Here is a 72089-nt window from a genome sequence, read left to right on the forward strand (position 1 = left end):
TATGTGCCCTCCTTAATACCCATCACCAACCTATCCCAATCCCCCACTCTCCTCCCCTCTGAAGCCCTCCGTTTGTTTCCCAGAGTCCACAGTCTCTCATGGTTCATTTCCCCTTCTGTTTACCCCCTTCATTCTTCCCTTCCTTCTCCCACCAATCTTCCTATTTCTTATGTTCCATAAATTAGTGAAACCATATGATAGTTGTCTTTCTCTGCTCGACTTATTTCACTTAGCATAATCTCCTCCAGTCCCGTCCATCTTTCTGATGGCTGAGTAATATTCCATTGTATATATGGACCATCTATTAAAAGCCTACAGTGAATATCACTCTCAATGGGGAAAAACTGAAAGCCTTTCCCTTAAGATCAGGAACACAAGAAGGATGCCCACTCTCACCATTATTATTCAACATAGTACTAGAAGTCCTTGCAACAGCAATCAGACAACAAAAAGGAATAAAAGGTATCCAAATCGGCAAAGAAGAAGTCAAACTGTCTCTCTTCACAAATGATATGATACTCTATATGGAAAACCCAAAGGACTCCACCCCCAAATTACTAGAACTTATAGAGCAATTCAGTAATGTGGTGGGATACAAAATCAATGCTCAGAAATCAGTTGCATCTATACATGAACAATGAGACTGAAGAAAGAGAAATTAGGGAATCCATTCCATTGACAATAGCACCAAAAATCATATGTTATCTGGGAATTAACTTAACCAGAGAGGTAAAGGATCTATATTCTAGAAACTACAGATCACTCTTGAAAGACATTGAAGAAGACACAAAAAGATGGAAAAAAATTCCATGCTCATGGATCGGAAGAATAAACATAGTTAAAATGTCTATGCTACCCAGAGCAATCTACACTTTCAATGCCATCCCATTCAAAATACGAATGACATTTTTCAAATAGCTCAAACAAACAGCCCTTAAATTTGTGTGGAACCAGAAAAGGCCCTGAATCACCAAGGAATTGTTGAAAATGATACTTGACTTTTTATAAGAAAACAGAAGTAGTTTTCTTCATTGTGCTATAAACTTAGCATTTTCAAATTATACACATAAAGGTATTTCCATAATCATCATATAAACTTCTTCAGATCTGTGTTCTGAAACCACATATCTTTGGTTAGTTTCTATAATATATTCATGAATTTTTTTTACTTTTACTAAAAATAAGTTAAAGAATGACTTGAAAAATTTAATGAAAATAGAATAAAATTATCCAATTATATAACAAGTTATTGAACTATTTCTCTATTGATCATTTCTTTTCTCAGTACTCAATAAAATCCATTAAAATAAAACTCAATACATGGGAAACAAATAATCAAATCAAAAAATGGGCATAACATATGAACAGACACTTTTCCAATGAAGACATACAAATGGCTAACAGAAACGTGAAAAAATGTTCAAAATCAGCCATCAGGGAAATTCAAATCAAAACCACCTTGAGATACCATCCTACGCCAGTTAGAAGGGCAAAAATTGACAAGGCAAGAACCAACAAATGTTGTAGAGGATGTGGAAAAAGGGGAACCCTTTTACACTGTTGGTGGGAATGCAAGTTGGTACAGCCACTTTGGAAAACAGTGTGGAGGTCCCTCAAAAAGCTAAAAATAGAGCTACCCTATGATCCAGCAATTGCACTACTGGGTATTTACCCCAAAGATACAGACGTAGTTAAGAGAAGGGCCATATGTACCCCAATGTTCATAGCAGCATTGTCCACAATAGCTAGATTGTGAAAGGAGCCAAGATGCCCTTCAACAGACAAATGGATTAAGAAGATGTGGTCCATATATACAATGGAATATTACTCAGCCATCAGATAGAACGATTTCTCAACATTTGCAGCAACATGGATGGGACTGGAGGAGATTATGCTAAGTGAAATAAGTCAAGCAGAGAAAGACAATTATCATATGGTTTCACTCATTTATGGAACATAAGAAATAGGAAGATCGGTAGGAGAAGGAAGGGAAGAATGAAGGGGGGGTAAACAGAAGAGGGAATGAACCACGAGAGACTATAGACTCTGGGAAACAAACTGAGGGCTTCAGAGGAGAGGGGGTGGGGGATTGGGATAGGCCGGTGATGGGTATTAAGGAGGGAACATATCCCATGGAGCACTGGATGTTATACGCAAACAATGAATCATGGAACATTACATCAAAAACTAAGGGTGTACTACTGTATGATAACTAACATAACATAATAAAAAATTTAAAAAAAAAAGAAGATGGCTCTGTAATGCACCTCAATTATATTCTCTCTGAATGACTTCAGGTCTCTTTCCATTATTTAATTAAATTCTATACAGCAGTATTATTACAGAAGAAGAGACCTTATTAGCGTGTGTGAATTCTTCATCCTGCCTTTTGGGAGACTACTCATTTCAAGCTTTCAATAAAATAAGAACCTCAGTGTAGTATGACAAGGAATGCAGCTTCTCAGGTAGAGCAAGGCCAGCAGTCAGCTTCTGTTTTGCTAAACTGCCAGGATTATTATTCTGCCTGGAAGGTGTTACAATCACAAAATAAAATAATTTATTTTCAATTCTTACAGTAAGGGCATAGCAAGATAGCTAACACTCCCATATAAAGCATTGGGATGATCTGAATCCAACGCTAAGAATATACATTTTTCTATCTCTTTGAAATATTTCCAGTGCTCTAGATCCGTTTCCTTCTTTGTGCCTCCTTTTCTGTACAAAAATTCATATTTACATGCAGAGTTACTATATGACTTTTCCTATGAAATCATATGGTTTTTTGCTAATCCTGATAATAATATTCTCATTTTGAAAATTACATCTCTGTAGACATGGATTCAATGTCATAAGTATATTCAGTTCTTAAAATTATTCTTCATAAGAGAGAGATTCACCAAATTTGTCTTTCTGATTTCTTAGATATTAGATATGAAGCCTCATTTCATTTATTTGCTCTTAGTTTTGGTGGTAGTTAACTCAGTAACACCATGAAAACATCAAACAAACAAAAAACATGATTTTTTTATGTGTATGTGGAAACCCTTAATGAAGATATAGGTGAATGATGCGCCCCCCCCTTTTTTTGTATGGTCAGGTTATATCAAAATATACATAAAATGAAACAAAACAAAACACAATGAAAAACATGAGCACAGCTTAGGAATAATGTTACCCAATAGATGGCACTACACTCTTTGAAATACACTATTCAATATCATCAAGATAATTTGATGTGATATCTTTTACAGTTTCTCTGACAAATGACAGATTTAAAAAAATAGGCATTTAAGTTTTCTGAAACCAAAAAGTGTTCTTATAAGAAACATAAAAGAATGGACTATTTCTGGGGCACCTGGGTGGCTCAGTTGGTTAAGTGTCTACGTTCGTTTCAGGTCATGATCCCAACGTCCTGGGATCTAGCCCCAAACCGTCTTAACAGGGAGTCTGCTTCTCCCTCCCCCTGCACTTGTCCTCTCTCTCTCTCTCCCTCCCTCTCAAATAAATAAATAAAATCTTCAAATAAAATGAACTATTTCTTTTAAGGCAATCATGAATTTAATTTATAGAATTGGAGTTATTATAATTACTCAGCCTCACTAAATGTAATTTAATAAAAAGGACTATAGATTCTTATATCAAAGAAAATATCTGTATTTCTGAAAAGCAGAATGGAAGATCTAAATGTTAGTAAATTAAACACTAACATTAAAAGCATGTCTATGTACATATTGAACATAATTTAAGAAAATGTGTAAATAGAATATCTGAAAAACCCAGAATATTTTTGGTTTTCATTTTATTTGTTATTTGGAAACTAGGGTCTAATATTTTTTTTTGCAACAGACATATGTAGCATTTGAATTATATATTTGAGCCTTATGACATTATAATATATTTTGAATCTGGCCCAGATAAGGGTATTAATTGAGGTTATAGTGTGTATTCACAAAAAAATACATAAGTTGAATAAAAGACTCATATCTTACACTTATTTATTTGAATATATAAGTGTGAATTGAAATTTCTGTATCATATTTAGAGATCTATAAATTAAAATCTAGACTAGTGATAGAAAGATTGAATTTACATTCAGTATTTTTTCGAAGTATTATTGAATGACAGTTGTATACTGTTTGGAGTTAGAGATTTTATTCAACATATTAAAACAAACTAAAGAAGGAATAATTGTTATAATTCTAACAGATTTTCTTTTTCCCCTCCTTACTCCAGACCTCAACATTCAGATGTTTTTATAATCTGTGAATTTTTACCACTCGCCATTATTTTCCAGATAAGCAGTAGAATAAAATCAGAGTTTGTCTCCTGATCTCATTTAGTAAAGTTCTATAATAGTTACTCAAAGTTAAAATAACAATAGAGTATGATTTTTTTTTTCAGCATTGGATATCTGTAGCATATGAAAAAGTTCAGGGTATTCTTAGATCGGGGTGATCTTCTGTGCTTATGTTTATAATTATATAGCCAAAGTATTATTCAGCCTTCAGAAAGCAGAAAAACATAGAAGTATTTAGAGTTACTATCCCTTGAATAACTCAACTGAAAACTATAAGAGAGATTATTTTAACCAAGCAAAAGATGAATCTGAATGAAGACCACAAATTACTGAAAGATAAAGAACATAGTAAATAATGAAGGTCATTGATCCTGGTAATACAAATACAGCTAAAGCTAAAAAGAAAAATTTCCTTGGAAAATGTAATATAAGTGCTAAATGAGGACTTCATAAAAGCAGTAAAAAATGTGAAGATAAATGTCTTAATGATCTAAAAGTGAAAAACAAAAACAAAAACAAAACAACAACTATCTCATAAACTCATAGCAGTGGACACAGGAATTAAGAAGGACCCAAAGACCTTTTATTGGGGGAAGAGTGAGAATAGAGAAGACAAAGTCAGTAAGATCAAGGTATCATTTTAGTGGAGCACCAGATGCCAGGAGAAAGGGGTTATCATGGTGGCAGAAATAAGTGATAACTTCTTTGGAATAAGAAGAAACTATGCCTCTAATTATGGGTATGTCAGTGGAAGATAAGCATTAACTGATAAGACAACATATAGAATTGCTTTCAAATAAACAAGTTGACAACTTGGAATAAATAGCAACATGATCGAACATAAAAAATGAGGGAATAAAATGTGAATATGTAGTAGAAAGAAAAATTAAGATGAGACAAATACAAATACCTCAATCATTACACTAAATATGAATAGGCTGGATTTCTCAAATAATGATAGTATAAAAGTGGTAATAATTTTCTTACAGAAAGAACGCTTAAAAATGCAGTTTGAAAACATAGAGAAAGAAATATTATGAAAATTAAAATAAAATAGCAAAAGAAGGCATAGAAATATTGAAAGGATTTTTCAGGTAAAAAAGGCTATCTCTAATAAATGTGCACACACACACACACATGCATGCGCACAGACACAAAATTAATGAAGTCCTAGCATCAGAGATAAAATAGGCAAAACCATTCACTAAAAGAACTCCATGTTGCTTATACATACAGTCTTTCGTAGCCTATTAATAAAAATAGATTTTTCACTTTTTAAAAAGAAAATCTCAGCAGTAGGCAAACCTGAATAACCTGAATGAAAGTGGTTACATTGTAGATCATGCACTTTGGACATAGTCCAATAAAATTTGGAATAAAAAAACAGTTGGCCAAAGACATCTTAGTTACATAGAAGTTAAGAAGAGTTGAAAATCATAGTGTGAAATTATATTTTTACAAAAGAAGATATTATAAGAGCAATTATAAACTACCTGGTGAGTAATATAAAATAAAATGCTTTATACCAAAAGCTTTGTTAAAATAAAAAAGGAAAAGGAAAATATTGGTATAACTTTGGAAGTCTCAATAATTTGAATAAAAACACACAGAAACAGTAGAGAATTTAGGATTTATCTTAAGAAATAAGGGAATAAATAATGAATAAATTAAATTTAAATTAAACAAGTTAATAAGATAAAGAAAAGCTTAAGTTAATGATGTAAGTACAGTGATTAAATAACAATTTTTAAAATACAGAAAAGTAAATAAATATGGTGGATGATTCCTTTAAAAGACCATGTGATGGTTAATTCCAAGAGACTCAAAAGTCATGTGGTCCACATTCATAGTACAGGTTTATGGAGGTCAGGTGATTAGTGAGGCTTTGGTTCATGTCTATCTTATAAAGGGTGCTGTCATATTTTCCCAGTTCCAAAATATATAATTGGAATTGACATATTCAGCCGCTGACGGAATCCCCATATTGCTTCCCTCCCTGTGGTGTGAGGGCTAATATAGTGAGGAAGGCCAAGTGGAAGCCATTAGAACTGCTTCTAGCCAGGAAAATGGTAAACCAAAAGCAATATCACATGTCTGGAGGAATTGCAGTGTTTATTACCACCACCAAGGCCTGGAGAAATGCAATAGTAGTTGTTTCCAGAACATCCTCATTCAACTTTCCTATTTGCCCTGTGCAGAAGGTAAACCAATCTTGGAGAATAACAGTGGATTTTTTTTTTTAAGATTTATTTATTTATTCTTAGAAAGACAGAAAGTGAAAGTATGCAAGTGTGGGGGAAGGACAGAGGGAGAGAATCTCAAACAGACTCCCCACTGAGCACAAAGTCTGATGCCTCTGATCTCAGGACCCTGTGATCATGACCTGAACTGAAACCAAGAGTCAAATGCTTAACCAACTGAGCCACCCAAGTGCCTTGACAGTGGATTATTTTAAGCTTAACTGATGATGACTCCAATTGCAGCTGTTCTACCAGATGTGGCTTCATTGTTAACAAATCTCTTGGTACCTAATATGCAGCTAATGATTTGGCAAATGTTTTTTTCTCCATTTCTTATTAGTAAAAACTACTGGACAATTTATTTTGAACTGGCAAGGACGGAAGTATGTTTACCCCAGGGTTATATCAACTCTTCAGCCCTATATCATAATTTAGTTCATTGCAATCTTGATTGCCTTTCCCTTTTATAGCATATCACTCTGGTCCATTACATGGATGACATTAACCTAATCCAATAGGTGCTGGGAAGTGTTGGGCCTTCCTTTTGATATTTTAGTGAAAAAGACAAAATATTTCCCTTGACTATCAAAGAGAGTCAGTATTGTGAATCTGCCACATAGTCCCAATTTTATTGGAAAGCAGAAATCTGAATTTTTAAGAGATTTTTTTTAAGAACCTCTGTTGCAGAGATATAATTACATCACAGTTAGGGCTTCTGACACTGAGACTTCAGACTCAACAATCAATAGCATACCAATAGTATAATAATAAAAAAAATGAACATCGGAGAGTAGATGCATTCTCGATCTACCAACTGATGGCAAATGGCAGGGGAGCTTGTCCAATAGCAGCTCTCTATCTGCAGCTCTTTCACTGTTGAGGTAATCTTCTCTGGCTAATTCCTAATGGCCTGGTGAAGTGCAAGCATATAATACATCACTTCCTGGTTTACATTCAGGTGTAGAAGCAAGGAAAACATTACATTGAACTGGCTCAATGATCTCCACTTTCCGGATTCAGTTATCCAGATATTTTCACGTTTCTGCACAATTGGGCCTTTTCTGGGTGAGGACAACTGGCATTAGGGTAAAGGATGATCAAATGACTCACGATCCTTAGAAGTTAAAGACAGAGGATTTTGGCAAGATTTAGTGACATCTTCTCTGTAGATATTTCCTTACATTACAAAGAGTAATACAAACATCTTTCCACAGGAGTTAGAAGCTCCTGTAAAACTCAGAGCTTCATAATTTTGTGGTTTTCCCTATGTGGTGTAAATTTCTGTACTCACAGGCACATCTAGTTCTCATTGCTTGGCTCTTGTAGAATTGGGGCATAGGGAATAAGAATAAGATCTCTGTGAGAAAAAGATCCTTTCACCGATCCAGAGGTGTTTTGGGTCTCCATATATTTTTGTATATTTTAATAGTATATACTGTAATATTTACATTTTACATATATACACATATACACACATATTATCATATATAAAACTATGGCACACTACTTCTTAACTTGCAAGTAGGATGACTTCCCAGATGTGAAATCACAATTATGGATTTAAATTCCACAAGGATACATTAGCTTCCTCTCCCACTGTTAACCCTGTCTAAATGTATCAGTTGAATCTAGCCACTTCCCACAAGTATGAGTAGGATGGTTGCTTGAGTGTTTGTATTTAATAGAATCATAAAAGTTTGAGTCTCTCCCCTCTTCCACATTCCATAGTATATTCAACTTTTTCCCTTAAAGCTGCTGAGGTCAGAGTAGAAGTAAAAGGAAGAATACAAGGGTGCAGAAAAAGAGAATGAATATATGAGATATATTTAGTTTCATTCTTTTATACTTCTGGAAGAAATATAAAATATTTTTCAATGAAGTACTATGTTTAATAGGGTACTCTATGTCCATTGACAGGAATTAGTTTAAAATAAAGTAACCATTGGATACCACAGAATAGTTAGCAATGGTAGAAGAAATGATGAAAATTTATAACTAAAAATGGATAGGTTAGTAAAAAATATTTTTGAGGGAAGAAGACCAAATTAAAGAATCTATGGCCATGGGACAAATTCAAGCCATGGTCTGTTACTGTATATCACATGAGCTAAAAATGGTTTTTATATTCTATAGGATGGAAGAAAAAAGGAAGAAGAAGAGGGGGAAGAGGAGAAGGGAGGTGGAACAGTAGGGGAGAAGGAGAGACAGAGGGAAGAGGGAGGAGAAAGAGAAGGAAAAGCCACTACAACTGAGACCATAGGTAGCCAACAAAGCATAAAATACTATCTGACTGTATAGAAAATGTTGGCCAACCCTTGGAGTACTATAGGATAATATTTTTGAAACATACAGGCACATCACAAACACATATACTAATGCTATACAGTTAACATAGGTATCATTTTCAAAATGTATGCATGCTTCTAGAAGGGCACATCAAGCTCAATACCTATTATACCAGTAATAGCTTTATGTGAATCTAACCACATTTTTCTTTCTAGTAATATGAAAAGTGGATATTCTTTAACAAATCTTTGTTTAAAATACAGTTGGAGTGCCTGGGTGGCTCATTTGGTTAAGCGTCTGCCTTTGGCTCAGGTCATGATCCTAGGGTTTGACTTCAAACCCCATGTAAGGCTCTCTGCTCAGCGGGAAACCTGCTTCTCCTGCTCCCTCTGCTGCTGCTTTGTCTGCTTATGCTCTCCCTTTCTCTCTCTCTATCAAAAAATAAAGTCTTTAAAAAAATAAAAAATAAAAGTTATATTTTATGTAATTTTCCGTACTTTTTTCTTAATATTGCCTTATAGAAATGCCTTTATTTCAATGAATATACAATTAATATATTAAACATAGATATATGACAAAGCATGTATCAAATATATATTTTTCTTAATCCTGATTCTATTAATAAGCATTCAGGTGTTTTTTAGTTTAGGGGTTTGAGTTCATGTGTGTGTGTTTTAATTTGAGCAATAATGCAATAAACAAATGCCTTTATTTTTAATATTGATGATTTTCTCTATATTGCATAGATCCCCAAGAGTTAAATTTCTAGTATGTATGTATGGTTTTATTTATTTATTTATTTATTTATTTATTTATTGTTTTAATTTTAACAGCTATTGCTGCATTGCTTTCAGTGCTGAATATAGCAATTGTAGTAGTTGACATTTCCATCAGCAATGTATAAGAGAGACTCAGTTCATCTCTAATAGATATTTTGTTATTATTCTTTTTATTTTTACCACTTTCACTCTGATTTATAGCATGTGGTTGTGCTTTGTAATGTTGCTTTTATGAACATAAAACAGAATAAAATTGTTAAGAAAAATTATATCATTTTCTTAGCAATTATTTACTTACCAAAATTATTTCAAGAGAATTTTGAGAATATATTTACTTAATCAAATCGACAATTTTCAGGAGTTTTAAAATGATTAAAATACATCCTTCTGTAGAAGAAATGCTAGTAAAATATTAAACAGATTAACACAAGATTATAGATAGAAACCATCTCTACTATGATCAAGAAAGAGAACGAGAGGAGAAAATCTGAAATGGAAAGAGAAAGGGAGAGGGAGGGAGAGAAGGAGAAAGAGAGAGATATCAAAACCCAAAAATCAAGTAGAAATGATGGTGGATGTAATTTATTGAATGACAACAAGTTAGAATAACTGGACATAATAATGTTAGATAATACTATGAGTATGTGCCTTTCAATGAAATATTGCATACATATTTTGCATCTTGTTTGGTCACATATTCCCAGAATCCATTTAGAAATGGAGAATAGGGAACTGGCTACAGATTGGGTAAAAATCATAGTCTATTACATTGTATTTACTATATGGAATTAAAGTAATAAGTAAATGCCTAAAATCTTCCAGTTTTAGTTAGCTATACACCCAACTGCCATATTGTTCATTGCAAATTGATTCAGAAAGGGGTTTGTGACACATTTCTGGCCAATGATGTGTGAAAGTAAGTTTGCTGAAGCACCATTTACTTCCAGACTATAAACACATATAGTGCTTTTCTTTTCTTTGAATAGCTTACCATTGGTATTAGAAACCTAAAATATCAACAATTATCTAAGGATAAGCTAAAACCAAAGATGACACTGAAGAGATAAGAAAGAATCTGAGTCCATACTGACACACAAGAGTTATTGAATCATTCAGTTCTAGAGTTGTCTGTATTGCATTTGCCATTTTTGAAATAATGTATTTTGGTATTATTGAAGCTATTTTGAAATGCTGTTTCTGTAGTCAATGACCAAAATCATACTAAATGAAACACATCACCAGAGTTCAGCAGTGAAGCTTGTATTACTGTTTAAAAAAGAACACCAGTATTTTATTTCTAACTGGTAAAATTCCTTTGAATGTTTTACTTTACATGGGATATAAATATATCCAATTATATCCAATATATCCAATTATAATCACTATACTTCTAAAAATTAATTAAAACAAACCATTTTTTCTTAAAACAATAAGATACAAAATGTTTTTCAATTTTATAGTTAGAACACTGTATGACTGTTAAGAATTATGTAAAGCATAATCAGAAGAAAGAAAAATATATACAGCATCCAGAGAAAAAATAAGTGGAGATTTATCAATGTTATTGATAACAGAAATACACAGTGGAATTATTTTCAAATTGGAAAATTCAATACAGTTAAAAATAGTGATTTTGATTAGAAGATAAAAATATTGTCACACTATGACAAATTTGTCTCGAACAGAACACAGAAAGCAATAACTAGAAAGGGAAAAAAAGATTGTGAAATAGGACTTCATGAAATTTAAAACTTATTTTCATCAAAAGACAACATTTACAATGACTGGGAGAAGATACTTAACAAAATATAAATGTAAAAAAAGAGCTAATATTGATAATATATAAATAGCTCTGGGAAATAGATAAGAAAGACCCAGTATAAATAATCAAGATACTTGAACAGATATAATTCCAAAATGTTTCAAGTTTCCAGTAAGTATATGAAAAGTTCTTAAGGTAATTTTTCTCAAGTTAAATGTAAATTTAAATAAATACAATTGCAGACACAGAACGGTTAAAATTAAAAATACTGGAAGTGTTAAGTATGGGTAAGGATGTAAAGTGACTGGGAATCTCATAAATTGCATGTAAATTAATGTAGATCAGCAAAACCACTTGGGTAACTGGAAGTATTTATCCAGCATAGAGCATATGCTTACCCTATGATCTGTCAAATCTGCTTTTCCCTTTATACTTCTGGAAGGCAGAATAATGACCTCCCCTCCAAAAAAAAAAAAGTTCCGTGAATATGCTTACTTTACTTGGCAAAACGGACTTTGGAAATATGATTAAACTAAGGATCTTGAGATGGATTATCTGGAAGTGCCCAATGTAATCAAGAGTCCTTATAAAGTTGAGAGAGTCAGGAGTGTTACTGTAAAAGTGTCACACTGTGACTCATTGTTTGCTTCAGGATGGAAGGAGGACAAAGAGCTAAGGAATGGGGACAGCCTGTAGAAGCTTGCAAAAGGCAAAAATTTTTTTAGCTTGCAGAAAAAAGGTAGTATAACCAACACGTTCATTTTAGTCTGGTAGAACCCATTTTGGCCCTCTGACTTCTATCACTTAAAAATGGAATGTTGTCAGTCCCCTGAGTTAAATGCCTTGATCTCTGTTCTCTTGTTCTAATCAACACTCTTGTAGTTTCACATATATGCTTGTTGTGCCTTGGTCAGTGAGCACTCTTCCCAAGCCTGGCTGTGTAAGTCTCTTTTAAAATACTTTAATTCAGTAACCCTAGTTGGTTTAATTTGGGTTAATCCCAAAGAGAGCTGATGTTCACCAACTAAGATATAAACAGATTCTTTATATCATGCCACATCAAATTTCATTAATTAATATGATTTTCTTTAAAACACTTTATTTTTCATAGCTTTCAGAGTTTATATAGTGTTTCCTTATATGAATAAAGGTCTAAGTATTAGAAGCTAAATCATTGCAATTCACTTCATTTGGATTTGCCTATAAATTTCATGGCTGTTGTAAAAATAAAGGTTTACTCTTGTACCTCCTAATATAGGACAACTCTGTGCCATTTCTCTATTGTGCCAACATGTTTAGATGATGGTAAATTTGTGACTGTTTTCCAAGGAATGCCTGTGTTCTACTGAATAATATTTTATAATCCATCCCAGATCGTTATAATGAAAGTTTCTTTTCATAAAAAATATTATGGCAAGGTTTAGGTTCTTTGTCTCCTAACTCTCTGTCAGTTGAATGCTGCCTTAATTGCTGCTGCTTTCTATAATATGCAAAACTCCTCCTCAACATTGATAATGAACTCACTTTATGTTCTACAAATTTTATCCTATTTTACTCATTAGGCTGATAGCCTTTCTTACATTGAATATATTAAGGCTCCTATTTTATGTACTTCGATGATGTTAAATAAATTTTGTAATGTAAGCTAGTAATTAGAAATAAATTCCACCAAGAATAAGAACTAAAAGTGAACATTTGCCATCATTATAGTAAGCTATTTTCTCCTGCATATTCACTGCAAAAGAGTCATTTCAATGAGGCATGTATTTTTTTTTTTAACCTATGGACGCAAAGCAGATTTTTTTTTAAAGTTTTTATTTATTTATTTATTTGACAGAGAAAGAGACAGCCAGCGAGAGAGGGAACACAAGCAGGGAGAGTGGGAGAGGAAGAAGGAGGCTCATAGCGGAGGAGCCTGACGTGGGGCTTGATCCCATAACTCTGGGATCACGCCCTGAGCCGAAGGCAGACGCTCAACCCCTGTGCCACCCAGGCGCCCCACAAAGCAGATTTTTTATATCAAAGGAAAAAGTAGAGATATTAGGAAATATCAATGTCTACATTTGGGAAAATGTATCACAAAATTATTCAAGCCCTGACATATATCATACAGATTAACTTACTTACGCATTTCTTTCTACAGAAGCAAATAAACATTCACCTCATACACTGTGGTATTAAATGCTGGAATTCCTATGTGTTAACAATTAGAGGTAGTTATTGACATGAGTGATGATTTGGTGATTGTGTTTAAAAAACACACAAAACCTATAACATTGAAATCATTTTATGGTAAACATCAGATTCAACAAGAGGAGAAAGCTTCAAAAAGCAGTATTTTTTATTATAACAAATCACTGCAAACTTATTAACCCTTTAAATCAGTTACATATCAAAAAATAGAATCTGTGATTTTCAAAAGAACATCAAGACATTTGTCTTGGAAGTATTGTATTTAATATTAACTCTTCTTTCTAGTTGACTGTAATTCAGCTTTTAACTTCTATGTGACTCTAGGTAAGGAACTTGAATTTCCTGTTCCTGCATTACCTATGATATAGATTTGTGTGTATCCTCCATAATAAAACCTTTTAACATTTTAATACTTCTGAAATATAACACAAAACTTAATACAGCATCTGCACTTAAAAATTAGTGGCGTTTTAGATACTTGACACATACTAATATCTGTTCAGGCTAACACACATGGATGATAGGGTCAAGCCTTGATATAAATGAAAAATGCCATCATCTTTATCAGTATATTTGTGTATCTATACATGTGTGTGTATGTATATATCTATTAATCTCTATTATCTGTCTTTCCTTCTGTATATCTATTTGTCTATCATCTATCTATCATCTATCTCATCTTTCTATCTATCCATTTACATCTTATAAAAAGTCCTTGTATTGGAAAATATTGCAAAATTCACTTTTGCTGAATATCATGTACTGTTACTGTTACCACTGGTTATAATAGCATGAATATAGGAAATTGGAGCAATCTTTAATTCCCAGATTTCTAATTGGTTGCAGCAGTTAACCAATAAATAGGAGGATAGAACATGTGTATTATCTTTAATAAGCTCCGAATTACAAAAACAAGTCCTAGACTCTAAAAAATCAATCAATTATTTAACTAGTAAGTAAGTAACAGCAGTCCTGCCTAACACACCACACTGGAATTATATTTAAATTGGAAAACTTCTTTGCTTTTTTTGTTTGTTTCAAGTTTTTACTTAAATTCCAGTTAGTGAACAGATAGTGTGATATTCCTTGTTTCAGGAGTAGAATTTAGTGATTTACCATTTATATATAACACCCAGTGCTCATTACAAACAGTGTTCCTAATACCCATACCTCATTTAACCCATTCACCCCCTCCCCTCCCCTCCAGCAACCCTGTTTGTTCTCTGTAGTTAAGAGTCTCTTTTATGGTTTGCCTCTCTTTTTTTCCCTCTATTTTCATGTTTCATTTCTTAAATCCACACATGAGTGGAATCATATGATACTTGTCTTTCTCTGACTTATTTCACTTAGCGTAATATACTCTGGCTCCATACATGTCCTTGCAAATAGCAAGATAAGATTTCATTCTTTTTTGATGGCTGAGTAATATTCCATTGTGTGTGTTTGTGTGTATGTGTATGTGACATCTTCTTTATCCATTCATCTGTCAGTGGACATTTGGGCTCATTCCATAATTTTCTATTGTTGATAATGCTGCTATAAACATTGGGGTGCATGTATCCCTTTGTATCAGTATTTTTGTAACTTTGGGTAAACGCCTAGTAGTGCAATGGCTGGGTTGTACGGTAGTTCTATTTTTTAACTTTTTGAGGAACCTCCATACTGTTTTCCAGAGTGGCTGCAGTAGTTTGCATTCCTACCAAAATGGGAATGCAAAACGTTTCCCTTTCTCCACATCCTTGCCAACATCTGTTGTTTCCTGTGTTGTTAATTTTAGCCATTCTGACAGGTGTGAGGTGGTATCTCGTTGTAGTTTTGAGTTGTATTTCTCTGATGATGAGTGATACTGAGCATCTTTTCATGTATCTGTTAGCCATTTGTATGTCTTCTTTGGAAAAATGTCTATTCATGTCTTCTGCCCATTTTTAAATTGGATTACTTTTTGGAGGTGTTGAGTTTGGTAAGTTCTTTATAGATTTCGGATACTAACCCTTTAACAGAGATGTCATTTGTGAATATCTTCTTCCATTCCTTAGGTTGCCTTTTAGTTTTGTTCATTGTTTCCTTTGATGTGCAAAAGGTTTTTATCCTGATGAAGTCCCAATAGTTCATTTTTGCTTTTGTTTCCCTTGCCTCAGGAGATGTATCTAGTAAGAAGTTGCTCTGGCTGTTGTCAAAGAGGTTGCTATCTGTGTTCTCCTCTAAGATTTTGATGGTTTCCTCTCTCACATTTAGGTCTTTCATCCATTTTGACTTTATTTTTGTGTATGCAAGAAAGTGGTCCAGTTTCCTGTCTCACATTTAGGTCTTTCATCCATTTTGACTTTATTTTTGTGTATGCAAGAAAGTGGTCCAGTTTCCTGTCTCACATTTAGGTCTTTCATCCATTTTGACTTTATTTTTGTGTATGCAAGAAAGTGGTCCAGTTTCATTCTTTTGTGTGTTGCTGTCCAGGGGAAACTTCCTTGCTTTCTTAATGAGCCCCTAAAGTTTACTTTTTGGCTAAGCTTTCTAATGGATAAAGCACCATAGGATATCTTAACCTGTTTTCCACTGTCACCTTTGAATAATTTTATCAAACAAAGTTGAATTCACTACTTTTGCTGTAAATGGGCAGGTTACTAACACGGCATTGCCTCAGTAATGTCTCAAAAGAGGAATTTGGTAAAAGATATGTAGAGTTTGGGGTCTGAACTTGAGCGTTTCAGGGCAAATACACAAACTGATTAGGACTGGACAAGTTTACTGACAAAGCGTGTGGGATTGGTGAACTCAGTAGGGTGAAAATTTTGAAGACGATTGTGATAAGCAATGTTTTGTTCTAGAAAGTGAGCAGTTTGTCCAGCTGAGGAAACTGTTGTCAAGAAAAGAAAGCTACTTGGCCAAGTGAATGCATTATTTGCCTACAAATTGGTTTACCAGAATTTTCTAAAGCAAACAGTTAAGTTATTTACTGGTTTACAATCTGATTTTCCTGGTTAAGAATTCTGAGAACAAACTCTGAAGTGATGTCAACATAGATCACCTCAGTTCTTACTTCTGTCAGTTGAGTTTAAGTAGATCATCTCAGTTTTCTGTCACACATTTGTTCTTTATCCTTGTTGGATTATCGTTTTTTGTTTTTTTTTTTTTTTGGTGGGGGTGGGGAGTGGATATCTTTTTTGGGGTTTTTTGTTTGTTTGTTTGTTTGTTTGGTCTGTGGCCATACAATAATATTTAAGACTTCATGACTGAAGTGTATACCTAACCTAATAACCCTACTTTCTAAATATAAGACCAATTGGGAAGACATTTCTTTATTTGATAGCAGTCTGTTTTGAAAAACACCCATTTTTCTAATTTCACATTTTTATTTAAAATTTTAGTAACATGAAGATTGAAAAGTGATCCCTCGGAAAATCATCTACCAAATTCTTGACAAATAACTACAGAGGTCAGAATATCAAAGTATTTATATATTTACTGCATCTTATGCAATTCTAGTGGTCTTAGAAGTAATGTCTATACTTTAAGTGTCTTGTTTTTACCATGCAATGGCAAAATGTCACTATTCTGTCTTTTTGAGCCTTTTTATATAGATTGAGTCATACTCTTTGAATTTCTCCCTATCTTATGTAGGTTTTATAAAATCTTCAGCAATGACTCTTTGTTCATGCTGAAACTAGACTTGAAGTCATAAATGTCTTGCCCTGCTTTTAAGCAAGTTTAACTTTAAGAGGCCATTGAATTTGGGATGTTTCTGATTGACCCAGGAGAAAATGAAAAAGGATAAAAGAGAAGATGTAAATTGAGGATAATGGAAGATCATAGACTGGGAGGAGGAGTGATGGAATGAAAAGCAGCTTCACATTGTATTTTGAGAGTATTTTAAAGAAAGATACTTAAGAAGTGGTATGATATAAGTTTGCTTTGGAAACTCCCTCATAATGAAAATAAAGGAGATCATTGGGTGTTTAGGTTATTGATCCTTTTTCTTTCTGTGTCATCTATCAACTTCATTCATATCAAAAGTTCTCCACTTTTGTGTGTGACCGCTGTAATTCCAGATTATGTCTGGTGATATCATGCCACTTAGAAAAAGGAAGCAGATGATATAAGTTTATAGAAGCATGAGTCCAGGCCAGAGGTTGCAAGGACTTGGCCTAAAATGAATCAGGCATTTGTTTGTCATATGTGTTGCTTGCTTCCTTGGTGTCTTGGCCCAAAACTAATGATTAGCTGTCTATAAATTCAGCCCCCCCCCCCACCAGTTTTAAGTCCCAGTACACAGGATATTTAGGGAGGAGATCTCTTCTGGAACCAGGTTCTCACAAACAAAGAAAAAAAAGACAAATATTTGTAAATTTTCAAAATTTTGAGGTGAACCCAATATAGAATTTTCCCTATAAATATAGATGCCAGTTTGGAAAAACTTCTGACCTTGTTATCATCAGGGCCAGTCTCAGAGATGTTTGTATCAGACCTTTACCTGTACTCTGTCCTTTTAGACTCAAAGCACAAAGAAATTAAGGAAGACAGAGAGACAAATATTAATAGGTCACTCATAACATGGCAGATTTTCACTCATAATAAGACTTTTCAAATGTTACTGAATAACCAATCTTCTCACAAAAGAGAGTTCTTCATGTCTTTCAGACAAAATAAATTCAACATGCTGCAGCTCTGTGAAAAGGAATCAGAGCTTAGATGAAATGGGAGACCTACTTTACCATCATGGTCCAAGATACCTGCCGTGTAATGATGGGAGCAGTGATTGGAGCGATGTGTCTGTGGGATAGAACACCAGTGATCAATGACAATCACCAGAAGTAGGGAGAAGCAAGGAAGGATCTTCCACGAGACCTTAGAGAGATCATGGCCCTGCCAACACCTTCGCTTCAGAATCTAGCCTCCAGTACCATGGTACAATAAATTCATTTTTTTAAGCCACACAGTTTGTGGTAATTTGTTACAGTAACACTAGGACACTAGTATAAATATAAAAAGTTTTCTGAAGCAAGCAGTGAAATTAGTTATTGGATTTGTTGATTTTTACTCATATTTTCTGGAGCAATAATTTTGTAGAACAAACAGTTAAATCATATTGACATAGGTGTCCTCAGATCTCAATCCCAAAAATTGTTATGCCGAAGGTCATTGGCTCAATTCTTATCAATTATCTTGGCATCATGTCTTTGGATAAATTATTGCATCACTTATTAAACCTGATCATCAGAATCATATAGAAAGCTTAAATGCATACACCCACACAGACACACACAGACACATACACTTTCCCAAGACTCACCCTCAGATATGATGAATGACATGATACAGTGACTTCTTTTCTAAATGTAAAAGATTCCTTGAAATCAGAGATAAAATGCAGTTTTTATTGATTACCTTATAAAGTACCCCTTACCAAGAATAAATCATAGGCTGTTTTTAAAATGTATTTTTTCATACTGCAGCAATGTTGTACTTGTTAAAAAAACTTATTTATAGCTTCCCTTCAAGCTGTTTTATTTCTATGAGACATTATAGTTAAATGCACTTATATATGTACACATATATCTGTCTGTATGTACATATGCAAGAAATTAGATAATGAGATCCAGCGTGGAAAAGTGTATCATTTAAAGTTTTTCCAAAGCAACTATTTTTAGAATATGTGTGAGAAGAAAACCTTATAGATTTCATATTTTTATAAAAGATTTTCCATCGTGCCTGCAATCCACTTATTATGTACGTCATAATTCACAGTATTTCCATGTTATGTAAATGTTATTGAATATGTTAGATTAATTTAGTGGAGTGTTTAATTAAAATATTCAAGTTATGCATGCCAAAATTATAGTCAATAATAAAACCAATATTTATATTTTATCTTACAATTACTAATGTATATTTTCACAAACATAACCCTTAAGGTCTAACTCTGTTAATTACATGTGAAAATTAGTTTCTGTATATCAGTCTTTTTTCACACTACATAGTACGTTGGAAAAAAATTGCTTAAATGTTGTTTTAGTTCAAAACATAAAAGAAAAAATAGAAAAAATATTCTTATTCCACTTGTAATTAATGATTGAGAACTTTTTTAAAGGGCTTTAATTTGTGAATGGAGAGGCACAATTTTAAAACTGCTATTTTAAAGATAATATCTAAAATGTTAACTGTCACCAAGCCAATTCTTAGTTTTCCAGAGCAGGTTTAAAGTAGTGAATATTTTAATTCTACTATTTAGTACATATTTTTTAGAAGGGATGATAGGTGTAAGCATTTCACTTAAAACAAAATAGAACATTATTTTTAGCTGTCTGAAATGCTGCTTGTCCCTATTCACAAAGGAACCCATATAATCAACTCAGAACTTAATAATATTGCTTGAGTGAATAGAAATATAGGAAGCAAGACTAAAGAAAGCCAAGTGAATGTAATAGTGCACTTTACTTTTGCGATTGGACAGGTAATTATTATTTCTCAAGAGGCCATGGTCCAGCAATTAAAAAATTTAAAATTAATTTTAGAAATCTTAATTAAAAGAAATTAATGGTTTTATTATAAAGAATTGCCAAAAAGACTTTTATAGAATGATAGTAGCATATTATCTTGGGTTTTACATTAAAGGTTAGGATATCTTTTCTCTATAATTTAGCTGAAATTCTGATAGTTTAAAAAAGTATTAATATATAATTTGAAAACACTTTGAAAATTTTCTATACTAATGTAGTATTTGCCATTTTAAACATCCACAGTATCTATTTTTGAAACATGCACAAAAATAACACATGTAAGCCAATGCTTATTACTAAGATACTAATGTAGTATATATATAAATGTGTCATAATGTTATCATTATTAACTAGTACTTCTATTCAAAAACAGTGTAGAGATTTTTGTTGCTAAAAAATCTAATATGCCTTAAAATTTTATGTACACACAAACACATTTTAATTGAGGTAACATTTACATACAGTGAAATGAACAAATCTTAAATGTATTAGTCAAGAGTTTTAAAAAAATACATAGACCTTGTGAAACATACAAACCTATCAAGAAACAAAACAAAATCCTACCAGGATCCCATAAATTTTGATATATAGTGCTTCCATTTTCATTTGTCTGAAGATAATTTTGATTTTCCTTTTGATTTTTTCTTTGACCTTTTGGTTGTTCAGGAGTATATTGTTAAATTTCCCCGTATTTGTGAATTTTCTATTTTCTTTCTGTTATTGAGTTCTAGTTTCATATCATTGTGATTGGAAAAGATACATCCTATAATTTCATTCTTCTTAAATTTACTAAGATTTGTTTAGTGACCTACCAATAATCTATCCTAGATAATATCTCATGTGCGCTTGAGAAGAATGTGTATTCTGCTGCTGTTAGATGGGATGTTTTGTATATGTCTGTTAGGTCCATTTGGTCTAAGGTATTGGTCATGTCTAACATTTCCTTGTTGATTTCCTTTAAATGTTTTTATTTAAATTCAGTTTAGTTTACATATAGTGTATTATTAGTTTCAGGGGTAGAATTTAGAGATTCATCAGTTGCATATAGCAACAGTGCTCATTACATTAAGTGCCATCCTTAATACCCATCACCCAATTACCCCAATCCCACCCACCTCCCCTCTAGCAACCCTCAGTTTGTTTTCTGTAGTTAAGAGTCTCTTATGGTTTGCCTTCATCTCTGTTTTTGTCTTATTTTATTTATCTTTCCCTTCCCCTATGTCCATCTGTTTTGTTTCTTAAATTCTACATATGTGTGAAATCATATGGTATTTTTCTTTTCATGACTGACTTATATCCCTTAGCATAATACCCTCTAGTTCCATCCACATTGTTGCATATGACAGGATTTCGTTTTTATGACTAATATTCCATTATATATATATATATATATTCCATTATATATATATACAATTATATATAAATTATAGGATGTATCTTTTCCAATCACAATGATATGAAACTAGAACTCAATAACAAAAAGAAAATAGAAAATTCACAAATATGGGGAAATTTAACAATATACATATTATATATATATAATATGTATATATATTATATATATATATATATATAATATGCATACACACACATACCACATCTTCTTTATCCATTCATCTGTTGATGGGTATCTGGGATCTTTCCATATTTTGGCTATTGTGAACATTGTTGCTATAAACATTGGGCTGTATGTGCCACTTCGAATCACTATGTTTGTATCCTTTGGATAAATAGCTAGTAGTGCAATTGCTGGGTTTTAGGGTAGTTCTATTTTTAACTTTTTGAGGAACCTCCATACTGTTTTCCAGAGTGACTGTGCCAGCTCGCATTCCCACTAACAAAGTAGGAGGATTCCCCTTTCTCCACATCCTTGCCAACATCTGTTATTTTCTGAGTTGTTCATTTTAGTTGTTCTGACTGGTGTGAAGTGGTATCTCATTATGGTTTTGATTTGTATTTCCCTTTGTATGCCAAGTGATGTTGAGCATTTTTTCATGTGTCTGTTAGCCATTTGTATGTATTCTTTGGAGAAATGTCTGTTCATATTTTCTGCCCATTTCTTGACTGGGTTTTTGTTTTTTGGGTGTTGAGTTTGATAGTTCTTTACAGATTTTGGATACTAACCCTTTATCAGATGTGTCATTTGTGAATAACTTCTCCCATTCCTTAGGTTGTCTTTTAGTTTTGTTCATCATTTCCTTTGCTGTGTAAAAGTTTTTTTCCCTGATGAGATCCCAATAGTTCATTATTGCTTTTGTTTCCTTTGCCTTTGGAGACGTGTCTAGCAAGAAGTTGATGTGGTCAGGGTCAAAGACGTTGCTGCCTGTGTTCTCCTCTAGGATTTTGATGGATTCCTATCTCACATTTAGGTCTTCCATCCATTTTGAGTTTATCTTTGTGTGTGTATGGTGTAAGAAAGTAGTCTATTTTCATTCTTTTGCAGCATATAGTTGGATTTTTCTTTTTATCTATGCAGCCACTCTGCATCTTTTTTTTTTTTAGTGTGTATTTCTGGATCTTACTCCAGAGATCTGTATTCTTTTTTTTTTAAGATTGTATTTATTTATTAGAGAGAGTGGGAGTGAGAGCAAGAGAGAGAGCATGAACAGCAGGGAGGGGCAGAGGGAGAGGGACAAGCAGACTCCCTGCTGAGCAGGGAGCCCCATGAAGATCTCGATCTCAGGACCCCTGGATCATGACCTGGCTGAAGGCAGAAGCTTAACTGACTGAGCCACCCAGCGCCCCACTCTATGTCTTTTGATTGCAGAATTCATTTCATTTATATTTAGAGTAATTATTGATAGGTAAGAACTTACAAATAGAACTTTTTTGTTACTGGATTTTTTGCATTCTGTTGTTGCTTTCATCATCTCTTGCTGACTTCCTTGATGAATTGATAATTTTCCTTAATAGTATGCTTTGATTCTCTTCTCCTTATCTTATGTGAATCCACTGTACATTTTTGCTTTGTCCTTACCATGAAGCTTACATAAAACATGTTACATATATAATAGTCTACTTTATACTGATAATAATTTCAAAGGTGTATGAAAGGTTTACTTTTTTATTTCCCCTTTTTACGTTTTTAATATCATTATTTACATATTTTTATTTTTGTGCCTAATAACAAATTGTGGTAGTTGTAGCTATTTTAATACTTTTGTCTTTTAATCTGTATACCAGAGTTAAGTTGTTAACACATCACCAAATTACAGCATTAGTGTATTCTGAACTTGAATATATGCTTATCTTTAACATTTTGTATGATATCTTCATGTGTCCATGGTACTGATTAGTGTCCTTTCATTTTCACTTGAAGAACTTCTTTAAGCATATTTTATAAGGTAGGTGTAGTGGTGAACATGTCATATTTTGCTTATTAGGTAAAATCTTTATCTTACCTTTATGTCTGAAAGACAGTTTTGCTGGGTAAAGAGATCTTGGTTGGCATTTTCTTTCTTTCAGCATTTTGAAAATATCATCCATTCTCTACTGGAACGCAAGGTTTCTATTGAAAAATGCACTGATGACCTTATTTGGGGGGGAGGGCTTCTCTTGTATGAGAGAGTTAAAATTCTCTCTTTGTCTTTGTTTTCAGAGAGTTTCATTATCATGTGTCTTGAAGACCATTCTGGACTGAAATTCTGAGGTAACCTATTAGCTTCATGAATCTGGATGTTCAGATTTCTCTCCATGTTTGGGATATTTCAGGCATTATTTAAATAAGCTCTCTACTCTTTTCTCCTTTGCTTCTCTGTGGGACTCCAGTGATGCTTACATTATCTTGATGGTATACTGTAGGTCTGCCAATAAGGTACCTGTGGAAAGAAAGCCAGTGAAGTCTTCAGAGTTTCCGTGGCATCTGTGCTGGCTCTTGGTTCTTTCTTCAGTGGCAAAATCTACTGAATTTGTCAGCAGAGCAGGTCTCTGTGAACCACAATTGCTTCCTCTGCATGGCTGCTATTAATAGTCCCTGCTTTTCTTTCTGATCCTAGCCATCTCTATACATCTCAGCTTCACCAGTGTGGGAGGAGGGAAACTGAAGTGGGACCTTGTACGGTGTCCTGAAATGCTGAAAAAGCTGGTCACTCATCCTGCTTTTCCATTATTGGGGATGGATACTCTCTCTAGCTGGAAAGTTTCCTGTTGGCATTGAGCAATGCCAGCTTGGGGGAAAGGATGGTGCAGGCAAAATGAAGCTGTCTTCCCTCTCTTCTTGTGCAGTTATTCTCACTTTTTTTGTACCACTGTGTTGCTAAAATTTCTTAAGTGGACTCTAGAGTTCTTCTAGGGTTGTTTTTGTTCATGGATAGCTATCTAATTGTTGATCTTTTTGAAGGGGACAGAAAAGCTGGGGTCTCCTATGTCACCATATTGGTAGTTGGTCCCTGCTTTTTTTTTTTTTTTTTTCTTTTTCTTTATGGCACTTACCACTTTCCATTGGCTGTCATTTCTCCTGCAGTGGTGACCACTGAAATGGTGGCCAAGTGGGAGCAGGTCATCCTGCTTACTGTTGTATTAGCTGTGCTCAGAAGATTCCTGATATGTTGTAAGCACCATATAAATATTTTTTGACTAAATTAGAAATTAGAATGTTAATGCGAGATTATATTCAGCACTGATGCAGAACTCTAGTACTCTCAGAATTGGACTGGAAATATTTAAGGAAATATTAATTGAGAAACTGAAGATCAGAGATGAGAATCAACACCTAAATAGAATTATTTGCAATTCCTTGGCAAATCTAACTTCATGAATAACAAATTAGAAATACCACTTTATATGAAATGTTCAAACTGTGTGTACTTATTTTTTTTATACATTAAGTTATTTTCTCAACTATAGATGTTTTATGGGTAGAGCAATTAATTTAAAAAACAAACAACATTCTCTTAAACACATGATGAAGTTAGAATAGTTCCCTGAGAAAGATGAAAATGTGAGCATGTTTCTAAATTTGTTTCTAATGTAATATTGTCAGCACGAGGGAATGGTTTTTCTGCATACGGCTAAAAGTCTCAGCCAAATGGAAAAGGATCACCACATAATACATATGCTGATCCATTTTTGTTAATCTTAGAAACCCATCACCTTTTGACTACTTAAGTACAGGCAAGACTTTTTAATTGCCTACATAATTAAGGAAAGTAGAAGACTTCTTTTCTTAGTATTAAAGTTATTTTTAATTTAGTTTGGTTCACTGCAATGTTTAAACCAATAGTAACTTTTATGCTATATTTTGTTTTTAAATTTTTTTGTTTTATGAGTATTATCATACTTAATATGTGATGACATAGATTTCATACTACTATTGTTTTTAGAATGACTTTTGACTTCTATCATATTTATAATGTGATTTCTATTTCAAAAATCACAGAGAAAAGAAACCTGTTTTCTTTTATAGATATGTATATATATGCTTAGAATTATTACTACAATTAATAATTACTATAATATAATTTACTAGTTGTTTAATATATGCTTGCTCATATTTTTCATCTATGTGAGATACCCTTGAAGCATGCATTTTGAATCTCTAAAATTAATATCTATATAATTTTCTCACCAATGGTAATTTATCTTGTTATAAGTAGCCATTAATTTAACATTCCTTTGATTTCAGAGAAACAAAAAGGAAACCCAGAATCCATTTTTCACAAATAAGCATAAAAAGGATTTTTGAAATAAGAATGAGTTTATTGGAAGTTATCCAATTGTGAAAGACGAATCATATAATAGTAACTAACAAAAACTCTTTGAAAGGCTTAGAATGGTAACACAGTGAGGAAGGGGTAGTCTTTGGTGGCTAGCATTAATTTATTTTATCTTTAAACAGCTTACATGATACAAGCAAGCTCAAAAGATTTTTAATATTCTTAATCTCATATTTAGCTAGTGTATTTTCTTATAAAATTAGATGTTTTATGATATACCTCTAGTAGTGGATATGCATATGTTTTGTTTGTTTGTTTATTTTTGTTTTTAAGTAGGCTCCATGCTGGGCATGGAGACTTTTGTGAGGCTTGAACTAAAGACCCTGAGATCAAGACCTGAACTGAGATCAGGCGTTGAATAGTTAACTGACTGAGGCACCCAGGAGTCCTTACATGTGTTTTTGATTGATAAAAATAGCTTTAAAAAACAGGGACTATTATGACAGATTTTTATTGTTTTTGTAATGTAAAGTTGACATATTAATGATTTCTATCATGTGCTACATGTATTTTTTCTCTAAACTTCTGTCCTTCACATATTCTCCTATAGGTATTACTAGAGCAAACTTACACTGACCTGCTAGATCATCTGATTATCCTGTCATCACTTTTACTTCAAATTCACACATTTTTCTCTTCACCTTGCTTACATTTCATGAAAGTCCTTTGAGTTCCAAATAGCCTATAATATTGCAGTGTGATTGTCACAGTGTGTTGGATCACAATAACATTCTCTAAGGAAAAAAAAATCTATATTGTATTTTAATTCTAAAAATGTTTTTGAAATATCTGTCTTCATATAATTTTACGGTAGTTTTCTTTTTTCACAGAAACCTTAAAAGTGAAAAAGGATTATATAATACATATAATGAGGAAATTAAAACAGACAATGCAGAAAATGATTTCTCAAGATAAATTAGTTTATGTGTTTCCTGCTCTTTATTTTTCATATGTGGCTCCTAAGTATTCTTGAGTCAGACACTTTCATTAGACTCCCCCACACTCCTGAGGCACACCACTGGGACGACTGACTGTGTCTTTTTTTTTGCATAAAAACTGAAGCATACTTCCTCTAGCCAGGCTGAGGACTCAATCCTGTTCCTGCCTCTTGTCTAGCTTATCCCAGGGTAAATTCTTTTCTGTCTCCAAGGAAGATTTCAATCTTCACCTCCATGTGTTTCTATAGGTGGAATGCTGTTTCCAAGATGTCCACAGTTTGGTTGCCAGGTCAAGTGTAGATCATGCCTGAATAGCAGAGATACAAACAGAGAGAAACAGAATAAAGAAGCTAAAAAGTCATGGAGAGAAAAAGGAGAGTACAGATAGAGGAATAAAAGGAGGTACAGGGATTGAAGAAAAAAAGAAGCAGAATCATAATTTTCATCAGAATATTTGAGGGCCCAATTCACATATTACTTTTTTTCTCTTTTTTCCCAGTCATAATTAATGCTTCCTTCCTTCGTATTTCCTATAACAATTTCTTCTTATCTTTTCTTGAGTTTCTTATTTTTTGTGTGTATAAACCGTTGAATAGTATGGATATGTTTCTATACTGTGCAGCCCTCAAATAATCTAGAACACTCTTTATTCATTGATTTGAATTGATATCTTCTGACTAAAAAGGACACATGCTTATATTTTATACATCTTTCTCCTACCATGGTATCATTAGGAAAAGAAGTTAAGAAAAATAGCTTGTAATCAGGGATAAATAAAACAAAATGCAATCCAGGGAACAGAAGGAAAAATAAAATATGAGATAGAAAAAAAAAGATAAATCAAGTTGGTAAGGGGAAGATACTATCATGTCAGGTGCTATGGACTGAATTGTATCTCCCACCCCTCCATTCTTATTTTGAAGCCCTAACCCCCATGTGATGGTATTTGGAGATGCAGCCTTTGGGAGAATTAGGTTTAGATGAAATCATGGGGGTGGAGCCCTCACATTATGATCAGTGCTCTTACTATGAGAAACACCAGAAAGTTTGTTCTCTCTCAATCTCTCTATCTTGTAAGAACATAGTGAGAACATGTGAGAACATAGTGAGAAAGTAGCCTCTGCCAGCCAGGAAAAAAGATTTCATCAGAACCCAACCATGCTGGCACTTTGGCTTCCTAAATAAATTTAGAGAAAATAAATTTCTGTGTTTAAGCAATCCAGCCTATGGTATTTGATACAGCGGCCCAAACTGACTGAGTTTTTGTTACTGAGATTAGAATGTTGCCATAACAAATACTTAAACACGTGGAAGTGGCTTTGGAACTGGGTAATGGGAAGAGGCTGGGGGAGTTTTAAGGTGCATGCTAGAAATACAGATCTGAAGGATGATTCTGATGAGGTCTTGGACAGAAAAGAGGAATGCGTTATTGGAAACTGGAGGAAAGACAATCCTTGTTATAAGTGGCAAAGAACTTGACTGAACTGTTCTTTAGTGTTTGTGGAAATACAAATTTGTGGATGATAAAATTGGATGTTTGCTGATGAAATTTCTAAGCAAGTATTGAAGGAGTAGAAGCTTGCTGCCTTGTGACTACTAATAGTTCTGTATGGGGCATCTTATCACCACTTTAGGAGATTAAAACAATGTACATTTATAATTTCACAGCTCTGTAGGTTGGAAATCTGGGCAGGCTTGGCTGAGTTCTTTGCTTAAAATCCCCCAGAAGGAAAATCCATGTGTCAGCCATTTAGGGATATTATCTCGAGGCTTTGGGAATCAATCCTCTTTCAATCTCATTCAATTCCTTATGGTTGTAGGACCGAAGTACCTATTTCCTTGCAATCTGTCACATGGGAGTTACACTCAGCTTCTAGAGGCTGACCACACTCCTGATCATGGGATCCTCCATCTTCAAACCAGCGCCTTTTTTTGTTCTTCTGTGACTAGTCTATAGAAAACAGTGACTTTTAAAGGGCTGATTTGATCAGATTAGGACTTCCTAGATAATCTCTCTTCTAATTAACTCAAACTTAAGTGATTAATAATCTTAATTACATCTACAAAATCCCTAGTCAGTGTATTTGTTATGTGTCTTAACATTCACCTTTCCAGTGAATAGGCAAGAAACCTGGGGTGGGGGCATTTTAAGATTCTGACCCCCAACACCCTGTCACTCAGATATTTTGCAAATATTTTCCTTAGTTTTGTTCCTAGTTTTTTCTTCTTTTTTTTGTAATTACTTGATTATTTTATGTTTATACAATAAAATTCTCCTTTGTATATATGGAAACTACCCACCTATAGTCCATCAAAGTTGTTTAGTAATCTCTTTTTCACACATGGGATTCACTTGGTTTATAGTGTAAGATACAGATACTATATATTCTTCCAAATGATGGTGATTAGCTATTTGGAACAATAATACTATCTATAAACATTACTCTCTTCATTGCAGATTTAAGGTGTGCTTTGTTCCAAAATGATAGAAGTGTCTTGATCAAATTTGACATTTTGGTGAAATGTTTCTTCCCATTCTGGAGCAGTATTCTGGCTCAGTTATTTATTTATTTATTTATTTATTTATTTATTTATTTATTTATTTATTAATATTTTATTTTATTTTATTTTTTTTAAAGAATTTATTTATTTGACAGAGATAGAGACAGCAAGAGAGGGAACACAAGCTGGAGCAGAGGGAGAGGGAGCCCGATGCGGGGCTTGATCCCAGGCCCCTGGGATCATGACCTGAGCCACAGGCAGACGCTTAACGACTGAGCCACCCAAGTGCCCCAGTTTATTTAGTTTTTTAAGTCTAATTATGTTTTTCCATAAAGTATTATTATTATCATATAGGTTATTATACTTATGTTTTATTCTTTCTTTTTTCTTTTAAAGATTTATTTATTTATTATTAGAGAGGGGGAAGGGGCAGAGGAAGAGGGAAATAGAGTCTTAAGCAGACTCTGCACCAAGCTCAGAGTCCAACACAGGACTTGATCCCATAACCCTGAGATAAGGAACTGAGTTGGATGCTTAACTGACTGTGCCACCCAGGGCCCCCTGTTTTATTATTTCCAAAAGACATAAGCAGGACACAGTTTAACCTAAGTTTATAATGTCATAGGAACAAAAACTTGGGTAGAATGCAAGTTTTCCTTCTTTGGGGTCTATTTTCAAACCAGTAGATAAAAAATGGATTTGTCAATACTATCTCTATTCTATGTAGAATAGTTTAAGAAATTCACTATTAAAGATCATAAAATTAGTAATGTTACAGAATACAAAAATAATGCACAAAAAGCAATTGTATTTCTATACAATGAACAATCTGAAAAAAACATTAGGAAAGCAATTCTATCAATAGCTTTAAAATAATGAAGAATTAAGGAAGATATTTAACAAACTAAATGTAATACCTGTACCCTTAAAACGATAAAACAATGTTGAAAGAAAATAAAGAAGATCTAAATATTACAGGTCTTTCCATGTAGGATCATGAAATTTATTATTATTAAAATAGTCATAATTCCCAGATTGATCTATGGCTATGGATTCAGCACAATCCCTTTCAAACTTTGGCTTTTTTTTTTTTTTTTTGCTTAAATTAACAAGCTGACCCTAAAGTTAATGTGGAAAATCAAGTAATGGGCAAAATATTTTTGAAAAATAAGAATTAAGTTGAGAGTAAAATACCAAGGTGAAAAATAAAAGTTGAAAATAAAAAATAAAATGAAAGTTGAAAAATAAAGAATGAAGTTTTTCTTCCTGATATCAAAACTTAACTATCCAGGTACAGTAATCACAGCAGTATGATACTGGCACAAGGATAGACATATAAATCAATTGGATAGATTTGGAAGTCCAGAAAAAAACCCTAACCTTTATGGTCAATTTTAAAATAAGGATAAAGAGAATCCCATGGTTAAAGAAAAACCTTTTCTACAAATTATACTGGGACAACTGGGTATCCACATAGTAAAAAGAATGAATGTACACAGCTACATCACATATACAAAAATTAACTCAAACTGAATTGTAGACCTAACTGTAAAAGCTAAAAGTATAAAACTCTTATTTTTAAAAAAAAGTATAAAACTCTTTGGAAAAAAGGGTGTATGTCTTTGAGAACTTAGATTAGGCTATGATTTCTTAGATACGATGCCAAAAGTGCAGTCAATAAAATAGATTATTAGATTAGATTTAATCAATATTAAAACAAATAACTTTTGTGCTCCATAAAACATCAAAAGGAGATAATACAAAGAATGGGAGGAAAAAACCTTAAAATTACATATCAAATACGGGGCTTAAATCCAGAATGTATAAAGAACCCTTAAAACTCAGTAATAAGAAGGCAAAAAATCCAATTTATAAAATGAGCAAAGACTCCAATAGTTATTTCTCAAAAAATTCACATACAATTGGCGAAAGCATACAAAAAGATGCTTAACATCATTAGCCATTAGGGAAGTGAAAATCAAAACCAGAAGGAGGTTCCGGTTTATGGAATCCCACCAGATCTGATGGAGATCCCACCAGAATTACCATAATCAAAATGACAGACAATAACAAGTATTGTCAAAGATATGGAGAGACTGAAACCCTTTTGCATTACTGGTGGGGATATATAACTATGGAATCACTTTGGAAAACAGATTGGCGGTCAAATCAAAATGTTCAACATAGTGGTACCATCTTACCCTGGAATTGTATACCCAGGTATCTACCCAAGAGAAAGAAAACATATCCATATGAAAACTTTTACGTGAGTGTTCATACTAACATTATACATAATAGACAAAAAGTGGGAAAAAAAACCAATGCCTATCAACAAATGAATGGATAAGTAATGTGTGGTATATCCATACAATAGAATCTTATTTGGCAATAGAAAGGAATGTGGTGCTGATAACACGCTACACAGATAATTCCAAAATCATTATGCTATTTGCAGGAAGATAGTCACATATTTTATTATACCATTTATATGAAATGGTAAGAATAAGAAAACCTATAGAGAAAGCATATTAATGGTTACCTATGTCTAGTGGTAGGAAAGCAAGAATGGGGAGTATCTGCAACAGTACAAGGTTTGTTTTTGGGGTGATGAAATGTGATAGAATTGAATTATAATGAAGGGTATGTAACTGTGAATACACTATAAATTAATTAATTGTGATCTTTACAATGTGAATTTTATGGTATGTAATTTATATCTCAAAAAGCTCTTACAAATGGAAGTTAAATTCTCATCCTCTTGCTCCTGTACTCTCCCATGAAGTTGTTTCAGCATTCTGGTGGGCAGTTCAGCTCACACCAGAGAGGCCAGAACCATGGAATCAACATCATTACCACAATGAGACTGGGAAAGGAATCAGGGCAGTGCTTAAGCTTTTCCTACAAATACAGCTTTCCCTCTGTATTTTATTTTCTAACCACATCATTGCATTAACAGCACCCAACAATTATTTTTTATTTAACTTATTGGTAGAGGGATCTTCTCTTCATTTTATTTTCCTCCCTGCTTTAAAATATAATATGAAATACCAGTTTTTTATTATTTATTCTGTATCAGCACTAATAGAAGTTTTTATATTTTACTAGTTGATCACGTTTTCTCCACATAGAACACCAATTATCAACAAAGGATTTTTTTTTCCTTCTTGTAAACCCCAACTCTTATTTTTATTTAATACTACTTTTCATTGTATATGAGTGATTCCCTACAGGGACACATTTAAACCTGGGGCAATTTGTCAATGTTGGGAAACATTTTTGGTTTTCACAACCAAAAGGTGCTACTTTACCTAATGGAGTGGGGGGGAGATGCTTCTACCCATCCTACAATGCACAAGACAGCCCGACAACAAAGAAGGATCTGAGTCAAATGTTAATAGTACTGATATTGAAAATTATGGAATAGGCCTTTCAGGCATTATTAGGTAATAGTAGTGTTAGATCTACTATCTATTTGTGAGGACTGACTTATTTTTTCCATGTTCCTAAAATTACAAGCACACACACTCACACACACTTCTTGGTCATTCATTGGCAATAAATGATTATATATAAATACTATATTGCATGTTGTTTTTTGCATTCTACAATATCATCTGGAAATATATCTGGATGCCAATGGGTGAGCTTTACATCATTCTTATAAAGGCTACATAGTATTTATGGTGTGAATGGACCAATCAGTAAACAATTCCCTTATCTGCCACTCAGGACAATTCTGCAATGAACAGGTAATGAATACATGTATATTTTCTTCATATATGCATTCATATATATATATGAATATGAATGAATGTGGGCTTATTTACTTTTACGTGGTTGAATTTACTTGGTTGAAAGATGTATGATAGTTTTCAACTTTTATAGATATCCACAGCTTTATGAAGCTGTAAAATTAGCATTTCAACAGTAAAATGAAAAGTTGAATTTTTTATATCTACTGTCCATTTGAATTTGTACCAGTGTGGAGTGCCAGCTTTATCTATTGTTTAGTGTATTTTTTGAATAATCAATAACTTTTAAGAGTGTTCTTTCTATATTATGTTTAACTTTTTATAATATGCATAATTTTAACTAAAGTATATATTACTGGAATTATTGAGCTGTATTTGTGTGTGTATACACACACATATTTCTTTTTAATATCTAAGGATTACTCCCCGACTCCTGTAATGTGCAGGTAACCTCCAAGATTTTCTTGCGGGAACTATGTTTAATTCTTTTTCAATGAATTTTCTAAATCATCTTAAATTATATCTAAGTACTAAAAGATAACAGTATGATTTTATCTTTGTAATTTTAATGAAGCTTAATAGAATTATGGATATGGGACTGTCCATTTAAAAAATTCTCTACTTATATAACCATTTGTTCTTTCCTGGTTAATGTTATTTCTATCTTGGAGACTCTAGTGGAATAGACTGCTGCTTTAACCCTTGGGTTTTGTTTGTTTGCTTTTGTCATTGCTATTTGTCTCCTGAATCCGGATTGAGCTCTATTATCTCAATAAGTAGTATGATTTTAAAGCTAAGATATTTCTCTCTTAATCAGGACCTGATCAATAAAACCACAAGAGTATAAGTTGCCTGAATTTTAGTAAATAATTCTAAATGTTAATTATGTTTTATATAAGAAACCAGAGAGAAAAATTAAAAATATATGCACACTTTAATGATTTTTCTGAAAACATAAAATGCTGTCTCTTCCTCATTAAGCTGTTGTTTGAAATGTTATCTTAAAAAAATGTGTCAGTAATGCTATTGAGTTTCAGTACAGAAAAGAAGCTGAAAGGGACCTCTAAGTCTGAAACAAAGGACAATGTATTCCATAATACTTATCTGATTATAAGCTGATTATATTTCCTCCATGCCAGCATAGAGACAGAGTGGAATGAAGGAAAGTGTCCTGAGTATCAATTTACCTATTATCTCTAATGAAATTAAATAATGCATGAGGGACCACAGATTGTAATAATAAATATGCATTAAAATTCTTAACAATGCAAAGAATAAAGTGATCTTTTTAATTCATCTGCAGATAAATAATTTTCCACCTTTTAGAAGTTGAATTACCCAGATGATTGTATGGTTAGCCTAAATATTAAAAAAGGTGTGTTCTTCCAGGAAGAAGAATCACTCTAATGTTAAACCACAACCAATTTCTTATCAAATGTTTCAAAAAAGGAGTTCTACAAAATATTAGATCAAAGCAAGCAAAAAACAAAACAAAAAAAAAAAAAGGAGTAAGCAGTTAATAGCCAGAGACAATGTTTCTGAAGGAATATACATTGTATGAGTTTTCATTTTATTTTGTTTTGTTTTGTTTGTATGTTGTCATTTGTATCATGGTTAACTCTCATGCTTATGGTATTAGGTCAATATTTTTCATCTATAGCATACCATTGCCATAGTCTATACATTTAAAATTGATAAGATATTGATGCTCTCCAATATTACTTTCCTACCTGTTTTAACATTATGCCTTCAACATATATTAAATAGGAGTGGATAACATATTGGCAATTTTATAATACAAAGTGAGTTCTTAAAGCCTTAGGTTTGCACAATAACTTCATTATTACACTGCTTATGATAATATAATAATATATAATTGGGTAGTTACTAAACTTTATTAGTATGTAAGACACAAAGTGAAATTTAGGAACACTAAATATATTTTGAAGCTGAATCTAAAAGAACGCTAAACAATTTAGAAAGTGAACTAACACTCAGATTTGACATCATCTCTCTGGCCAAATGACACATCAGTTGAGTTCCAACTACATCAGTTTTGAAAAAAAAAAATCAAGAAAAACAAAACAAAAATCTACTTGCTGCCGGTCCTATAGCGTATGCTTTGCATACAGCCTAACTGACATAATCCTCAAGCACGTTGTCAATTTTAATAGCACGGACTTTGAAGACAACTGTTAATAGACTTTGAATAACGTCCCTTGCTCTGAGTGACCTTGGGGGATAATGCTTACTTTCCTTAAGCCTCAAAATTATCACCAATAAAAGGAAGATGATCACAGTAACCATGGAATTTTGAGTGAAATCAAAATGACATACTGACTGTACAGGTCTTAGTACAGAATCTGGTGCATAGTAAATGTTCACTAAACATTAGCCATTATCTTTATTTTTTTAAGTGTGTTAAGATTTTATTTATTTATTTGAGAGAGAGCACAGACGGAGGAGCAGAGGGAGAGGGAGGAGCAGAGGGAAAGGGACAGGCAGACTCTGTGCAGCGTGGAGCCTCACATGGGGCTTGATCTCACAACCCCGAGATCATGACCCCAAGATCATGACCTGAGCCAAAACCAAGAGCCCAGTGCTTCACTGACTGAGCTACCCAGGCACTCCAGCCATTACCTTTAACATTGTTATTCTGTGTCTCTCTATTTTTTTCTAATGAAATGAGTTTCTGTGTTATGTTTTGAGCCCCAGCTGAAAGAATAATAATAAAAATAAACATTCGTTAGAGATTGAGACTGGAGAGATGAGATAACATATATGAAGGAGGTGAGAAAGAAAGGAGGGAAGGAGACAAAGAGAAGAGAAAGAGAGCGAGAGAAACAATAATGGTAGGTTGTATGGCAAACAGTTTATACTCAGAGGGAATCCAGATGTTTGGGAATTTAATGGAAATTGCAACAGGAAAGAGAAAGAAGTGGTTTTACAGAGAAGCTGGAATTGGATAGTGTTGTTAATTATGGATGGGGTTTGAATTGGTAGGTCAGAAAGGGGAAGATAATTCAGTTTGATTAATGGAGGAATTGAAAAGTAATGGGGGAAATTTTTTCTTGAATAAAGAGATACAAAGTATAATTTAAGAAGATTAAATTTGACAAGTAGTATACAGTTTGACAGAAGGAAGAGAGACTTAAGGTAGGAGACAAAATACTCATTCAGTCTAGTGATCTAGACACACAGAATATTATTTGTTGACAGTAGTAAAGAAGAGGGAATAATGACCCTTAAAAGCATTTTAGAATGAATAAATGCAGGCTTGGATATTGATATACAAATGAAGAAAAGACATAGGATAATAGAGTTAGTTGAAGTTACATGTATTACAGGTATGTCTGAATCTGATTTGTATAAATCACCACACGATTCAATTTTCTGGATGGTTTTGCATTATACCCCCTGAATCAGCTTAACCTTTGGGAGATTCTCTTTTGCTCTCATAAGTGTCCTCATTTGGATACACACACACACACACACACACACACACACACACAGATACATACATAGATATGAATACATATGTACACATATATATGATTGTTCACCTACTTATACCTGACATTCTATACAGTTATTGAATACATATACATACTAAATACATACAATGTTCTTTTAAAGAATAATGTTTGGCTTCATTCTCTGTGTTAGAATATCCTGAATCTTAACATTTGTTTGCACTATAATTATCATTGTCTTTCTGTATATTTTGTTCAATCGACATCACACAATTATATAGCTATAAGTGAGAAACATATGTTTTTGGGGTTTTGGTTTCTTTTAAAATGTTCTTACATTTACTCAGGTTAAGAACAGAAATTCACATTCTAGAACAATAAATTGTTTCCATACTCAGTGTTTTGCCATTGTGTGGAAGTGAAATGGACCTCTGTTACTTTTACAGCAGATGTCAAAGCTGATGACACTCTACCCACTAAGGTAATTTGAGAGCCAGTTTATTGTTCACACAACAGATACCTGGAAGAGCAGAGCTAGCTTGAGAGAAGAGTGGGACTGAGTTGGGTCTTTATGGGAGCTAGAAGGCATAACAGAGGAAAGGTTCCTATGGTAGGTTTGAAAGTTACAGGGTTTAAATTTCTCAAGAAGTTCCAAAGGAGATTAACAAGGGCTTGTTCAGATGTAGGGTCAAGGAAAAAGAGCATTAGACTTATAAAGAAGTCAATGATCAAACATTAAAAAAAATGAGTCAGACTACTTATTACACTTATTAATTTTAATACCATAGTTACTATGAACCATGAGATGTTAACAAAGGTAGAAATCAATAGTATAATTTCAGGAATAACATAAGGTCTTAATTAGAATTGAAAAATATATTCAAACCATTGAAGTTTCCTTGAATTACTTATATGCTAATATATATTAATACATACAAAGTAAACCTTAATTTTAATTTTACATTTTCTTATAATAGCTGGCCTCAAAAGATTTATGATAAAGGTAATACCATGTTGTATACATTTCTAAATGTAAGTCTGATTACCAAAGAGTAAACATGTTAAAAAGTAAAATATAAAACCCTACATCAATGTGCTTCCCTGTTCTTAATATTTAGATAATATTTAGAACATATTGCTTGTTTATATAAATAGACATTTTTATTTTAAATACGCTGATTAAATTATATGTAATAGATATGGGCATTTAAGGAAATGTCTCTATTTTCCCCACATTATATGGTTCTTTCAAAAGGTACAGGATGTTAATTCAATGATAATGTAAGTGGCAACAAACTAGATTCAAAGAGACAGGAAAGGGGTACAAAATGTAACAGTGGAGTAATTACAGACGTTACCCTCATATGTATATTTTCTGAAAAGAACATATGAATATTTCAAGAAGAGCATTTCGTGTTTAACAAAAGAACACATGAAATTAAATGAAAGACAACACCAGAAAGATATCCACAGATATGAGATAGATTTTTAAAAAGAACACATTGTACAGAATAGTTCTGAAGACAAAAATAATTTCCTCAAAATTAATTTTTTGTAGCCTCAAAATTGCCTCACCTAGATCACAGAATGAGAGATGGATGAGGTAAAAATCTTCAAAAAATATTTTGGAAATATACGACCCTATATCAATGATCAATCAATCAAGAATTATTTGTCATGCTATTCTTGTGTTTGAAACAGCTTTTTTCTTCCACCTTAAAAGTATTCTTTAAAACACACATCCCTATGAAGCCTCACTAGGCAGATCTCACCTTCTCCATTGCCCTGGAGACACATTCCTTCTCACATAGTTATGGGAGAAAGACATTCAGGAAATGTCCCTTTTTAGAAATAAACCTATATATTTGCATTTTTTATGTCTACATGAATAAACACTGAACAGATACATTTTAAAAAGTAATAAAAGTTGTTTCCTCCAGGGGGGTGGGAACATGGTATGGACATCGGCACAAGGATAGGAATGCCTTTTCAAAGTCCATCGTTGTGTGCCATTTGGATTTTGATTCCTGTGAATACATTACGTATTGAAAAAATAGGTAAATAATAAATTAAAAGCTGGAAAGAAAGAAAAGAAAGAAAAGAAAGAAAGAAAGAAAGAAAGAAAGAAAGAAAGAAAGAAAGAAAGAAAGAAAGAGGAAGGAAGGAAGGAAGGAAGGAAGGAAGGAAGGAAGGAAGGAAGGAAGGAAGGAAGGAAGGAAGGAAATGTCCCTTTTCTTTCTCACACCACATTGGTTTTGCTCTCAACTAAATGGTTCCCATTAGTATACAAACTTTTGATAATTTCTCCACTATTAAAAATAAAACAAACAAAATGCTCCCTTGCATTCATATTTTTCTCTAGCTAGTCATCCATACTCTTTTCCATACAGGAAAAATAAAATCCTCCTAAAGGTTTTCTGTATTTACCGTACATAAGATTCCACTTTATTTCTTAAACCCATCATAATCGGATCTTAAATCATTATTTTTTAAAGATCATAGTGACTGCCACTTTGCTATATCCAAATTTAATTCTCAGTTGTCATTTTACTTGAGAAATCATGGGATGAGTCTGCCACAAGATGTGAATGTAAATTACAAATATATAAGTACATGTCTAAAATAGCACTGTACATACCTGGATGTCCTTCTAAACTGTGGTATATTTGTGGAAAGCACAAATACTTACTTTTTTTTTTTTTTTGCCTTTTCCCTCACTGTTTTAAATAGGGCATATTGGGGCGCCTGGGTGGCACAGCAGTTAGGCGTCTGCCTTCAGCTCAGGGAATGATCCCGGTGTTATGGGATCGAGCCCCACATCAGGCTCCTCCGCTATGAGCCTGCTTCTTCCTCTCCCATTCCCCCTGCTTGTGTTCCCTCTCTCACTGGCTGTCTCTATCTCTGTCAAATAAATAAATAAAATCTTTAAAAATAAATAAATAAATAAATAAATAGGGCATATTGACAGTAGATACTGTGACAATATAGTCTACAATATGCAAAATAGCGAGATGAGATCATCATAGACACAAAGGAAGAATCAATCCATAGATCCTGAACATGATGCCAGACACGAAACTTTAGGTTGATTTACTGTGGTGGACATGGTGGACCCGTTTCCATTTGTAAGATGAAATTTGTGCCATGTTAACAAAAGTTGTAGTTCATGACTAGGAATGTAAACCTGTGCTTGGCTAATCAGATGTGCCTTTCAGGAACTTTAAATCTCAGCTGAGTTACTATTAGGAAAAAATTATGCCCCTTCCAAAATTCATATGTTAAAGTCTTAACGCCCAGTACCTCAGAATGTGACTATATTTGGAGATAAGGCCTTTGAAATGGCAATTAAACTAGAATGAGCCCATTAGGGTGGGCCTTAATCCAATATGATTTATACCTTCTAAGAAGATGGCCTTTGGTCACAGATGCAAAGGAAGGACCATATGAAGAGATAGGAAGAAGATGGCCATCTACAAGGCAAGAAGAGAGGCGCAGAAGAAACCAGCCCTGTTGACACCTTGTTCTTAGACTTCCAAGCTCCAGAATTGTGAGAAAAGTTGTTTAAGCCACCTTGCCTCTGGTACTTTTGTCATGACAGGCTCAGCAAACTAATTCAATGACCAAAGGTACAGGGGAAAGGTAGAGATTAGTTTCTGTGATTGGGGTGATTTGAAAAACTGAGGAACAGAGACAAATTCCCAGATCAATGTGTTGCAAGTGTTTTGTCCCAGGAGGTCATGTGGCTGCCATGCAGCTTTGCCTTTCTTGAATTCTCAGGAAGCTTCACTAGTGTCCTCCCCAATCCTACTTCAGCAGTTCAGTGAGTCCTCAAACAAATGACCATTTTGCTTTAATTATGCATAGTTCATTTTTATTTTTTTGAAACAAAGACCAGGACACAGTTAAATCCAGTGGGATTGTCCTCATAGAATTCAGATTTTTACCAATCTTAAGTGATTCAGTGAGTAGGGGAAATAAACCGTTGGTTAACATTCCTTCATATTATTTGTCTTTTTTTCCTCCTACTAAATTCTCCACAGAAAAGAGGATAAAGAAAACTATGATTTGGGGACCACTGTGTCATTTTTAATTCATAGTGGAAGAAGAGGAGAGTTTTAAATGAATGTCTTTTTCTTCTGTTCATCTCTCTTTTACTTCAGTGGGTTCTTATTTTTCTTTCATCTGTGTTTTATATATATTTAGGGAATCTCTATTGTTTTATTGAGGAGGAATTTTTGTTTAAAAAATTCATGCTGGTTTATTTCCCATACTACCTACTCAATACTTTTCTATGCATTGGAATGAATCCAAAATATCTTTTCTAAAAAATAATTTTTGCTCACCTTATTTTCCCCCTCTCTTTTACTGCTCCAGGAGTGTGATATAACAGGTTCATGATAATGCATCACAACATTTCTCTTTCTCTTTCTACATTATGGCTTCAAAGTTTAAGAGCAGGCATTTCAGATAATGTTTTGTGAAAGGCATTTATTATATCCCTATTTCAGTTTGTAATTTTTTCTCTGTTCTTCTAATGTTTTTATTACAATGGCGGAATATAATTCCCAAAATATAGACAAATGTCCATTTCTTTTTTGAAGTTGACATACACACACATATAAAACATAATTACCTTTAGATGTTATTGCAGTTTTAACATATGTAGTGAAAGTTTCAAGCAGAAAATTTAAGGCATCTGTTATATTTATAGGCTTTCATTAAATTACCCATTCTCTAATGAGTACATAAATTAGAATATTTACTGCAAGGGGCTCCTGGGTGGCCCAGTTGGTTAAGCATCCTACTCTTGATTTCAGCTCAGGTCATGATCTCAGGGTTGTGAGATCCAGCCCTGGGTTGAGCTCTGCTGTGAAGCAGAGAGTCTGCTTCTCTTCTTCCTCCTCTACCCCTCCCTTGCTCACTCTCACTCTCTCTTTTTTGCTCTAAAAAATAAATTAATTAATTAAAAAAGAATATTTACTTCAAATATTTTATTACAGTTATATGTGAAACATAACCTCTGATCTCACCGCATCAAGGGGAACCTCAGGTCCCCAGCTTCAAACATTCCTGGAAACAAAATGTCTCATGCATGTGATGTATTGCCTTCATTCTTTAATCTTTGTTTTTGTTTGAAACTCCCAAATGTCTAAGGTGTATTTTTATATGTATCCTTGTAACTGGATGTTTTCTTTGCTTTGAGGGGTGAAAACTGATACGGTGAGGATATTGAAGGGGATTAACCTTGTGAAATTAAAATAGGTTCTGGAAAAAACAACTGAAATTAAGAAAGTTCATTTTGGCTAAAAATTATATAAAACAAAAACATATCTTAAGTGTTTTCCAGTTTCAAATATTGTACAAAAATAAAGAGAATGTTACAACTACACAAGTTTATTATAATAGAATTTGGAGGAATTGCAGAATTTCCCTTCTCTCATTTCCTTACAATGGAGATAAATTTAACCTATGGAGTTTTTTCTTAATTGTTTCTCTTGAATATGTCCATTATTTGAATTCTCGACATTGAGAAGGAGGCTGGTGATAAAATCATCAAAAGATTCCCACTCTCCTCCCTACCTCTGCAGTCCCTCTACCCGTCTGTCATTCTTTATCACAGGTGAGAACTGGGTCGGAAAGAGCAAAATTGTGAATAAAAGTAGAAGAGCTTCAAGGACAAGATAAATATATTTTAATGGGCAAGAGGTGATATTTGTGTGAAGGCTATAAAGACTGCTAAATGAAAATGCTAAGGAACATAAAAAATGTCATGTATCCCTAATGCATACCTGCTGTATTCTGTGCTGTCCATACAACACTCTTGCCCAATCTGTGTAACAGACCTATAAAGTGTCTATTAGCATGTCTATTTAAAGATTAAGAAATTGAGTCTCTTGAAATGACAGATCCCGATTTATTCTTAATTCTCACTGACTCCCCAAACCACGATCTTTCTGCTGTGGCATACGTAACCTTTATGTGCTAATAAGTTTTGATTTTCACCCTGAAGTCAGAAGAAGATTTTAAGTATTGTAATGATGTGATCAGATTTGTAGGTTTATATGGATGAAATATAGTCAAGTAGAAGAAATATAAAGACCTGGAGGAAGAAGAAAATAATTACAGAAAGATTTATAATTCCTAGGAAGAAAAAAGTAATCTTCTTTGATGCTGGGCCTGGACAGAATTTAGCCTATAAAAGTGTATCTCCTAAGATATCATTTCACTGTCAATGGACCACATTTAGAGCTATCAGTGGCAATAATTATAAATTATTGTATCAGGTGCATATGATAGAGCCACATTTCTAAGAGGAGATGCTTTCTGGATATGACAACTCCAAGAAGGAGTATTTGTCAAAGATTATCAACCTTACTGATTAGATGTGGGATATTTTGCTCTCAAAATCATTCCATCTTTCCTTTTAGAAAATTTCAGACTTGATGTTTATGTTTAAATGTGGAATTGCTCATCATTAAAACTTGATTGATAAGATAGGAATATGATTAGGCACTGCTTTAAAAGATTATAGCATGTACACTAATGTAGTGTTTATTGATTGGCAAGTTTTTGTTTGTTTTATTTAGAGAAAGAGAGCCCTAGCAGGGGAAGGGCAAGGGGAGAGGGGGGGAGAGAATCTCTTGCTGACTCCACAATGAGCACAAAGCCCCACATGTAGCTCTAGCCCACGACCCTGAGATCATGACCTGAGCCAAAATCAAGTGTTGGATGCCTAACAGGCTAAGCCACCTAGGCGTTCTGATTGCCAAGTTTTTATATACTTTGTTTAGAAAACTGGATTTTCATGTACTATATCCTTATTTGTATACTAATATTATGATGCCTATGTAATAAAATTTCCTAAATATGGAAGAAACTTGAATTAACATGATCAATTTAAGAAAGAGAGGTTTTGGTTTAGGGGAAGAAAGTGCAAAAGGGAAATCTTTTTTAATACTAAAACTTTTAGACAGTAAAGAAGAAATTTGCCCTTTCTTTTATTCATACCAATAGAAATGAAGATACCAGTGACTTTGATAATATTTTAAAAGGTAAGTTCCTTGTTCTGTTTAATGTATGTTAGTATAAAGTTCAAACATTTTCTGAAATTTTTAAATGTTTATGTATTCATATTTCTCACTCCAAGTAGCTAGAAACTAAGAGAGTCAGGATTTTGTGAAAAGTTTTATCCAACAGGGAGTACACATATTAAGTACAAGAGCTTATCCTCTGGCGATTAAAAGCCAGATTTTCTAGCCAAAAGAATCATTTATATTTTATGTAATAATCATATAATAAATGCCATGTATATATTTGCAATCCCCTCTTAAACTCTCTCCAAATTTAGATGTAACATTTGATCTTTGATGATCTATTAATCTACAGGTTGAACATAACAGATGGTAAATTTTTATCTCTTTTTTCCATGTTTGAAACTGAAAAAGAAATTAGTCTGCAAAACATATTTGTTTTGTGTTTTTGTTTTTTTCAAATTTCATTATTCTAATGACATTTTACTCTTCTGTTCCTTCCCAATCTGTGAATATCACTTTTTAGAACTTTAGCCACGGCTAAATTCCTTTAAGAAGCCAAACCATATTCTATTTCTCATTTTAGACATTCCCCATGTTGAACAACACTCTCAATTTTGTCATTGTAATATAATATAAGCAATGTGCTAAATCATCAAAGGAAAAGGATTTTGTAACAGAGGGCCTCAGTTCAAGTTCTAGCTCATATTTACTGAATTTGTGAAGATAGAAATCAAAATATAAAACCTGTCTCCAATATCCTTTATAATGAAGACTGTCTTCATTAAAGTTAAAATAATCTGTGTTAATAATCTGTGTTATTATCTGTGTTATTAATAATCTGTGTAATAATCTGTAAAATAATCTGTGTTAAAATTTAAATAATCTAGGTGAAGATACTTTGTTAATTAGAGCAGACTACAAAAATGTTAAAGATTACTACAGTGTTGATTTGGCATTTGTGTACTTAGTTATTTCATATTTAAATTATTCCTCTTTTAAATGTATGGGTCCTTTTATTGATGTCAAAGACAAAACTAAGTCTGCTACAACATATACAAAGGTTGTTTATTCATAAACTTGGTGTAAGGGAACCCATCTGTCATCAATTACATTTCAACAGGGGTTCAAAGGAGTTAGAAAGAAAGGAAGTTTTATAGAGTAAAAACAGGGAAAACTGTCTCTGATTAATAAGTTTTCTACTAAGGTGAAGATTTTAGATGCAAGGAGACATTTTAGTTGGTCTGGTACATTTGACAGCCTTTGGTTGGCTACAAGGGGGCAGGGTAACAGTTTTGGGGTCATTTCAGAAAAGGAAAAATTATTCAATATTAGGGGTGGAGAGTTTTCCATGGCCGGCTATTTCCTGGAACAAGTGGGGGTTGATGGAATGCTTTTCTGCTGTCAAAATGTCGTAATCATGAAGGTTCTTATGTAGCAAGGGGTGGCTACCGTGGCAGGCAGTTTTTCACTGACAACATCAACATTTGGGGGGAAAAAAAGAAAAAAAAACTCTGTTAAGATTTGTAATTTTAGCTGACAACTGCTAACCATATATATTCATCATTCATCACTTCCTAATCTTAACATTTTCTGCTTTGGCATATAAAACATTAAAGTATTCTTCCTGCTTCTCCGCAACGTTCAGTCAAAGTTTTGTTTTTTAGCTTGCTTTTGATGTATAGACATTTCAAAAATTCAGATCTTGGTTATCTGTTCTCAACAGATTTCCCTTCTTATCAATTCTTCCTTCAGAATTACAACTGAGAGAAAAATCCAGATTACTCTAATATGATTGCAATTAGATGGGTTCTAGTTATACTTACTCAACAAATCTACAGTTACATATATAGTAAATTGTTTCCAATCTCACAGCCCAGCATCCTGGAGTGGCTCTGCTGATCAAAGATCCTCTCTCTAACTCTTATTTTTGGTACTCCGTTTCAGGGACTCTGGGTGCCTTATTAAAACATACTGTATAGGCAGAACAAGTGAAGGGAGTTGGAGGTACAGGCTTCCAGTTGTGGAATGAATAAGTCACAGGAATAAAATGTCCAGCATAGGGAATATATTCAAATGTATTGTGATAGTGTTGCATGGTGACTGATGGTAGCTACACTTAGCATAGCATAACTTATAGACTTGTCTAATCACTATGCTGTATACCTGAAACTAATGTAACGTTGTGTGTCAGCTATAGTTCAATTAAAAAATACTGCAGTCTGCAATATGCCATAATATCTGCTCTCTACTTAGCTTTAGACTTAATGTGTGTGGAATTTATAGTACAGGATGAACCCTACACCCTTGTTCATCCCTGCCCACTTACTGTTTTCTGAAAGGTACGATCTTGTATGCCATTAAAACAGTAATAATAGAAAATTTACTTGGGTTAACTCTGAATGTTTTGAAACATAGCATAAAGGGCATGTTGCTAGTAGTATATGGCAAATAAGGAACTTCCTCCTATCCAACTTGAGGATGAGTATAGATGAATCAGTCAACAAATGTTGCTTCCACAGTCACAACTAAATAAAGTTAGTGAAAAATTCTTGCATGATTTTATAATTTATTTGTTGTCAGATTTATTATTGTCAGTATTGATTTTTTATATATAATATATATAAGCATATAACTATATATAAATATATAACTACATTATAGTTGTGTATGCAGCACGTTATAAATAGTGGTGGATGTCCTTTGTTTCATTCAGTCATGCATTCATTCATGAAGCCAGTCAATCACTGACTCTCCTGGAGGCAACTCTGCAGCCTTCCATCACAGCCATGAATCAGATACCTGTTCCAGAGTGCCTCCACCTGCAAGGAAACATTTATGACTCCCTAAGCTTGTAATTGAATATGGCATCTTCCCAGCATCCACTTTCCTCTTTGGAGAGAGAGATTCACAGTCAAATGCTCTCCAAATAAATCCTCCTTGAAATCTGTTTTATTCTAGATGTTGGTGAACCTTCTAAATAGCTTTTGGTGACTTACTTTGACATTTTTTAATGTTAATCTCTTTTTTTCTTTTGGACTGTGCCCTTGCTTTCTTCAAGCCTTGCCTATAAGTGACATAAGGAAGCATCTCATTATAATGTTGGGGAGGGAATAGAGAGAAAAAATATTTAAATAGTGTAATTGAAATCCTCAGAGATGTTAGATTCTTTAATCATGAAAAAAGTAAGTTTGTGAAAAGGAATAATTATAAATCAATAATAATCTCCTAGAAATTAAAAATATCCAACAGTAAAAAGAATAGTAGGAAAGTTAAAAAATAAAATTTAGGCAATGTTTCTAAATTTAAAACAAACAAACAAAAAGGATGATGAACACAATAGGTGAAGAAAGATAAGGATATTTAAAGATTGGACAAGAAGTTTCAGTATTCCACGAATATGAATTTTTTCCAAAATATTAATTAAAAAACAGAGAAAAGATGACTATAAAAAGAATCTTAAAAAAAGTAATTCCAGAACTTGTTACTCAGATAAAAGAGGCCTATCCAGTGCCCAAAGAAATAAGCTAATAAAGACTCACATAAAAGCCATTTAGAAAGGAAACTCAGAACACTGAGAATAAAGAGAAATAAGAATCATATAGATAGCAATAATAGAAGTACATATATACACATGTATGTACATACATACACATATATACAAGTGCATATATGTTTGTGTGTGTTTATGTATGCATAGTTAATCAGAAGCCAAGGCTATTATTTAGTTTAATAGTGAGTAATGTTAATGTGGTCAAATAGTATAGATACCAACAATTTTCTAAAGCTTTTATTTATTTATTTGACAGGGAGAGAGGCAGACAGCAAGAGAGGAACACAGCAGGGGGAGTGGGAGAGGAAAAAGCAGGCTTCCCAGCCGAGTAGGGAGCCCGATGTGGGGCTCGATCCCAGGACTCTGGAATCACGCCCTGAGCTGAAGGCAGATGCTTAATGACTGAGCCACCCAGGCACCCCGATATTAACAATTTTTTAATTCAAATTTCTGATACAACAATTTTGTGAGGGTAAAAGTAGTAACTACTTAAGGAGCATTAAATTCTCCACTAACATAGCAGGTAATTGTTCAGAAAGTTGTTAAGTCAAATTGAAATATAAAAATAACCCATGTAAATAATTGGATTAAAAACCAAAAGAAGAAAAAATATTAAATTAATATCTTTTAAACTCTCATACTTCCCCAACCACAATCAAAAGAAAAAGTCTTTGGCTGGTTTCCTGGAAGCTATATGGCTTTTCATGTCCCCTTTTTTTTAATTAAGTGGAAATTTTGAATAGCCTGATTTTTCTTCTCATCATAAAGATAATCTTGGAATGAAATCTTTATTTTTATTTCATCAATTCACATGAGGCAGGCTACACAAATTAGAATGTCCAATATGATTCTTAGGGACTAGTTCTGTATTATCAAAAGTCTTTTGTGTTCTGATTGTAGATTCACAATAATTTATCCCAATTTTTTCATAAAATGGAAATTTGCTCTTAATTGACTGCTAAGTTTTCATCATCTTAGGGATGTGATTTTAACTACAGAGCTGCTTGGATACGTCCACTGATAGTACTAACTGTATCAAGTGAGTTGAAAATTATATTGAAAGCTGATACAAACTCTGCTGCCAGTAATCATTTTAAATAGAAAAAACAATTCAAGATGGTTTATAATTCTGATTCACCATAAAAGTAATGCTGCTTTTAGTTTTTTATCTTCAACTTTTCATATCTTGAAGAGAATCAGAGAGATCAGAGAAAGAAAATCTAAACAACTATGTTAAGTTAGATTATAAACTAATATTTTCTATATTTTGAGAAAATGTGGGGATGGCAGCAGAGAAGGGTGACAACATGAGTGACTGCATGAGATGGGCAATGTGTGAACAGTGGAATATAATTAGTTTGGATTTTAGAGTGAGTCAAATATTCATGTGGGAATCATAAAGTCTTATAAAATTTTAAAAATCATAACTGACAAGTAAAATATTTATAATGCAGTATTATAATACATAAAATTAAATACACAAATAGAATATGACTGCTGGATAGAGTTGTTGATTTTTATTTAAAAACACAGAAGGGCTTTAGATTATGTCATTTCTCTGCTTATTCAATACTAATAAACCAATTCATTAAAAAATAAATAAGTCAGAAATAGGTGAGTAATCATACTTTAGAAATTAAACTTAAGTATATTACATTATTTCCCTAAGCTTGTAGCAATTTTGTAAAATATCTCAGAAGATATGGATGAACTAAAAGATGAGTTATATAATTTTCTAATATAAAATTTTATGAAATGAAGCAATCATAGTTTGAGACACAAGTTTGAGAGAGAGATCATGGTCCATCTTAGACATTTGTATGTATAAAACGTTTCTGGAAAGCTTATAAATGTATAAGATCACACTCCCAGAAATTCTGACTCTATTGGTTTGAGTACACTCTAGGAATATGTATTTCTTTTTTATTACAGACTTTATTGATTGATTGATTTTTACATCAGGTCTAGGTTCACAGCAAAACTGAGAGGAACATAGAAAGCTTTCCCAAATACTTCCTGTCCCCAAGTGTACATAGTCTCCCCATTATGTACGTCTTCCGCCCCAATGGTAGATTTGTTACCATTGATGAACCTACAATGAGACATCCTTATTACTTCAAATCTATAGTTTGCATTATGGTTCACTCTTGAGGTTGTACATTCTGTGAGTTTTGACAAATGTTTAATGGCTTATATACATTATTATATCATATAGAGTAGTTTCACCCCCTAAAAAATCTCAATGTTCTGTCTATTCCACCCTATCCTCTAACACCTGACAACCACTTACCCTTTTACTATCTCCATAGTTTTGCCTTTCCCAGAATGTCACATAGTTGGAATCATACAGTATGTAAGTTTTCAGATTGGCTTCTTTCACTTAATAATATGCATTTAAGATTCCTCCATGTCCTTTCATGACTTGATAGCTAATTATCTTTTAAAACTAAATTCCATTCTGTTGTCTGGATGGACCACAGTTTATTTATTCATTCATCTACTGAAGGACATCTTTATTGCTGCCAAGCTTTGACAAATATAAATAAAGCTGATCTTAACATCCACGTATATAGGTTTTGTGTGGACATAAGTTTTCAACTTCTTTGGGTAAATATCAAGAAGTACAATTGCTAAATCATATGCTAACAGTATGTTTAGTTTTGTACGAAACTTCCAAACTGTCTTCCAGAGTGTCTGGACCATTTAGTATTTCCACCAGCGGTGAATGAGAATTGCTGTTGCTCCACATCATTGTCAGCATTTAGTGCTGTCGCTGTTCCAGATTTTGACAATTCTAATAGGTATCTCATTGTTTCTTATTTTAGTTTGCAGTTCTCTAATGACATATAATGTGGAACATCTTTTCGTATGCTCAATTGTCGTGTGTGTGTGTGTGTGTGTGTGTGTGTGTGTGTGTGTGGTGTTTGTTCAAGTCTTTTGCCATTTTTTAATTAAGTGGTTTAGTTTTCTTACTGATGAGTTTTAAAAGTTCTTTGCATATTTTGGATAACTGTCCTTTATCAGATATATCTTTTGCAAATATTTTCTTGCATTCCGTGGCTTGTCTTTTCATTCTCTTGACATTGTCCTTCACAGAGTAGAAGATTTTGATTTTAATGAGGCCCAGTTCATCAAATCTTTCCTTCATGGATTATACTTTCAATATTGTATCTGACAAGTCGTTGCTATGAACAAGGCCATCTAGATTTTTTTCATATATTATCTTTTAGTAGTTTGCCTTTGATTGCTAAGGTTGCTGTAACAAAGTAGCATAGATTTGGTGGTTTTAACAACAGAAATATATTTGTCATAGTTCTAGAGACTGGGGATTCATAATCAACACTCTGGCTGATTCAGTTCCTGGTGAGAGCTGCCTTCTGACTTACAGATGGCTGTTATTGTCTTGCTATTCCCTTACATGGTAGCGAGAGAGAAAGAGGGAGCTCTGGTCTCTGTCTTCTTATAAGGACATTAATTCCATATGGGAGGCCCCACCTTCATGATGACATCTAAACTTAATGAGCTTAGACATGGTCTAAGACAATGGTCTCTGTCTTCTTATAAGGACATTAATTCCATATGGGAGGCCCCACCTTCATGATGACATCTAAACTTAATTATCTTCCAAAAGTCCTACTCTAAATACTATCACATTGTCAGTAAGGACTTCACTGTGGTACAAGGAAGGGTGGCACTAACATTCTATATTGGAATTTTACATTTTTGTGTTTTACATTTAAGTCTCTGATACATTTTGAATTAATGTTTTAAATTAATTAAATCAATTAATTTAATTAAATTAATTGCCATTTATATAGCTGTGTGTGTGTGTATGTGTGTGGGGGTGTCTGTTCAAGTCTTTTGCTATTTTTTTAATTGAGTCTAGATTCATTTATTTTTTTATACAAAATATGTATAAGATCTATGTGAGGAAAACTACAAAATTCTGATGAATGAAATCTAAGAAGAACTAAATAACTAGACAGATATTCCATGTTCGTGGATAGGAAGACTAGATTCATTTATTTTCATTCATTTTTGTCTAGATTCATATTATTATTATTATTATTTTGCATGTGAATCTCCAGTTGTTACTGCACCATTTGTTGAAAAGACTGTCATTGTACCATTGTATTGTCTTTGCTTTTTTGTCAAATGTCATTGACTGTATTTATACAGGTGTATTTCTGGGCTCTCTCTTCTGTTCCATTGATCTATTTGTTTTTTTTTTATGCCACAACCATACTCTCTTTATAACTCTAGCTTTGTAGTAAGTCTTGAAGTAGGCTAGATCAATCTTCCAATTTTATTCTGTTTCTTCATATTATGTTGGCTCTTCTGGGCCTTTTGCCCTTCCATACAAACTTAAGAAGCAGCTTGTTAATACCCACAACATAATTTGCTGAGATTCTGATTGTGATTACATTGAATCCATAAAGTTGAGAAAAAATGACATTATTGAGTCTTTATTGTCAATATTGTTGACAATATTGACTCTTCCTATCCAAGAGCATGGAATGATCTCTCCATTTATTTAGTTCTTAGATTTCATTCATCAGAATTTTGTAGTTTTCCTCACATTGATCTTATACATATTTTGTTAGATTTATATCTAAGCATTTCATTTTTGGATTGCTAATGTAAATGAAGTTATGTGTTTAATTTCATATTCCACTTATTTATTGGTGATACATAGGAAAGTAATTGACTTTTATATATTAAATTTGTATCCTACAACCTTTCTATAATTGCTTATTAGTACCAGGAGATGTTTTGTCTTGTTTTTGGCAAATCTTTCAGATTTTCTATATAGATGATCATGTCATCTGTGAACAAAGTCTCTTTGATGTCTTCCTGCCAATCAGTATATCTTTTATTTCCTTTTTTTTTATTGCTAATATTAGCCAGGATTTCCAACTTGATGTTGAGAAAGAACACTCTTAATTTGTTTCTGATCTTAGGGAGAAAGCGTCATTTCTCATCACTATCAATGTTAGCTGTAGGGTTTTTTTTGAGATATTCATTGCTAAGGTAAAGAAGTTCCCTCTATTTCTAGTTTCCTGAGAGTTTTTATCATGAATGGGTGTTGGAATTTGTCAAATTATCTGTTATTACAAGTATCATTCCCGAGTGGTTCTGAAGCAAGTGGTCAATGGAATAAATTTTAATATTGAATAGCTTGGGCTTTGTTAAAAAATGTGTAATATATTTCACACTTGCTTAAGTACCTACATAAAATTATCAATGAAATAGTATTTTTTTAAATTAGTGCATATTAATATATACATAAATAGGAATTATTTACATATATCTTGGAGTTTAAATGTCTTATGAGCACCAGGACTTCATTAATTTTTTAACATAAATTTTAAATCTGAAATATTAAGAAAACTGATGTAAGAATGAAAATAATTATAGTGAATCATTCGCTTACTTTGAAATCACCCTTTTGCTACTGTGAATAGTGATGCTACAAACATTCAAGTGCAAATATTTTTTTGAGTACCTGTTTTCAGTTATGCTGAGTATATACTTAGGAGTAGAATTACTGGATCATATAGTAATTCTGTGTGTAATTTACTAAGGAACTTCCAAAGAGTTTTGCACAGCAGCTATAGCATTTTAAATTCCTACTAGACATGTATAAGGGTTTCAATTTATCTGCATTCTCACCAATACTTATTATTTTCCTTTTTTTAAAACAATGATTCTCTTGGAAGTAAAGTGGTATCCATGTGGTCATTGTATAATTTTTACATTGTTAATGTTTCTATCATGTACATACTATTTTTATTTTTTATTTTTTAAAGATTTTATTTATTTATTTATTTGAGAGAGAGAATGCATGCGTACACAGGAGTGGGCAGAGGGTGGAGGGAAAGGGAGAGGGACAAGCAGACTCCATTCTGAGTGTGGAGCCCCACAGGGGCTTGATCTCATGACTCTGAGATCATGACCTGAGTCAAAATCAAGAGTCAGACCTTAATCAACTGAGCCACCCAGGAACCCCTCTCTATAAACTATTTTTATATGTAAGTTAAGTTTCCAATCTTATTTCAATAATTATTGGATTCAGTGCTCACAGAATACATCAGCTTCCTCATTCCTAATTGATTATCTCCACCTCCCATTTCTTAAACTGGACTTCATGATTGTAGTAGGCCTTGTTATTTGTACATTCATTAACTATCATCTCTTTCTTCATTAATAGAACTTAAGATTTTTGACTGCGTATATTTTTTATGCTCCTTTGTAGATTTGTATAGCCATGTGATTAAATTTTTGTCACTAGAAAACAAACGAATATTTTGTGTGGAATTTCCAGAAATTCTTTAAATTTAGGGGACCATCCATATCTGGCTATGATGGAATAATTTATAGAAGACAAAATCTCTCCTCAAAATAACAACAAAAACAAAATTACATATGAACAAAACTATTTTATCATATCACAGATGTTGAAACAATTAAGAGCTTATGAGACAACTATCTAATAGAGGCCCACTTTGCTCATATTTTGGAGCTGGTCCCTCAGGACATTTGCCAATCCCCGCATCAATCTATTTCTCTCACAAGTTCAAAGATCAGCTCCTCCACGGTTTCTGTGGGCTTTTTTCCTGGCAGAAATTATAAAAGAGGAAATTAATGGGATAAGCTACCTATACTATAGTCAGTCTCAGAGCCACAACTTGATATCCATTCCCTCTCTCCTTTATTATACATTCTAAATTCCTTTAAATTTCAGCTGACATCTCAGTAGCTTCGGTAGCTTAGCTGGTGGTATGACTGAAACCTGAGAGATCTGAAAAACCCTTCTTAGGTTAGGGTTGCTGCACCTATACATTCACGATTATAATGTGGGAAGCAAGTACCAGAATTTACCCAACTAGATCCCCTGTTTTCAACACATATTTCTTCCTACTCTTATGACATAAAAACAGCCTTATTCGCTGGCTCCTGTTCATCAAGGTCAATTACTCTGGTCACAATTACACTTCTTTATGACTGCTGTCTCTAAGACATCACAATTTTAGTTTCCTGGTGGTAGCTATTGCTTATAGTTCAATGGGACCATGTAAGGGTCTCTGGGAAGAGTTCATCTGCTTTTCATGAAGAGTCCCGAGTTTGGGAATGCATAAGATGCACAAAATCCCCTATTGGGTCATTAGGAAGGATGGTAAGTGGAGTTGTTCCTGCTTCCACTACTTGGTCTTAGACTGGAAAATCCTTCCTTATGCACATATTTCATCCTGAATGACAGTACCAGGTATTTTCAGTGATGCTTCAGGGAAGACACTTTAGCTGTGGTTTTAGAACGTTATTTTAGTATTATGGAAAGCCATCTTTTTCTGGATTATGTGCTGTGTAATGCAACCTGTGGAACCTATTGTGATGCATCCATTCCTGCACATTCTTTGATATGAAGTGGATCCCTTAATCATATGCTAAACTGTGTTGTATCGCATGCCTGTGGGTCAGGTATTCTCTCCTGGATAGTGTGCTGGCTGAGGCTCTGCCAGCAGAAATGGCAAACATATACCAAGAATATATATCTACCTGCCTTTCTGATGACAAACCACAAACCAGTGCCTTCCTGGATGAAAGGTGACAACAGATTATATTAAATGACTATGTGACACAAACTGCCTTCCATCAAAGCTGGGTATTTTAAGATCTACCACAATACAAGTGGGCAGAGCAGCCCTGAACAAATTCATATGACAAAGTTTGTTATGTGTTACTGGTCCAGTTGTCCCAGATTCTTACAGTAACTACTATTATGTATCTTCTCGTCTTACTCAAGTCTCACCTGTGGCCTGCTAGGCACTCTTCATGATTAGTTGGTAGAAAAGGAAAATGCTTACACCTGATTTACAAAGGGGTGGCTTAATATTTTGGAACATATCTGAAAATGGATTCCTGATAAGCTGTAATTCCATTTAAGGATGACTCTGAACCATATTATTGACAGGAAATTCTCCCAATTGGGCAGCATATTATTCATGGTACTGAGAGTCTATATTGTGTGAGAAGAATTATGAGGTAAGAAAATATAAGTATTTCTGAGCTGTGATTAAGTGGTTCATCTGGTTTTTCTAAGACCCTGAAGGAGCATTATTGAAAAACTGACATAAAGGAGATCTGGGAAAGAAACTGGCTGGAACTATCTATAGGAGTAGGTACAACTTTTGTGAGGGTTGTGATTCACATTAATGCTCACAGAACAGAAAACTACTACAGAGAGGATACTCAACAAATATGTAGAACAAAATGACATTTATTTATTTATTTATTTATTTATTTATTTATTTATTTATTTCAAATTACAAGCGTGTCCTAGGAAAGCTGAAGGAAAGTGCCAAAAAAAATTATAAATGAGAGAAAGTAGATGTTTTCAAGAGGACGGAAAGGAAAATAAAGGTATTAGGTTGAGGGGTTGCTTAAAGGTTAGAAGTGGTATTTCACTCACCTTTTTAAAAAGTTCTGTTTATTTGTTTGTTTGTTTACCTGTGGTCTCCTTCAAAAGGTAAAATGGCTTGTCCTTTATATGTCAGCCATCCTTTGTATTGGCCATCTCGTGCTTGACTAATGTGCCCATACATAGAATAGCATTGGTAATAGGGATGGTGCTTCGCATAGAGTCAGGATTATGGTCTCTCTCTCACCAAGAAAGTAATGATGCTGCCTTATAGCAGCAGAGTCTCTTGCTTTTCCAGTACTTCTTCTGTGCATTGGCTTTCATAGAAGTTGCCAACCAGAAAGCATTTCGAAGCCTTACAACAGAGGGGACTTTGCATGTAGCATGAATGGATCTGAGCAGTGGTAGGACACATATAAGCAAGATACTCAGTGTCCTGCTTAAATTTCTAGACTCACCACAGTTGTGATGGTCAGTTTTAAGTTTTTTCGTTTGTTTGTTTGTTTGTTTTGATGTTCTTGCAAGCTCAGACTCATTCTAATGGTATCCCCCCCCCCCCCCACAGTCTCTGCCACATATCATTTTGTGCTTAGCCCATAGGCCTGCTCTGAAGCTGTGGGAAATCACTTGGCCTGCACAAAAATGTCTCCTGGAAGTGTGGAAGACAGGTTTCCTTGCAGGCAACCTTCAACTAGTGGAGAATGGTGGTCAATTCTATGTGCTTCTCAGCGATCCCTATGGAAATGAACATATTTTGTCCGGAACAGTGATTTTGATAAATTACTCATATTTATTTGCTTATTCACTCTTTGACTCCCACTTCCCTCCTTCACTTTTGCTTGTTGACATCCCCACATAAATATATCAGCACACGTCTTTGCCTCTAGGGTAACCCAAATGAAATCAGAATATAAGTAGCATGGTACAGTTTACATCACTGGTTCTAAAATGAGTGTTTATAGATACTTAAAATAGTTTTAAAATTATAGATATTTCAATTGAAGCCACAGAGGTTTTGATTCAGTATGTCTTGGAAAAGATTTTTAAAAAATCTTCATTTCATCAAAAATTTCAGTTAAGCTTGTGCAAGAGTTTTGGAGACTAGTTTTGAGAAACCCTGTTTTAGTTTTTTTAAGTCTATTCCTTAAATTTATTTGACATTTCACAGTTTCATTTCAATACAGAAATAATTATCATAACAACACCCTAGTATGCAATGTTCAAATTAGAGTCTAAGGTCATATATTTGGACAACACATAACAAAATAAACAATGGTGATGGTTTCCAATGACATGAATGATGCAATATCACCATTTATAGGATTTTTAAGATGCTAAATTCTCTTAGATCTTCACAGATCCAAGTCTGAAAAGACCTCAAAGGCAGTGATGTTTTTATTCTCCTATGAGCTCCACCAGAAACACAGAGTCCTAATATCAGACTGAACAACTAATGGCTCAAGCCACTTATTCTCTTAGAGTACCAGCAGTCAGTATATCACAGAATGGTAAATACTTGTTTCTAAAATATGTTAAATAAATTAATTAACAGGTATGAAAATTTATATAGGAATATGGAAGTTAATATCAAGTGACAAACATTGATTGATATCGTAGATGAATATAATGTTCCAATACAATCCAACTCAGTGATACAATACTTAAAAGAACAGTTCAGTGAAAACATAACTAGAGTTTGTGCCAATTTTACAGATTTCTATTAATAAAACTTGACCTTGTGTGAAAATACTAGAGTTCACTAATTCATTTTTGTCTCTACTCTTTGGAGATACTTTTCTTACATCTGTTGATCCCTTTTCAGTTTAAATCAATTGTTTTAATTCCTCCACCAGAGTGTATATGAGAATAACTCTAATATGTGGAGAAAATATTTTACTCTATTTACTGTACTTTAAATTTAGATGATTATTTTGATTGTATCCTGAGGAAAAATAAGTTCATCACAATGAAATTAAGAAAGTACATTTGTGAACTAGCCCCAAAACAAAAGTACATGTACTTTAATTTGAAATATACCTTTGAAAGAGTTCCAAAGAAAATAATAAATAAGGAAAATGGTCCTAGGTTAAAATACAGTTTAAAGTCTACTAAATATCCAGTCAAATTATAAACTTAATGGAATGTTTAGGGTGATGACCTTATTTTCTTCAAATACTTCCCCAACTCTTAAAAAGTTGCGTGTATAAAACATACTACCTCCATATTTCATTCATAGGAATTTAAATAACACGAAGGTAAGCTAAGACATTTAGTTTCTTTTTTATTATTTTTTGAAATTTAACATAACTCAATAATAAATTGTTTTAACATAGAGAAAATTATTCTCCCAATTAATATTTTCATATAAAGGTGATTTCATTTTAAATAATGCAAATAAATTTGTGATTTGTGATTAAATTAAATATTTTCAGATTCCATTATACACTTATAATGGTCTATAAGTTGATTAATGTTGTTTTTCTTAATTTTCAAATCTTTTCTGAGTTATTAACTGTACATAACATGTATAGAAGGTAAGTCTTAATAGTGAATATATATATAATTTCTTTATAGCCAATAAATAATATGTATAAAACAGTATGTTATATATATATATATATATATACACACACACATATACATATATACACACACACTAAACTTATAAAAGTGTGTGTATATATATATTATATATATATAATATGTATAGATTGAGTATACATACACACACATACACACACACACATACACTGTTTTAGGTAAAAGTGTGTGACTCAGTCTCAGGGTTTTTCATATCTCATATTCTGGTCTTATTCTGAACTCTGAAGGATAGCAAAGAAACCAGAGTTCTTGTACGGACTTCCTGTTGAATATATGCATGATCATGAAAAAGTCATTTAACCTTTTTCAACCTCAATTTTCCCTTTGTAAAATGAGGAACTTGGGCCAAATTGGTAGTTTCCAACCTTCCCTTACAAGGAGCAACTTCTAATTTATCCAGTTGAAGAGATAACTGATAGCGAAACACATTCATGAGGTCAGATGTTGGAAATGGAAAAGTTACTCTGTGCTGCATATGGCTACATCGTCACTTCTAATGGTACCTCTTCGCCCATCAGCAGACAAAAAAAATACTGAAAGAAGGAATGTAGCATCCACTAGCAGATAAATCTACTCATTTGGAAAATTTGGATCTCTCTTTCCCAACTGGGTTTTAATTTCTTATTTTTTTCTGTAAGAATTTGTCCCTTTCCTTGTGACACACTTCTTTTCTGCCCTTTTATAGCATGGCAGTATCAGAGAGTATGTTTCCCTACATCTCTTCTTTCAAGCAGAGGCAACACTAAATATAAGCTCCATATTCAAATCCACATAAAATGCATTGCTGTACTATCTTCCATGTGCATATGGCACTGTGCTGGGATCTGTGTACGATCTAAAGAAGCACGATAAAGAGGATTACTCTTCAGTGGCATGGATTGTTTTCAGCGTTGACTATGGGAAAATATTTCTTTCGTGGCTTTCACTGCAAGCAAAAGTTAAGGAAAGATGGTAAAGAAGTATAAATAGAAGGCATTCTCTCTTTCAATTTTTTTCCTTAAGGTTAAAGAAACAAACATAAAGTCCAGTATTTTTGTATACCAGTTGTAAATTAATAATTATATTGATCTTATCAATTATATCAATTATATCAATATGATGATCTTAAATAATTCTTGCCCTATCCTTTAGATATACTTTGGAAGAGTTAAATATGATTAAAAATTTGAAATTTCTTTATTATCATCAGTTACTATGGCTTTTTTCAATTTAAAGAAATAAAAATATTTTTATATTCTTAAAATTCAAGAAAAATTAGCATAAAATACAGGACATGAAAAAATCTTATTGTGGTGATTTTAACTAAGAATGATATTTCCCCTAACTTTGGACAGTTCTAATTAGAGGGGAATTTGAAAATTTGTCTCATGGCTCAAAAAGTGGTAACTATGCTTCAAAGGTATACAATAATCACACCAAGCAATGTATTTTCTTTAAAAAGGACTATGTTTTAAAAACCAACATTTTTGGTACAGATATAAATTATATATATTTTTTTTCTTTTCTTAATAATAATTTTTATTATGTTATGTTAGTCATCATACAGTACATCCTTAGTTTTTGATGTAGTGTTCCATGATTCATTATTTGCGTATAACACCCAGTGCTCCATGCAATATGTACCCTCCTTAATACCCACCACAGGCCTATCCCAATCCCCCAGCCCCCTCCCCTCTGAAGCCCTCAGTTTGTTTCCCAGAGTCCATAGTCTCTCGTGGTTCATTCTCCCTTCTGTTTATCCCCCCTTCATTCTTCCCTTCCTTCTCCTACTGATCTTCCTGCTGTATATGTTTTTAAAATTATAGACATATTAATAGTTTATATAGTCTGTTTAAAATTTAGTATATCTAAAATAATGTTATTTCTTCACTATAGTAACCAGATATTGCTCAATCTGAGATATCATTTTGAGATACACTCAGAAGAAAATTTAGATTGTCTGATAATCTCAATTCTAATTAATCACTGCAATTCTAATTGATCACTAAAAATAATCTGTTAATACACATATTCCTTGGATTTTATTTAATTTATCTTTAATTTACTTTATTCTATTAATAAATTAATAGAAAATGAATTATGAATTTATGAAAATAATGAAACTGTGAAAATGAATTCAAGCCAAATTGCTTCCAGTTTGAAAATATGTATTATAAATGAAATGAATCTATACTCAACATTGCTGATTTTTGTTTGTATTTAAGGTTATTTTTGTTGGTATTATTTTTGGAATAATGGTATGTGTACTCTGGCATGTAACAAATTAGATATTCACATTTGTTAAAACTTTACTTGTGACAGAAAACTCACCAAAGAAAGAATCTATATTTTACCAGAAGTTTCAAATATTTAGTATGTTGAAACAATAGGTTAGACAGGAAAAAGATATCTGGAATATATTGTCTTAAATATTTCTGATTCATGTATCTGTGTTTAAGTTTACGTAGGTGTTTCTAAAATAATCATTAAATACAATTTGCAAATATATATGTATATATATATATATACATATATATTTGCCTCTGACAAATGAACATTTGTTACTGACAAATAGAAGAGAAAGCTTGAGAAAACACACCCAGAAGCAAGCAGTCTATTTAGGATATGATGCAATTTTCCTTGAGAACTTTAGCAATCTGGAGAGTGTCTTATAAACTATAAAAATAAATGTCCTCTGAGTCCTAAAATGAAAGTTCTTTTAGAAATCATAGAACAATATTTTTAGAAACAATGACAGATTTTATAATGAATATTCTCAATTTTATGCCAGCATCTACCCATATTCAAGTAGCCATCAAATAAAATCTTAATGAATATGCTTAATTTTTGAAGTCAGCATTCATCCATGTTTCCATAAAATAATGTGAGTTTATATTGTCAAAAATACAAGGACTTTCCTACAGACTTCCATATTCACATTAATCCATATAGGAAACATTTATTTTCATATTTTTTCTTCTCCACTCTTTTTTTAAATGCATGCACACTCAGGCACACACATACACACAAACATACACACTTTTCTACACAAAAGCTTAATAAAACTCAGAAACATTATATTTTTAAATGTATGTTTTGACTATATTTTACATAAATTTTTAGCCAGAAATAATCTCAATTGTAACATATCTTAAAATTGTTTAAATACACACATATTTTCACATTTCTAATATTTAGTTTGGAGTAAAAGATACATTATATTTTTGCATTTCTGTTTTAAAATTAGTTCAAGTGCTACACATTAATGATCATGAGTTAACTTGTACTTATGACTAAAATCTGATAATTTTCATTACTTGCCCCTTACACACTAGGAGGAAAATAAACAACCATAAGTAGCTGAGGAAAAGAAAAGGAAAGCAAATGATGATGTACCACATCACATCAAATCAAAATCTCCTATATTTCAATATTTTTATTATCAATTACATTTCATCTTATTTTAGATGTAGAAAATTCTATGTTCAACCACGTTTAAGTAATGAATTCTAGGAAATATGAGTGATACTCTATGAATAAATTATAATAAAATTTGTCTGTAGCCTGCATAAAAACTCATGGTTCCAAGTTGCTATCCTGGATAAATATTGGTTATTAGGAAATAAAATGAACATAAAGGAATATTATCCCTAAAATATTTTGAAAACAATATCATAGATGAAAAAATTTTTTTTTAATTTTTGAAATGACTACTCCAATAAAGTATGTAGTTTTCTACTTTTTGAAAGCAATGATTTACTAAATGTTTATTTAACTACTATATCACAAACTCTATAAGAAAATTCCATTCAAGTATTCAGTTACAAATGTGTGTGTTAGTGGGTGAATGTGAGTCTGTGTGTGTATGTGTGTATACATACTTGTATATTCATATGCATGAATATACCTATACATGTATCAGGGAAGTAACAGGGAAATAAGCAACATGGCTGAAAAAAGACAGGAAGGAAAAATTAAAAATAATAATTGTATATGGGGTAAAACATGGCTACTTAGTGATTTTCCTTGGGGAAAATCCTTTATTCATTTGAAGATCCACCATTTTATATAAAAATGGAAATAGTCTTTACAGTAGCTAAACTTTATTGAATTGTTATTATATGCCAGGTAGTCTTCTGATTGCTTTCCATGTTCAATTTATTCAGTAATCACACACCAAACTATGAGATGGGTACTATCAATTATATCCATTCAGGTCTAAGGAAAAATACTATGAAGATAACAATAAAGCAAGCCTCATTTAGTCTGGGAGATGAGGCAAGACTTACTTGGGAAATTGTACTTGATTTTAAGTTTAAAGAATGAATAGGAATAAGACAGTCAAAGAGATAAAAACTGAGCTTTTGGTGATAAGAAAAACATGCATACAGAGGCTCAGTGGACTAAGGCATGTAGAATATTTGAGTGACTTAAAGGCAGAAAATTATATAATCTTAGGCTGGAGAAGTACCTGGGAGTAGACACAGAAATGATATGTCATTTCTATATTTATGCATTCATTACAAGAGGGACAGCAGTCCCTTGAGTTGAAACTTTGGAATGACAGTATTTTAGCTACTATAGAGATTTATTAGGGATGAATAAAATACATATATAAAAAGATTTTTAAGTGTGTTTTTGTAAAAGTGTGAGTCATGACTATTTTAGTTTTGAAATCAGAGAAATTAATTTAATACACTTTTGTCTTTATAAAGTTTATCTTCTTCCCACCATTTGTGGATTTTAGATTTACTGTGGAAGGATTATTCTGATTTAAATTATATTCCAGTTATACAACTTTTATACTTGCTTGTACTATCCTAAGCCTTTTGGGGATTTCTTATGTGTTGATCATATACATATTTACATATTAAAAGTCATTAAGACTAGCTTAAATGCAGTTACTGAATTCTGTGCTTAGAATTTAAATCTGCTTTCTGGATATTAAAGCTCAATTGGTAAAATAGCAAGAATAAAATAAAATAAAATGATTATCTTCTGCAAATTGTGGACTAGGTTGTTAGTAAAACCTGCCTAAAAACAAATAGTTGGACAAACCTAAACCAAATGACAACCATTTGTTGAAAGTATTAGGAAGCAATCAACATTGTAAATGTTTGGTGGTCATGGTATTATAGGGTAGCGAAGCCCAGGGAAGTTAGCTCTGTATATATTGCCATTATTTCTCCCAAAGCATTTGTTAATTATATATCATTTATAGAGATAAAGAGCAAATTCAAAATGATAATGAAATAACATGATGAAATGTAATAATAAAATTTGTAATTCACCATGAAGATTTAAAATTGTAAGTATGCAAGCCCTAATAATTTACCCTAAAATATATAAAGTTAAAATTAACAGAACTAATGGAATACTAAACAGCTTTCTTGGAAACTGATAAAACAAGCTGAAAAGAAAAAAAAAAAGCACAGTAAGCCTTTATAATATATGAATCATCTGATTAATAAATTTGAACTGAGCCCCACAACTTCAAAATATACATTCTTTGTTAGGACACATGGTAGAATATTAAGTAAAACCCTCAAGTTTAATTAAATTAGGAAATTAAAAAGCAGAATTCTAAATATCCAACTGAGATGAAAAAAATCACAATACAATTAGAAACTATTTTTAAATTGAATGCCAAAAAGTCTAGCTGTGAAACTTACTGCATATTCAAGACAATAAAGTAAGAAAATTAATGATTTAAGCATTCTTATTGTTTTAAAATTAAAAGAAATAAGATAAAAGTAATCAAGATAATAAAAATCATATAAAAATATATTTTATATGTATTACTAAAAATAATAAACTCCTGGTGAGACACATCAAGATATTAGAGAAGTCCCAATAATCAATAACAGGAATGATAAAGGAAATATGAATAGAGATCTTACCAATATGAAAATGATTATAAAAGCACATTATGAACACCTTATAAAAGTATGTTTATAGAAGTACATTTGATAATATAGACGCAATAGGAAAATGTCTAAGAAACATGATGTACACAAACTGACATAACAAAAATTTACAATCTGAATTATTCTATATTTACAAAATTTATCTCTATTAACATCCTTCTCACAAAAAGAAAAATGATTGCAGGTCAAAATGCTTTCCCTGATAAATTTGATCAAATACTTAAGGAAGAAGTAACTCCAGATACTCAAAACAATTTGAAGGAATAAAGAAAAAATCATATCTAAACTTGCTTTGGAAGATATAATAACCTGGATAACAAAACCTGACAAAGATATTGCAGTTAACAGTTACGCCAAATCTTTTTCATAGACATAGATGTGAAAATCTTAAGTTAAATATTATTAAATCAAATTCAAATATTTAAGTGTAAGAAAAAAAAATATCATGACCAAATTAGATTCAGGAATGTATTGCTAACTTAACATTTAAGTATAATTTACCAGATTAACAGAATAAAGGAAAAATCATAAGGGTATACCAATAGATGCAGAAAAATAATTCAATAAAATTTATTTCTAATTATAATATAAACTCTTAGCCAATCAAGAACCTTTTTCTTTAAATTGAAGTATTGTTGAAACACAAAGTTACATTATTTTTAAGGTGTACAACATAGTGATTTAACTCTGTGGATTATGTTATATTCACCAGCTGTCACCATACAACCCTATTACATTATCACTGACATTATCATTTCATATAGTGTGTCTTTCATCGGGATGAAAGAAGGAAGGAAGCTTGTGCATTCCTCTCCCCTTCAACAATTTTGCTCATCTCCTCACCCCCCTTCCCTTCAGCAACTATCAGTTCTCTGTATTTATGTGTCTGTTTCTGCTTTTTGTTTTGTTTTGTTTTGTTTCGTTTTTAGCTTCTACATATAAGTGAAATTCTGTGGTATTCGTCTTTCTTCTTTCTGACTTATTTCGCTTAGCCTAATACCCTCTGCATCCACTCATGTTGTCACAAATGGCAAGATCTCATGTTTTTGTTGTGGCTGAGTAGTATGCCTCTGTGTATATATATATACATACCACATTCAACTATCAATGGACACTTAGGTTGCTTCTTTATCTTGGATATTGTAAATAATATGCAGTAAACATAAGGGTGCATATATCTTTTTGAATTAGTGTTTCCATTTTCTTTGGGCAAATATCCAGTAGTGAAGTTACCGGATCATATGATAATTCTATTTTCAGTTTTTTTGAGGAACCTCCATACTATTTTCCATAGTGGCTGTACCAGTTTACATTCCCACCAACAGTGCATGAGGATTTCTTTTTCTCCACATCTTTACCAACACTTTTATTTGTTGTCTTTTTTATTCTAGCCATTCTGACAGGTGTAAGATCATATTTCATTGTGGTTTTGATTTGCATTTCCCTGATGATTAGCGATGTTGAGCATCTTTCCATGTATCTGTTGGCCATCTGTATGTCTTCTCTGGAAAAATGTCTATTCAGATCCTCTGCCACTTTTTAAATACAATTATTTGGGTTTTTGGTGTTGAGTTGTATAAGTTCTCTCTATATTTTGGATATTAACGTTTTCAGATTTATCACATGCAAAAATATCTTCTCCCATTCAGGAGGTTGCTTTTTCATTTTGTGGATGGTTTCCCTTGCTGTGCTAAAGCTTTTTGTTTTGGTGTCGTCCCAATAATTTATTATTGCTTTTGTTTCCCATGCCACAAGACACATATCTAGAAAAATGTTTCTACAGCCAGTGTCAAAGAAATTACTGCCTATGATTTATTTTAGGATTTTTATGGTTTCATGTTGCACATTTAGGTTTTTAATCCATTTTGATGGATGATGCAAGAAATTGGTCTTTTTTCTGTATGATGCAAGAAATTGGTCTTTTCTCATTCTTTTTTTATGTAGCTGTCTGGTTTTTCCAGTACCATTTATGGAAGAGACTGTCTTTTCCCCATTGCATACTCTTGCCTCTTTTGTTGTAGATTGACCATATAAGCATGGGTATATTTCTAGGTCCTCTATTCTGTTCCCCTGATGTGTCTGTTTTCGTGCCAGTACTATACTGTGTTGATTATTATAGCTTTGTAGTATATCTTGATATATGGGATTGTGATACCCCCAGCTTTGTTCTTTCTCAAAATTGTCATTAATTACAGACAACATATTTGAATGGGTAGAAACATGAATACATGAATCAGTGTATTATGTTCATTAATAAACAATTTGATGTTCTAAAGTCACAGATTTTCCACAAATTTATCATACATTCAATGGAATCTTAGTGTACCAACATGTTTATGAGAATGCATGTATATAAATAAAAAATGTGGAACTGTGCCTGTGCATGGCAAAGACCAAAATAAAAAAGATAAAACCAAGTATTGACTAGGCCATAGAACAATTGGTACTTTTACTTGGTACCATCTATTCACTGGAGTTTTTAAGAAAACTATTTGATAGTATTCTCATAAAGATGCCCTGTGACTATTTCTCGCCTGAATGTATGTGTGTTCGTTCAGGCACATGTGCCTGTGTGTATCATTAACAGATAAGCATGTAGAAGTCAAATAAAGACATACACAAGGATGTCTGTAGTGACATTGTTTGTTATAATAGGAAATAGACACATAAATATTTATAATGGTTAAATAAAAAAATCTTAGCTGTATCAATAGAATACTAGCAGCAATGAAAATATAACCCATCTCTATGAGATAGTATGGAGGGGTCTCAAAAATATTATACTGACGAAAGACAGCCAAGTCAAAATGAACACGTAAGCATGATTCCATTTTTCAAAGTTCAAAGACAGGCAAATTGAGTTATGTTGTTAGTGATCAGAATAATAAGTTTTGGAGTGGAAGTACAGGGTAGTAGTTGGAAGGAGAACAGTGGAACTTTAGGACAGTGATAATGTTCCATTTCTATCATGTGGAAATTTGCATTTTGTGATCGTTTGTCATGCTACTAACTTACGATTCAACTTTTGTATGCATGTTATAATTCTATAAAAACATTAGAAAATAAAAAATAAATCGAGAGTGGTGGTTACAGTAGTATCAACAAAAGTGCCTGTTTAAAATAAAATCTTAGCGAATAAATATGAGTTCCCCAGCCAGAAAAGAGACATAGGGACATATTCCAGGGGAGGGAGAGGCAGAAGGATTCAGGTAATAATGATTAGAGTTTTGAATTTAGGACGCAAGTCTGACAGTAAGGGTAGATAGGTAGACCAAAGTGTATGTATTTATAATAATAAAGAAAGAAAATGATCATTATCTATGTGGGACATAAGATTTACAAAATAGAGTAAGTGTAAATTCAGATTTTATCTGCAGTAAAAGTGGCAGTGTCTTCTGAAGGGAATATAATAAGTTTATCATTTAAGTGTGTTTTCATGTACCACCCTTGATTACCCTAAGATGTCAAGATGTGTGCTATGATGAATATTTTTTAATTATATTTTAATGCATTAAATTTTAAAAATTAATTAGAAATGTGAGCAAATAAAGATAATAAGACATTGCAAAATCTTGAATATATCATTTATGTCTTTTTTTAAAATTTTGTTAGTTAACATACAGTGCAGTGTTGGTTTCTGGAGTAGAGTTCAGTGACTCATCACTTACATACAACACCCAGTGCTCATCACAAGTGCCCTCTCTAATCACCATCACCCAGCTAGCCCATCCCCCACCCACGTCCCTCCGTCAGCCCTCAGTTTGTTCTCTATCATTAAGAGTCACTTTGGCTTATTTCTCCCTCTCCTTTTTTTTTCTTCCCTTCCCATATGTTCATCTGTTTTTTCTTAAATTCCACATATGAGTGAAATCATATGGTATTTGTCTTTCTCTGACTGACTTATTTCACTTAGCATAATATACTCTAGCTTCATCCACATTGTTGCAAATGGCAAGATTTCATTATTTTTGACAGGTGAATAATATTTAATATTCCACTATATCTATATATACACATATACACATATTCCACTATACACACACACACACACACACACACACACACACCACGTCTCCTTTATCCATTCATCAGTCGGTGGGCTCTCTCCATAGTTTGGCTATGTTGATAATGCTGCTGTAAATATCGGGTTGCATGTACCCCTTTGAATCAGTATTTTTGTGTCCTTTGGATAAATACCTAGTACTGCAATTGCTGGATTGTAGGGTAGTTCTATTTTTAACTTCTGAGGAACCTCCAAAAAGATATGGATTCAGGAAGAAAAATCACCACACTATTTCTTCTGCCAGTTTTTAAGAATATGAATCAATCTAAGATTTTATATTGATCCTAATATTCACTAGACAGAGTGTCAGGCACTGCATGTACGATGGTACAGATTTATTAAACAGAGTAAAATACATACACATACATGTATATATACTTACACACATATACATATATGTGTATACATAGAGAATAAATTATATATATGTGTAGCTGTAAAATTACAAACTGTAGCAAGTTATCTTTAGGCAAATATCAAAATACTATGAAAAAGGATGAAAGAAGGACTAAATTTGGATTAGTGGTAATGGGTTAAAGAAGGAATAACTGAGCAGATGACATTTAAAGTAATACAAGAAAAAGGAGGAGAAGTTAGGTAGGTCAAGAATATAGAAGCTACCATTCTGGAGAGAGAGAAAAAAAATAGTATTTCCAAAGTATATAAGGCTGGAAACAAGGTAGAAGAAGAAATGATTGAGGTTCAGATTAGCTAGAGTGTATGTACGGAATGAAAAAAAAAGAAGAAAAAGCTTGGAAAGGCAGGCAAAGGACAGATATTCAGGCTTAACAGTCCTCCTTAAAAGTGATAAACACCATCTTAAGGGCATATAAGCTTGAAAAATAATAAGCAGGATAATGAAATGGTATACATCTCATTTTTAGTATATCACTTAGAGTATATTTCCCCAAATTATTTTATTGGATCATTTGATTTTTTTATCCGGTAGAACCCATGGAAGAAAGTCCACGACAATTATGGTACAGAAAATAACTTGACTTTAAAATATCAGAGAGGTCAGAAAACATTCTGAAATCACACAGCTTCTTAACTGCAGGAGTGCAACAAGATTTCATTATTCCTGCTAAAATATTACATTTAATTATGTTAGAACAATTTTCTTCCACTACACACATTAGCATCTTTGATCTGTCAAGCTAATAACTAAAAACAGTTTAATAACAAGGTGAAAGTGTTATATAAAAATAGCTTTTGGATTCCTCTTAACTGTACATTTTTAAATTACTTTAATTGCAGATAAAGAATTTGTTCCCTCTTTGTAAAGTTGTGACTTGATATATCAAGTGGCAGTTAAACATTCCCTGCATTTGCTTAAAAGTTTGATTCTGAAGTGAAGGTACATCTTTTTCTCAGTAGATAATTAAGTTCTGCATACAAATGTGACTGATCAAATAAGTACTGAAAGTTTTTTATTCAAATAATAAGTCATTTCTGCTTCTATCATATTTAAATCTAAAAATTTTCTGAATTCAATATATGGTAGCCAATTGGTTGTTACTTCCATTGTTGAATTACACTGGGAAGGCATGCATCCAGGTAAACACATTTTTACTTACTGATTATAGAGGTTGGAACTCACTGGGTAGCAAACTAGATAAAACCAATTCAAACATGCTTAGTGAAAGCACAACAAACAGAATATTAGTTATTTGAAATCAGATTACTAGTAAGGCTTATTTCAGGCATAGCTGAATTAAGGGGCTCAAGAATGATCTCACTGATTTACTACTTCTCTAAGGTCTAGATTCACTCAGCATTGTTGTCATTCTCAGGTAAGGTCTCTAGACTTAGGGTCAGAACCTGCAGCCTAGGTTCCTCTTCTTGGTAAAACAAGCAAAAAGAAGAGAACTTTTTATATCTCAACTGATTGCAAGGAAAGTCCAGCCCTAAGCTTTATAGCCTAATCTGGGCTAAATCCCTATCTCCAAAATAATGGCTGTGGCCATGGGTAAGGAATTCACTGAGCACTTGCTTGAGAGTGGAGATGAAGGGTCTCCTGTAACGTGGAGTCTCTTACCTAAAAAAAAAAAAAAAGAACATGTAGTGCTAGAAGATAAAAATGCAAATGTCAGTTACACTACACTACTTACATCAGTGATTTTGAATCACCAGTTAATTTAATATTACAATGAGTATGAAATAAAACAGTCAATCTGAACAGTTGATAATGGTACAGGAGTTTTGGAAAGCATGGTGGCCTGAAATTGTTAGTGCCTCTATTTTATTTTATTTATTTTTTTTATTTTAATTTTTTTTATTATATTATGTTAGTCACCATACAGTACATCCCCGGTTTCCGATGTAAAGTTCGATGATTCATTAGTTGCGTATAACACCCAGTGCACCATGCAATACGTGCCCTCCTTACTACCCATCACCAGTCTATCCCATTCCCCCACGCCCCTCCCCTCTGAGTGCCTCTGTTTTAAAGCTTGACATTTTTATAAGCTGAAGTCTGAAGCTGTTGGGTTTAGGACAGTCATATAATGAAAACAGATTTCTTTTTTTTTAAAAAATCACAATTTCGTAGATAACATTTTTATAGTAATAAAGAGATCCTTGGATATAATGGAATATTACTCAGCCATAAAAAGGAATGGAATCTTGCCATTTGAGACAATATAAATGGATCTAGAGGGTATTATGCTAAGTGAAATAAGTCATCAAAGACAAATACCATAGGATTTCACTTATATGTGGAATCTAAAAAAATCCCAAGTGAAAATAAACAAACAGAAAGCAGAAACGTATCCGTAAATCCAGAGAACAAACTTGCCAGAAGGGATGGGGATCGAGGAGTTGGGCAGAATGGGTGAAGGGATTGAGACATACAGGCTTCCAGTTATGGAATGAATAAGTCACTGGGTTAAAAGAACAACATAGGGAAGAGAGTCAATGATAATCGTAAATGCATTGTATGGTGACAGACAGTACCCACATTTCTGGTAAGTATAGCATAGTGTATAGACTGTTGAATCTCTATGTTGCACATCTGAAACTAATGTAACATAATATGCCAACTATACTTCAAAAAAGCATTCAGTAAGAGAGAGATCCTTGGTAGAACAGTTACGTAATGTTTCTTTTTTTTTTTAATCCATTCCAATTTCACAAATTATGTTATCTATTTGATGTGTTTTTGATAGTTCTGTCATATTTCAAAACATTTTTCTTTATTTGTTCTGTTGTAAAGTTTAATTAGGATATTTAAATAGGATTTGATAGGATTTAAATAGGGAATTGTAATGACTAAGGATTGAAAAAAGTCAATATAATTCCCTCTGCATTTTGTTTCTTTTTGGGCACTGGAGATAGAACTTGTGGTAGACAGCCTCTAAAATGTTTACAGATGGCCTCCACCTCTTGATATTTGTGCCTTTGTGCAACCCTTCCCTTTGGACATGGGCCAGTTCTAGCAACTGACTTCTAATGAATGGAATATAACAAAAGTAGTTGAATGTCACATTCAAGATTAGGTTGCAAAATGAATGCGATCTCTGTCCTCTTGTCATCTCCCAACTTCTCTTTGATGGTATCCTCCTTCTGGGAGAAGCAAGCTGCCTGTTGTAAGTATCCCTATGGAGAGACCCACAAAGCAAAGGAGGGACGTATTTGACCAACAGCCAGTGAGAACCTGGGGCTTGATGACAGTCATGTAAGCGAGTTGGAAGTCGATCTTCTCAGGCCAATCAACAGTCACTGAGGACTTACAGCCTCCCAAGAGCCACATGAAGTAAGGGATGAATTCCCTCCAGTCAAGCCTTGAGATGTTTGCAGCCCAGTGAACAGCTTGATTACAGCCTTCTGACAGACCCTAAGCTAGAGGACCTCACTAAGCTAGATCTCATTCGTGAGCCACAGAAACTGTCACATTGTTTCAATTGTTTTCAGACATTTAGTTTGGAGATGATTTATAACAGCAATGGATAACTAATATAGAATATTGGTAGAGGGGCGCCTGGGTGGCTCAGTTGTTAAGCGTCTGCCTTCAGCTCAGGTCATGATCCCAGGGTCCTGGGATTGAGCCCTGCGTCAGGCTCCCTGCTCAGCGGGAGGCATGCTTCT

The sequence above is a fragment of the Ursus arctos genome, unplaced genomic scaffold, assembly GCF_023065955.2.
Source record: "Ursus arctos isolate Adak ecotype North America unplaced genomic scaffold, UrsArc2.0 scaffold_11, whole genome shotgun sequence".
NCBI classification, from domain to species: Eukaryota; Metazoa; Chordata; class Mammalia; order Carnivora; family Ursidae; genus Ursus; species Ursus arctos.